This window comes from Saccostrea cucullata, unplaced genomic scaffold, assembly GCF_032062105.1.
Source record: "Saccostrea cucullata isolate Sc308-1 unplaced genomic scaffold, CSIRO_AGI_Scuc_v1 ctg3997, whole genome shotgun sequence".
In the NCBI taxonomy this organism is placed as follows: Eukaryota; Metazoa; Mollusca; class Bivalvia; order Ostreida; family Ostreidae; genus Saccostrea; species Saccostrea cuccullata.
Window position 1 is genome coordinate 3,451 of NW_026937129.1, and position 72,089 is coordinate 75,539.

At 30.9% G+C, this 72,089-nt stretch overlaps 5 protein-coding genes and 1 long non-coding RNA gene across 10 annotated transcripts; all 6 read left to right on the plus strand.

The window, feature by feature from the left end:
• Positions 1-3,968: 3,968 nt before the first annotated feature.
• LOC134247408 (uncharacterized) lies at positions 3,969-12,111 on the plus strand. Its single transcript, XM_062729781.1, has 7 exons — positions 3,969-4,090; positions 4,191-4,601; positions 4,960-5,081; positions 7,386-7,647; positions 7,758-7,897; positions 10,959-11,199; positions 11,996-12,111. The coding sequence occupies exons 1-7, from the start codon at positions 4,045-4,047 to the stop codon at positions 12,109-12,111; spliced, it is 1,338 nt and encodes a 445-aa protein (XP_062585765.1). The 5' UTR covers positions 3,969-4,044.
• Positions 12,112-12,365: 254 nt separating this feature from the next.
• Positions 12,366-17,572, plus strand: LOC134247411 (uncharacterized). 2 transcript variants are annotated; one of them, XR_009987830.1, is made up of 4 exons: positions 12,366-12,376; positions 12,658-14,200; positions 14,724-14,931; positions 17,530-17,572. It is a non-coding gene; the product is annotated as an uncharacterized LOC134247411 (long non-coding RNA). The 2 variants fall into 2 exon arrangements; XR_009987829.1 differs by lacking the exon at positions 12,366-12,376 and having other exon boundaries at positions 12,386-14,200.
• Positions 17,573-21,439: 3,867 nt separating this feature from the next.
• On the plus strand, positions 21,440-31,170 carry LOC134247412 (uncharacterized). 3 transcript variants are annotated; one of them, XM_062729787.1, is made up of 14 exons: positions 21,440-21,533; positions 21,632-22,036; positions 22,377-22,498; positions 25,642-25,897; positions 26,003-26,142; positions 27,214-27,451; positions 27,765-27,911; positions 28,146-28,167; positions 28,318-28,367; positions 28,585-28,612; positions 28,979-29,052; positions 29,368-29,404; positions 29,507-29,632; positions 30,861-31,170. In XM_062729787.1, the coding sequence occupies exons 1-14, from the start codon at positions 21,482-21,484 to the stop codon at positions 30,928-30,930; spliced, it is 1,767 nt and encodes a 588-aa protein (XP_062585771.1). In that variant the 5' UTR covers positions 21,440-21,481; the 3' UTR covers positions 30,931-31,170. The 3 variants fall into 3 exon arrangements, with proteins under 3 accessions (XP_062585771.1, XP_062585768.1, XP_062585770.1); XM_062729784.1 differs by having other exon boundaries at positions 21,441-21,533; positions 21,614-22,036; XM_062729786.1 differs by having other exon boundaries at positions 21,442-21,533; positions 21,614-22,036; positions 26,006-26,142.
• Positions 31,171-34,530: 3,360 nt separating this feature from the next.
• LOC134247413 (uncharacterized) lies at positions 34,531-43,865 on the plus strand. 2 transcript variants are annotated; one of them, XM_062729788.1, is made up of 14 exons: positions 34,531-34,632; positions 34,723-35,136; positions 36,003-36,124; positions 37,071-37,326; positions 37,432-37,571; positions 39,508-39,748; positions 40,082-40,216; positions 40,410-40,431; positions 40,669-40,721; positions 40,921-40,948; positions 42,265-42,338; positions 42,750-42,786; positions 43,214-43,339; positions 43,532-43,865. In XM_062729788.1, exons 1-14 carry the CDS (start codon positions 34,587-34,589, stop codon positions 43,593-43,595), a joined length of 1,758 nt encoding a protein of 585 aa, XP_062585772.1. In that variant the 5' UTR covers positions 34,531-34,586; the 3' UTR covers positions 43,596-43,865. The 2 variants fall into 2 exon arrangements, with proteins under 2 accessions (XP_062585772.1, XP_062585773.1); XM_062729789.1 differs by having other exon boundaries at positions 37,435-37,571.
• A 9,506-nt stretch (positions 43,866-53,371) lies between these two features.
• LOC134247409 (uncharacterized) lies at positions 53,372-60,314 on the plus strand. Its single transcript, XM_062729782.1, has 13 exons — positions 53,372-53,885; positions 54,271-54,392; positions 55,769-56,024; positions 56,130-56,269; positions 57,267-57,507; positions 57,788-57,934; positions 58,166-58,187; positions 58,402-58,451; positions 58,647-58,698; positions 58,911-58,984; positions 59,315-59,351; positions 59,459-59,584; positions 60,251-60,314. The coding sequence occupies exons 1-13, from the start codon at positions 53,441-53,443 to the stop codon at positions 60,312-60,314; spliced, it is 1,776 nt and encodes a 591-aa protein (XP_062585766.1). The 5' UTR covers positions 53,372-53,440.
• An 8,088-nt stretch (positions 60,315-68,402) lies between these two features.
• LOC134247410 (uncharacterized) lies at positions 68,403-69,414 on the plus strand (the record flags this gene model as incomplete). The annotated part of the gene is made up of 3 exons (XM_062729783.1): positions 68,403-68,454; positions 68,554-68,964; positions 69,293-69,414. Coding segments are annotated over exons 1-3 (585 nt in total), but the record flags the coding sequence as incomplete, so codon positions are not given.
• Between the last annotated feature and the right edge of the window lie 2,675 nt (positions 69,415-72,089).

Genomic DNA, 72,089 nt, shown 5'->3' on the forward strand with positions numbered 1-72,089 from the left:
AAGTTTTTCAAAGTGTCAAAGTTTCCGCCAAAGTTTTCCAAACTGTCAAAGTTTCTGACAAAGTTTTCCAAACTGTAAAAGTTTTCGACAAAGTTTATGAAAGTGTCAAAGTTTACGATAAAGTTTTTTAAAGTGTCAAAGATTTTGACAATGTTTTTCAACGTGTTACGGTTTTCGCAAAAGTTTTTCAAAGTGTCAAAGTTTTTGATAAAGTTTTTCAAAGTGTCAAAGTTTTCGATTATATTTTTCAAAGTATCAAAGTTTTCGTAAACGTTTATGAAAGTGTTAACGTTTACGATAAAGTTTTTTTAAGTGTCAAAGTTTCGCCAAAGTTTTTCAAAGTGTCAAAGTTTTTGATAAAGTTATTTCAAAATGTTACGGTTTTCGTCAAAGTTTTTCAACGTGTCTAAGTTTTCGCCAAAGTTTTTCAAAGTGTCTAAAGTTTTCTCCAAAGTTTTTGAAAGTGTTAAAGTTTTAGCCAAAGTTAATGAAAGTGTTAAAGTTTTCGATAAAGTTTTTGAAAGTGTCGAAGTTTTCGACAAAGTTTTTCAAAGTGTCAAAGTTTTTGATAAAGTTTTTTCAAAGTGCTACGGTTTTTGTCAAAGTTTTACAACGTGTCTAAGTTTTCGCCAAAGTTTTTCAAAGTGTCAAAAGTTTCTGCCAAAGTTTTCAACTTATCAAAGTTTTGACAAAGTTTTTCAAAGTGCCAAAGTTTTCGATAATATTTTTCAAAGTATCAAAGTTTTCGTCAACGTTTATGAAAGTGTCAAAGTTTACGATAAAGTTTTTTAAAGTGTCAAAGTTTTTGCAAAACTTGTTCAAAATGTCAAAGTTTCTGATAAAGTTTTTTTCAAAATGTTACGGTTTTTGTCAAAGTTTTTCAACGTGTCTAAGTTTTCGCCAAAGTTTTTCAAAGTGTCTAAAGTTTTCTCCAAAGTTTTTGAAAGTGTAAAAGTTTTAGCCAAAGTTTATGAAAGTGCTAAAGTTTTCGATAAAGTTTTTGAAAGTGTCGAAGTTTTTGACAAAGATTTTTTAAAGTGTCAAAGTTTTTGACAAAGTTTTTTCAAAGTGTCAAAGTTTTTGATAAAGTTTTTCAAAGTGCTACAGTTTTCGTCAAAGTTTTTCAATGCGTCTAAGTTTTCGCCAAAGTTTTTAAAGTGTCAAAAGTTTACGTCAACTTTTATGAAAGTGTCAAAGTTTACGATAAAGTTTTTTAAAGTGTCAAAGTTTTTGAAAAAGCTTTTCAAAATGTCAAAGATTTTGCCAAAGTTGTTCAAAATGTCAAAGTTTTTGATAAAGTTTTTTCAAAGTGTTACGGTTTTTGTCAAAGTTTTTCAACGTGTCTAAGTGTAATAGTGTTAGATTTGTGTATAATAAAGTTATAGAACTTACCAGAATATTTATTTCAACTTTTATTTAACTTATTAAAAACTTAGATCCACACCTTAGTTTTCCCTTACCTGTATTACCTGTTCATATGTGTATATACCCCAGGGCATTGATCAGGTATATTGGAAGTGGACATTGTTATTTTGGGTTTTATTGGTTATTGATTTGAAACGTCTGATTCGATTGGTTTTCTTGGTTCGTCTGGACTTTTCCCGCTTTGTATGAGTATTCTTTGTTCTATGGTTGATCAGACTAGACCTATATACATAGACTTAAGACTGAAGATTTTCCTTCTCTGGTAATTTACTAATATTTTCTTATTTTAAATGTTCATCCTATAGAATGCAAAAGCTATATCCATTTGCACTTAATTACTAAAGTGAATGAATGATTTTGAGAGAAAGTTATTTTATGATGCATATTTATTATTGGTTACATTATCAATATGAAGTATTTTCTAGAAGTAATTTGAAGTTATTCAGATTATGTGTTTTTATGATGATCAAAGATATTTTTGATTATATTGTTCAAAGGGAGCAATTGGTATAATTTTTAATAGATTATATTTTTAAAACATTATTGTATTAAATTACAGATCACCATTCATATAGACATACATTTTGTCCATCAGATAATATACTGGGAAAGCCTATTCCCACATAATGGTGAGATTTATATGTTTTTAATATTTGAGACTTTTTATGATTATGTTTGGAGAAATATGTAAATATTTATATATTTAAGAGTATCTCCCTTTGATGATAATTTGTAAATTATAGAGGATGATAATCTAGGTATTATCTTCATGTAAAGTAATGTATGAACACGATGTGTGTGATATTTACATTGTATTTATTGTTGGTTTATGATATTTACAGAGCTATCTATGTATACCTATATGATCACTCCACTGTGAATAAATATATTCAAAGAACCTGACAGGAGTTTGTGTGTCATTGCCATACCCCCTGTTACATAAGTTTTCGACAAAGTTTTTCAAAGTGTCAAAAGTTTTCTCCAAAGTTTTTGAAAGTGTCAATGTTTTAGCCAATGTTTATGAAAGTGTCAAAGTTTTCGATAAAGTTTATGAAAGTAACGAAGTTTTCAACAAAGTTTTTCAAAGTGTCATAGTTTTCGACAAAGTTTTTCAAAGTGTCAAAAGTTTTCTCCAAAGTTTTTGAAAGTGTCAATGTTTTAGCCAATGTTTATGAAAGTGTCAAAGTTTTCGATAAAGTTTATGAAAGTGTCGAAGTTTTCAACAAAGTTTTTCAAAGTGTCAAAGTTTTCGACAAAGTTTTTCAGTGTCAAAGTTTTCAACAAAGTTTTTCAAAGTGTCAAATTTTTCGACAAAGTTTTTCAAAGTGTCAAATTTTTCGACAATTTTTTTCAAAGTGTCAAAGTTTTTGCCAAAGTTTTTCAAACTATCAAGTTTTCGCCAAAGTTTTTCAAAGTGTCAAAGTTTTCGATAAAGTTTTTCAAAGTGTCAAATTTGATCACTATAGTAGATCAGAGTTTACAAAGTTTCTATTAACTATTGTTAACCATAGTAAACTATAGTTAACTATAGTTTTTTTTGTTAGGGTAACCACTATGATTTTGCCTTCAATCCATCTCTTCCCGAATTTCTATAAATTCGCGATGTAGTTGCCTTTCCATTTCAGGATAAAGTGATTTCCGTCAGGAACTATTGGATTACAAACCTTTCGGTGTTTCTTGCAGTTTTATTTCTGACTTAATCTATGTTGCACATTGCTTTCATCAATTCCAAAATACTTTCAGTTTCGATTATACGATTTTTCGTATTGCCAGGTGACAGTTCTTTGTACTGCTCTACAACCCTAACTTTAAATTCTATGTGATAACTTTTTCTTGGAGTAAGAGTACGACTACCAGTCTCCATGATTTAAACCTCACTGTTTTAAAACTAAAAAACGAGCGCCCGGAATTAAAGGCACTTGAACACTTTTCATTTAATTGTTTCAGAGTTTACCGGGATAATCTATATTTAGAACAAACAGGTAGATCTCAATCTATCGATTACAATTTATTGCATTGATAATAAGCCGTGATTATGCTCTCACCGCTTACCAGATCTTCGTACTGATAATAAGCCGCGATTTGAAAATAAGACGGTTTTGAAAATAAGCCCCCACCTTCTTACCAAAACTTAAAATAAGCCGCGGCTTATTTTTAAGGTTTTAGGGTATTTTGATTGCATTTTCATTTATTAATTAATGATGATCATTCAATCTCCCAACCTTGCGTATTAATTTATGACAAACAGAGCACAGCAACATCAAGTATCCAGACAATTAAGCTCTATATTATACATTATTGGTCTATCTTCATGACTTATATTAAAGAGCTAATCAATGACAATGAATGAGTAGAAACGCTTACAGAATTTCCCGTTCATAAAATAAGCAAGTAAAATTAATTGATGTGTTTGAAAGCCTTAAATTGTATTCGTTAAATTTGTAGTACACTTGTTTGTGCTGAAATCCAAAAGAGTCAGGCTTAAGAGGCATTAGAACAACTTTAAATCTCAAGTGAAAACCTCTTAAAACATTTACAAAGATATTTTTGTCAACATTTCACACCTGTTTCAATTCAAGATCATTGCAAAATATTTTACTACGGTACCTTGATTAAGCTATGTTTGTGGTGATTTTGCTTTCCTTGCTCTGTACATTTTGTAAAGGTATGTTAACATTTTTGTCCTTGACGATTTCACGAATTTTCAGAAAAAAGTGTTCAATTTTGAGCATTTACTCGAAATCTATTATATATTATGCATACAGGGTATTGGAACTTGTCTACAAGTCCTTCAACTTCAATCGGGGAAAATAACGTTAGCCTATCCTGCTACTACGATAAATTTACAAAAAATTATGGCATTAACCCTGAAATGATCATGCAAATCCGACAGAACAACACCAGAGAAGACTGGAAAGAAGTTGCATATACTAACAACACGGGATCTTACCTCCTCGAAACTGATCAAAAATTGGAAATTTATTTCATCCGTTCGTCTAGTTGTGAGAGGTTTGATTGGAGTCTCCAGAATATATCATGTACCATAGAGATAAATGTGTCTTTCACACTGAGCAGATGTTCTATTGACCCAGACTTCTACCCCATCTTCCGATGTATATTTTTCTACGGAAGTAAGCTATTTAAAAGTCCAGAGAAAAATATTGTGTCCACCAAAGGTGAGATTTTATGAGTGTAAAATGAAATGATTTGTATGAAGTTTTCAGCATTTATTTCATACCGTGTACTATGTAATAAATATTGCAATCTGTAGTTAATTCAATAAAACATACCGATATTTGGTACTGTCTAACATAAATTAATTTCCAAGAGAATTACTAGTATGTCTAATCAAGTATGTAAAACTTAAAAAAATAATTGGAAATAAAAAAAAATACTTTAAATTTGCAGTTACATATTTCCTGTTTACTTAAAAAAAATTATATATTACAAAAGTCATTCAATAATAAGTTTATAAGAATGAATATCATTTAAAAGAACAACATTTATCCCGAATCAAAATTTGTGATGATTTAGGGCAATCACCACAGAAAATTAAGGACTTGACTGTTGTTAAAAGCAGCGGGGAAAGACCAGGAGATATCGTGCAACTTAAATGCATAGGAGAAGTTGAAAGCATAAATGGTCTACCAAGCCAAGTAAGTTAAACGTGTCATTCTTTTTCGAAAAAAAAATGATATTTAAAAAGAATTTCGGCATTAGAGCAAATAGAAAAATATAAATCCATCCTCCCTAACAAAAAAATAAAGTCTTATATCAACCATAAAAAGATATGCAAAGGCAAAATTTCAATAGATTCCATCAACAAAATATAGATATTCTTTAAAGATATTGAGACATGTCTTGAATTATTTTTTTAGACATTTATTTATATCCCTTTCTGTGTTTAATTTACGATTGCTTACCACTGTCTTATTGTTTGACCATCATATACCTCTTACATCATTCATATTTGAAAGTTGTAGTGACTATAAACATATAAATCCCTTCCTTCTTCTCGCAATAGATGCTGGCACGAAAACGATCCTTCACTGCCCAATGGCCCTAAGGGCCGAGTATAAAACAAATTTTGTAGTTTTCCACCGACTAGTGGTGGCGTCTCTATATGAGTGAAACATTCTTGAGAGGAATGTTAAACAATATTCAATCAATCAATCCTTTTGACCTGTAAATGGTTTTAGGTACCCATGCAGTCATTCAGATCTCAGGAGCATGGTCTTAGTATGATCTACCGTATATCAGGATTTTTCCGCGGTTATCCAATTTCCGCTTTGTTCGCGACGAGTTCTGAATCGCGGAAAATAAAACAGCGTAAATTTAATACAAAGTTGTCTTCTTGTAGTAGAATTATTTCCTAATACTTATATCGTAGAGAGTAGAAATAGCGGGATCAGAGGACAAGCGCAAGATACAGGTAATAGGTATAAGCCCAAGGCTATTGTTTGTTTACTAATTGACAAGCTACCTAATTATATGGACCACGTTCCTTTCGAGAAGCTATTAAACTAATTATACCTGAGCTGCTAGTCAGTTTTGAACAGTAAATGATCTATGATTGTTTAAATCTAAAAAATAATATCTGTGGATTTGAGAGATAGTACGCAACACAGGTGTGTAATCAGCCGAGCGGGTCTTCCGAAACTGACGAGGTGAAGGACGATCGATCTATTTCTATTTCTCACCCGTGTATGAAGTAATTCAAGCTTAATGACTTTACATTTTACATCCAATTCCTTTATAGGCTTAAACAATTGTAAATAATATAATCACCGGGACTTTGAAATAGTGAAAATTTGATTTGCGTAAATTTAATATACTGATTTAGGTTCTGATTCGCGGAAAAAACATGACGCGGAAAAAAACTGATATACGGTATTATCCAAGACAAAATACTGAAAAATAAGTAGATGTAACAAATATGTAAGCAAATTTGATTGAAGGTCATCATTTCGTTAACTATTCAGTCTTACAGTAACCTGCCATTGTTGATTTTTTTTCGCACCAGTTCTTAGTTCTTTTTTAAATTAATTTTAGGGAATATTCCCTCTCTATGATCAATATTCAGTACTCTCGAAATGAGTTTTTCCTGTTGAAAAAGGATGCTTACTTCTCTTAGGCATCTCAAATCTCCTCTGGAATTGCTATTGATATACCTATTCTTATAATTTATTTCGATTGCTGTTGCAGTGAAAACCATTTTCATTATATTTGGTAGTTTTTCTCTTAATGTTCAATAAAAGAGCAGTGCATTAGAAACTAAAATATCTTATGTCGAAGTACATGTAATAAGAAATAAAATGCATTGTAATGGTTAATGAGTGTCAAATGACTATTTACTCAGTATTTCGTTTTGAAATTTAATAAACTGATTCAGAACTGATATCTGTAAGGTCTTATCGCTATTTGCATTTTTATGTCGATTTTATTCAATGCTAACACATTATGATTATACTTTAAAAACACTTTACAGTCTGGGGTACAATATAAAATTCCCATAATTGTTAATTTTATGTTATTTCAAGCTGTCTTAAAAAAACCCAATTAACCCTGAGCAATTTTATAAGTACATGTACCCTTAATCCTCGAAATTCATACAGATGTATTAGTATAAAACTGATATGTTCAAGGCGAAAACCTTCAAATGTTGTAGAAAGGGTAGAATATCTGATTAAAACTGAAATAATTTTCTAGTTTTTTTCTATTATTTCCCGATCATATTAATTAATACATGGCTATCTATCCTGTCTCCAGGGGATTCTCACGCCTCCATAGTACCTGGTCACACCTCTCAATTTTGTTTGTTTGTCTGCTGATTTGTATTGCTTGAATAACCCCTTAATTATATACATTACGTGTATCTCAATATTATTCACATGCGATGTTATTACGATTTAAATCGCATTTTATTTAATTTGAACGTGATTTTTATCTTTTTTTAAAAGAACATAAGGTGGTGCAAGAATATTGCGGGAAAATTCACTGAAATATCTCTACAAGACCCTCCAATCACCGCAGTAGTATCTAACAGCAAAGATGGATGCATAAATGTACAGCAGTCGGAGATCAATTACCATATCATGCAAAGTGATGCATACCTAGAAATAATGTGTGAATCGGGATATGACGAATACACATTGTCAAGTGAATGTGGAAAAGGAAGTGCAAATTCGACATTATTTATAAACACAAAAAATTCGACAGAAGGTGATTATTTTACAAACAATCATGGTTCAGTTGAACAAGTTTTAATTTTCAATTTATTTGATTTTTTTTTTGTTGTTGTTCACTGTCTAATTATCATTTATCTTATAAAGCAGACGGGCAATGGAAAGTATCTCCTATCTTGATGTACGACAAAAATGGTGTTGCTGTCGATCAGAATTTCAACACTTACGGAATTGGTAGGACAATTCATTTGTCTTGTAGTGCTTCCGCATTCACATCTAACGAACCGGTAATATATCGTGAATTGTTTATTTGGCTACTGTAAAATGTCCCTCACGAGATTTTTTTTATAGTTTCGGAAACACAATTATATATATATTGAAAGGTAACATAGTAAAAAATATGGTTTTATTGCTTGGCCAAAAAATTATGAAAATAAATGCTTCCTCATTACTCTGCACTAATTTTAATGCCAGAGCTCACAAATAGCAACATTGAAATGTCGGGTTTAGGAGCTTAAGTAGGAGCAGAGAACACAATCACATTATTAATTAATTTATTAGTTATGCAAACATAAATTTCGGTATCACTTTATGCACTAGAGGTATCTAGACACACATTTTTTTTATATTCACTTAGTTTTTAGACAGTTTATTTTAATTTTTTCTCTTGTAGAATATTTTCTATAGGCAGAGAGGAATTTGAATAATGTTGGTGACGGTGGCGCTTAAAAGCACCATTTTTAACTTTAGATATTTCCAAATGCGATTATCTTAACTGCAACCTATATGCTAGAAACCACTGAAACCGATATATTTACATATTATAGGCAACAATAAACATAACAATCTAAAAGAAAATGAAAGGAAGAGGTTGCTATATTTTACTTTGTAAGCTTGTCAGATTCAGCAGTTTTACTTTCACTGGAGGACGTGGGCCTTGTATCCCCAATTTTCAATAATTTTTTACACCCAGTGAAATTTAGTCGGGGTTTGTTAATGGTTTCTTGCAAACAGTCACTCGGATCAAATTGAACCAACCGATAAACTTTAATGATTTTTCTCCAATTAAGCATCTTTGAGACTAAATGAACGGCAGAGTTTGATAGCATTAGAATGCCTCAGCCTTTGTCAATATACTAAGGGCTAACAAATCCAACGATCACCAAATATTGAATGCAAAACCAACGATTATTCAATGAACTGACGCTAGATGGCGTACAAAAAACAGACATAACCCAAATTAAATTTTCCTACCTCATTAATATTTGTGTACTTTCATAGGAACGTAAATCCTGCAAAATTGTCTATTAGAATCGATTTGGCTTACCTCGGATGATAGCATCATGTTGGACTCTCGAAATTCACACAGAGGCAGCAAGACATCTACAAACGGCTGTAAATGTAATACAAGAAAACAGTAGTAGATTTTGGTATTTTTCCCCAAGAGAAAATTTCCCTGGATATCTCGTTATCCCTTTTGGAATACAAAAACGCCTCTTACACTCATAAAAAGTTCATAATATGAAACTATTTTATTGTGTTCATGCATTGCATTGCTCATGTACCATTTCTGATTTTCTTTATACGACAAAGTGACGTCTTTCAAATTTTTTTTTAGAATTAGTTAATTTAGGAAGTATCATGTCGCACTGATATGGTTCCTACATGTTAGAAAATAACTAAAAAATAATGTTATCAAACTATTGTCATATAATTACGCATTTAAACATGAAAGGGGGGGTCGTTGGGGATCCGGACCCCCCCCCCCCCCTGGATTTTGCAGAGTTTTTAAATGCATATACTTAACAATGTTTACTTTAAGTGACGTTGGACGCCTCTTAGAGAAACGGTGACCCCTCATCCAATACACGAATATGGTAAGTGGTTATGAAATGTACTAGGTTCCTGTGTATAAAGCTTTGAAAATTAATCCCACACAACCCCTCCCCAAAATACGGTATTTTTTTTCACTTTTGTGAAAGATGTTTGTTTGTTTGTTTGTTTATTTGTTTTGTTTTATTTGTGTATGTCAAGAAACTCCAGGGCTAGATGTTTTACTATGATGGACCCCCCCCCCTTAAGGAAAAAATACTGCATCTGCGCCTGTATATTTGTATGAATTATATAATACAGAACTGTAAAATTAAATTCTGAAAATGCTTATGTCTGATAAATGATAAATTCATGCATAGACTAGTTTGCACCAGATCCAAATGGTAAATGGTTTATGTGCAATTAAATAGTTGAAATCGTAAAAGAAACTTACATTATACGTCTAGAAGGGTGAGACTTAATTGAACGCCTGTACAAGGTAAGGTGGTATCTTTGCGTTGTAGACCCTGTCACAAAGACATTTTGACTGACACAGAAAATGGTTTCACGCTGTAAAATTATGTACTCTAAATGACCATAAAAAATGCTCAAAGTCAATTTCAGCCAGAGTCTCCATCCACCCCGAACCCGAGGCTTTGGGCCCCGAGGCCCCCTGATTTTCCTAATTTCTGGAGAGAAAACAGTAGAATCTATCATGGAACGGAGTTCATAGTTTCCCAACATCCCATCACTATTTTTAAGAAAGAAAAAAGATGGGAACACATACATCTTGTCCTAATTTCTGTTCGTTATACTTTAAATCATACAAGTCATTCCCTTAAATATTTGCACAGGATCAGTCTGAGAACAAAATGGGTAAACTTTATATAGTATTGGATCCCCTTTATATATTCCGATAAATGATTTCGATACCAGTAATATATTTTATAATACATTTCAAGGTTTGCCAAATTGACAAATGCTGATAGACAATTTCATGGGATTTACGTTCCTATGAAAGTACACAAATAATGATGACGTAGATAAACTTGCGCACCATCTAGCTTTAATTCAGGTAATGTCTAGATTTTTTTTTTTTTTTGCACGCCATCTAGCGTCAATTCAGTGGATGATTGTTGGTTTTAATGCATTAGTGATCGTTGGTTTTGCATTGGAGTCTGTTGATTTTGCAAACGAGTCTGTTGATTTTCAAAGGTTGTTTGTTTTGTATTTATATATATGTTTATAAAAATAAGTTGTTAGCTATTATATTATATATATATATTTATATATTTCCGCCGCCAATAGCTGAGTAAAAAATGTAATTGCACTAAAGATTTTTATACGGGGGAAATTAAAATTGTGACGGATACAAGGGTAGTTAAAGAGATTTTTAATTTCATTATTGGTTGAAGCCCCATATTAATTTCATTATTCGATTAATTATCAATGAAAACCAACTCAGATTATACTTTTAGACTAAACAAAGGTTTATTTATGAATTTGGATGTCTTTTCCATTTTTATTTCTTTTCAGAAGATAGACTGGTGCATTAAAAAGAGAAATAATGCTAACTGGATGAAAGTTGTAACCCAAGAAGATGAAATAAAGCTTTTAACAAATGAAAGTGGTGGAGAGATTATAATGTTCAGTAGAATAACCTATCATGTAACGGAGTTCGACAAGGTTCTCCATTTTACCTGTGAGGTTTCTAAATTCTATAACAGCTCCTGTGGATTTGGATTAAAATTTTCAAGTCTTACAATTCGGATAAATGGTAAAGATGTAATTTTTATTTTTGTTTTGAAAAATATAATGAAAATGTGCTCGTTCAATTAAATATACAGTTTGTCTAAAAATCAGTGTAGTTTGCCGAAAGAATTTTTATACAAAGAAATTTTGTTTTCTTCAATTTAAGCTAAGAACCTTTCAGTCAATATCAGAATGGTGATACATATTTACAGAATAATTTACAGGAGGTAAAGAAGATATACACTTTTTTTAAGTTTACCATTATTAACTTCAATTTCGCATTTCAATAAGGTGAGTTTTTTCCCTGAACGGGACTTTTTTATTACGTTTTAATGCGTATGCGCTGAAAAGTCGAACGATAAACGCTGTTTGTGGATATCGGTCGCAGAAAAATTATTGCAAATGCAGCAATTTTAGAGGTAAAACTGTAAGAAGACGAATCATCATTCCCAATGGAGTTCCGAGCGACACAGAAAAGGAGAGATCAGCAACAACAGTCCAGATTAATTCGTAAAATCTCCACGCAAAAAAATTTTCTCATATTTGTTCTGCACAAATTGTAAATCATGACGGCCCGTCTGCAGACCATCCGATATCCTTACCATAACGTTTTAAACGTAGGTAAAAAAAATTCGATGAATTTTAAAATGTTTAAGAATCTGTATTTACAGTTGTTCTATCAGTAATCTGTGTTTGTTGTGAAAGGGTAGGTCAGTTTACACAGAGTTGTACTATACATATCAAAACAAATTCAGAAAAAAAAATTAAAAAATTAAAAATCAAATGAATCAGTCATTATTTCTTTTTATGCACAAACACAGTGACAGTATTTGACGGAGGTTTCACGCCATTAACATCTAAGAATACATTTGGTGACAAAGACCAATACGTATATGCTACACAGCTCTTGAACATAAGGAGACAGGGGAAGGTGTGATTTAATAGTGTGTGTATATATATATATATATATATATATATATATAGTGTTTTTATTTGGAGGGTGGGGTTATGATTTAAAACATATGTGTACTAAAAAATAACTATTTTCCACTCCAGGCACCTAATAGTACAAGTTTTGCCATCTCTAAGCCAGAAGATGTAAAAGATGAGCAGCTGCTTGAGATAGTGAGGATGGATTACCAAAATAGCTTTAAACAATCATGTCATCTCTTACTATATGATACTGATAAATCTAAATGAAAGTATACATATTTGTACTACAGATATGTTCAAAGTTTTCGATGAGTAATGACATTTTGGGTTTTTAACGCTCCTAAATGAAACAATAGTTAAACATGTATTTTTTATTTTGCATATTTTTAAAAAATTAAAATGAAGTTAAGACTCTCTTTGCTTATAAACTACTCTTAATTACTACTAATATAACAATTTCATCACCAAAAGATATACAGAATTAATTCTTGAAATAGATTTTTTGCTAATCCCGATTATTAATATTAATTACTGATCGCATTGCTTTCAGGTACGTTTATGACGTCCAGCTTCTGTTTTCTTCAGTTTGTCTTCATTTTATTGGTCCATTCTCGTCTATCGGATAACCAATCAAGTCAACCTGAAACATTTCAACTCGGGATAAACCTTTCCCGAAAGTTAGGTTTTTCCATAGCTAAAATCTCTTTTTCAAATGGATGGGAGTCATATCCCGTTCAAAACAGTGATGCTTGATAATTTGATGCTCCATATTATCGTAACAATTTTGACAACCTCTAGTTTAAAGTACTGTGGGACATGATGAAATACATTGTCGGAAATTTGTCATTAGTGAATTTTTTATACACAATTACATCAGATGTTGTCTCCATGTACGTGTTTCATAATAATTTTAGAAATGAGGTAAATTTTGTGACATATTTCCATATAAATTAATAATTAAGGAAATTCCGTTTACATGCTTTTTTCAAAATAAAAAAATGTGCGTTGACCACCGACATTTAACACCATTTAAATGTTGCCTTTATATGCATATGATACCACAGTCTTTTATCATTTTGTTAAAAAAATCATTTTCCAACTACATGTACAGCTGTACATGCCAAAAGTATTGGTTTTGGTTGAAAAATTTTTGAAATATTCAAAATGTTCGCTTTTTTTCTGGGACAATCCTAGCGCCTCATACATAGTTATATATTTATTTTAACTTTTGACCCATTAAGGGACTCTCTAAATCCGCATATAGTATTTTTTAATTACCCGTAATTGTTTTAAAGCAAGAGTTAGGTTTTTTTGCTAGACTGGCAGTTCGAAAATGTTAAATCTAGTTGATTAATAGGAAGGGTTCGGTGGCTGCAACTTGGTAGCAGAGGATGATTTTTGCTCCTCAGAGGCACCAGATCGTACCTTCAAAATTTCTGGTGGTTTATGCTTCTGTCCTTACCCCATCGCCATCAATCATTTTCGCTATCTTTTACTCTGCGAACGTAGATTTGAAAGATAAAATAGATGTATTAAAGCTCGAATACTCATTAAATACTACAAAATATAAGAGTTCGTATATCTAAAATTATTATACATCCAACAATTAAAATGGGTCCAAATTAAGGAGAAATTATTTATCACATAAATACGTATAAGTGGCTTAGCATACAGCCAAACAACTATTTGCCTGTTTAAATACATTATGATAGAATATTTATTTGGTTATATTATTATTTTTACTTGGTATAAATCCATCCATGGAACCATGTCTTTCACAAGATGTTGAATTTCAGAGTATTAGTTTATAATTAGCTTCAATGAATTTAATCTTACAAATTGTTCATCCATGAAATGCAGTTAAAAAGAAATAAAATAAAATCTTAGAATTAAAGCTCAAGTTTTTATTTCGCGAAAATACGAGTTTACAGTAATCAGTAAATTTGCAATGTGTTAAATGCATATGTTTTACAGTAACGAATTATCATGTTCTGATGACTTGTTACATTTTTTTCAGAGTTTTCCGAAGAGGCGAAGAAAGAAGAAAGAGAAATTCAAAAATTTGGCTGCAAGTGAAAATACTGAAAGTACCGGTAAGTCTTTTGCTTAAGAAGTATTTTTCTTGAATATTTGTGTCATTCGCAATGTTTTTAAACAAGGAATTGTAGAAGATAAAGAAAGGTTCAACTAAAATCAGACATTCAAATAAAATAAATTGGTCTTAATTGATAAGCGTACTTAAATACCTAACACTATAAGACGATGGAAGTTTTTTGTTTCCAAGATTTTACATAACATTTTAATGAAGTCCATTTGTAGAAAACTGTCTTTTAATCGAATTCCCACGAAAATAAATAAAGTTGTGCTGAAGATAAAGTTGATAAATATCCTTTTTTATCTGATTCAATTTTCAGATCTTTCGTTCGCTAAAACAAAAACTATTTCGGAATATTACTTTAAAATGATTATGAAATATTTATAAGAGAAAAATTCAAAGCGTTATATATTTCAAACGTATACCCACTTTCCTTTTCATTTTTGTTTTACTTATCTTATTTTGTTAAAATTTCATGCTAATATACAATCTCATAAATTGTAATTCCTTTTATATTTTAGTTACATTTTCCGTTTTGAACCCTTCCAGTATAAACGCCCTCTGTAAATGCTTTACTTTGGACGAGGCGGGTCTATTCGCCTTATAGATGGGCCTCCCGGTCTCCATAAAGCAGGAACTCTTTGAAGCAGAAAATCCTGCCAAAGAATTGACCTTTAGATTGCTACGTTTGTTGGGAGGATCAAAGCATAGTAGAGTAAGAATCAGAAAGTAAGTGAAAAAAATGATGTTCCTAAGGTTCATAAACCTCTGCTCACTCGCATAATATATAGCTTGAACATTTATTATGGAACGCCGTCACTGCCTTATGTGGAGAACTTTCATTATATACTAGTACTATGTCATTATATGATGGTATTTTGTCATTGTATAATGGTATTTTGTCATTATATGATGGTATTTTGTCATTATATACTGTTACTTTGTCATTATATGATGGTATTTTGTCATTATATGCTACTACTTTTCATTATATGCTACTACTTTGTCATTATATGCTACTACTTTGTCATTATATGTTACTACTTTTCATTATTATAACACAACAACGTGCAATGGGGTTTATATAAGTTTTTAATGAAGTACGTAAGTAAACAAAAAAGTTCAAGTAAAACAATCAGCCAGTCCGAATATATAAATATATACTTGTGTGTAGAATTTGACAGTCTTAATAAGCTCACTGTTAGAAAAAATGAATACTAAAATAATTTCAGTTCTAGTATTAACTTGTCACTAGTATCACCAGTACAGGGAAGGTATGTCGTCAGTGTTGTTCCTTGTCGTATAGTAGAGCGTTGTGTGTAGAGAGAGTCCAATTTTAGAGCTATATAGTCTTTAACTTTTCCTCAGCCATTGTCCACTCATTTGATCAGTCAGTACTATTGACATTTTATGGCCATAGTAGCGGTAGATCAATGACCGTCAGGTGTAATATTGCAATAGATGAATGACCATCAGAAGTAATATTGCGACCGAAGGGTGGTTCAACGATCACTTTATGCCAAAGTCGTGAGGGTAACATAACAGGTGGAATAATCCTCACCCATAAACACTGGACGTACAGGGAGTATTATGCCCTGTTTACACACGTCCGAATTTTAAACAACAAACAAATATCTATACATAGTAAACACATTAATAAATAGAAGACAATATAAGAACCTTCACCTGATAGAGAATATAAGTTAAATATGTTTATAGTTATGTAATAATTAAATGATAATAATTTTCATAACGTCAATTGTGTTACATTATATGCTACTACTTTTCATTATATGCTACTACTTTTCATTATATGCTACTACTTTTCATTATATGCTACTACTTTGTCATTATATGCTACTACTTTAACATTATATGCTGGTACTTTGCCATTATTCAGTAGGTATAACATCGGGATCGGGATACCGTTAAGTACTACACTTGTTTAAGGGAAAAAAATGGCGCAAAATTGTGAAAACGCGATCACATTGAAAAGCATCCTCAAAGAACTAATGATGGGTCCGCAGGTCATCGATAGATTTGTAGAAGAGAGAAGAGACGTTGAAAATATTTTAAGCTTGAGCGATGAGCAATTGAGCAGTTCTGGAATTACTACTATTGGCGATCGAATTCGTGTAAGAGAAATGGTCAAATGCAAAACCGAGAGAAGTTCAAACACCAGTGGCAAATTTAAGGGCAAGCGGTAAATCTAGTCTTCCAGACTCCCGACAGTCCCGGATTTCGGATTTTTAGGGTTTTCCTTTTATTGTTGCACAGAATTTATTCAAATTTTCCATAACATTTTCTAGGTTTAGATGAATTCATTAATGCATAAAAACTTTAGGAGACATGCATATTTATTACTGAATCAGCAGTATGATAATCACCTGCCAAAAAGCGGTAAATTTAGTACTCTGTAATAAATGTTAAAACCAAAAACGGACAACGATGTTTTCGTAAAATCTCGATTAAAAACAACAAAATGAAGTATATATATTTTTTTTAAAAAAAAAGGAAAACCTCATTTACATACTATATAATTTGTATGCATAAAAACGTTTACATATTTTCTTTATGTATTATTTAACATTTATTCTCTCTTCTACAAATCTATCGATCATCTGCGGACCCATAATGTTGAAGTATCACCATATAATGAAAAGCAGAAGCATATAATGAAAAGTAGTAGCATATAATGAGTAAAGCATATAATGAAAAGTAGTAGCATATAATGACAAAGTAGTAGCATATAATGAAAAATAGTAGCATATAATGATAAAGTAGTAGCAAATAATGAAAAGTAGTAACATGTAATGACAAAGTAGTAGCATATAATGAAAAGTAGTAACATATAATGACAAAGTACCAGCATATAATGACAAAATACCATCATATAATGACAAAATACCATCATATAATGACAAAGTACCATCATATAATGATAAAATACCATCATATAATGACAAAATACCATCATATAATGACAAAATACCATTATATAATGACAAAATACCATCATATAATGACAAAATACCATCATATAATTAAAGTTCTCCAGATAAGGCAGAGACGGCGTTCCATAATCTATGATTTTCCAAATAAAATGTATATTCTTTAAGTAAAATACAAACAGTTATAGCAGAGCTTGCGAGGCGAAATTAGACAAAAAAGACACTTCAACTTGGATAATCTATAAAAGAATAAAAGATATATACTAGTATGTCATTAAGAGTTATCTCTTTGATCAGAGTATCAATGAACTATAATATTTTTAACAGGAAGTTATACAAATAACATCAGTGTTAAAAAGTTTATATTTTATTGTAGAATCCATAAAGGATTAATGATCATCAACAGAAAAGATCTGGCTGAGATATTCAGTAAAGCTTTCAAAGAGGATCTTCCTTTTCCTGAGGACACAATTACCTCGTCAGTCTTGAACTTCTCAAGAACAGATTCAGAAGAACTCATTTTCTAAACATGTGTAGAGTATTTCTGAATAAATGTACTGAGGTCGAAAAGAAGGGTACCCTATTTATACAGTATTATGAAAATTATAAGTATATTCCTCTTTTTTACATTTCCTTTGTGTTTTCACTATTAAATATAACAATAATATGTTTTAAAATTGTCATTTTGTGTCACGTTCAATAAAAATAAATGAATATTTTTTTCTCCTTTTTTTTTCTTCATCTATCAAAAGTTTGTTATTGCTAACCTAGATGTGTCATCTCCTTTTAACCCTCACCCTGATAAGGTGAAGAAAAAAAGAATGTGCTGAGTGTCATTCTCGGATTCGATGTTCGTGTCTGATTAAAAAATTGTAAATGTGCAAGTTCATTTTCCCGAATCTATAAACATTAGATAGACGAAGTTTATATGGAATATGCATCTCTCGTTAACAATTCGAGGGATTATTTAAAAAAAAAAAAAAAGATTCTGTATTAAGGCCATAAGTATACCGCTTAATGTACTCGATGAATTTCAAAACATAAATTGTGTCAGCATTAAATTTTCTTTCCAAAAAGCAAACTATAGATCATACGTTTTACTATTTAGGTAAGTGTTCATGTGTTAATTAAAAGCAATGGAATTAGCAGGTAGCACAACCGTAGAAAAAATATATTTTACCAGGGTCTGACGGAGAAATTTTTTATATTAGCATTGTTATTACACTCCTGTTAAAGACATACATGTAATCTAAGCGCATTAAAAAAATATATTTTTCATTCCCTTAACTCAATTTGAACTTTCCATAAATACAAATTTTGTAAGGAATATCAAAACAATTCAGTGGATAAAAGTTAATATGAAGTCAGGAAGGAAGGAATTAATTCTTTCTATATTCTGTATAAAGCTTCACCAGATGAAAAATTAGACAAAGAAAATGTATAAACAGGCTACAGATAAATAATATACATAAAACATTATTGTTTAGTTAAGCCCAACAGGAATAAGATAGATTGAGACACACGGTTATTGTCGATTTGTAGTCTGAATGTTTGAAATCAGTTAAGACGAAGAGTGCAAGTATTTCACGTCAGTCAAGTCGAATATTGAAGTTGTTTAAATGAGGTGGACTTGGGGTCTGATATTAATACGTAAGCCTTAAACCTCAAGGAAAAGGGTATAAATTAAGAAAGTAATGATACATTGCTGTCCAATGGGGTCACACTCTTTAACTAATCGAGAAGCATTAAAGTCGGATGTTCATGTAAAGGTCCAAAGTATTTTATGATAATTTTGCAAATTTTTCACTATTTCAATATCTTTCAACATTTATTGTACTTTTGATGGTTTATGTCCCTTATAAATGTTACATGTAACATCCTACATATTATCTAATCTGTCCAAAGTTCTTTTTGTGACCCGACATATAATCACTATTTATGATGATTGAGATATGACATACTCTTTACAGGTGTGTATACAATTTTCAAATTTATTGGACAGGGCGTCGACTAATTGCAGGTAACTTATATCTCTGTTATGAAAAAACTACCTGGATGATAAAATCATGGGATATTTACAACTAGTCTTGTTAAGATGCTGCTTCCGATCTTAAGTTTCTAAGTGTAAGGTTTGTCGAAGAGGAACATCTCAATAGATTTTAATTTAAGCCCTTTGATGCCTTACATGGTTGGAATGTACACCATAAACTTGATAAAGGAGATGATTTATTCCATATTTTTTAGATTATTAACCAAGGATTAATGTTTTGGGTAGGTCTAGATTTTCGTAACTATGGGTGATGTTTGAACTAAATACATTGTAGATGACATATCATCGTTGCCAATCTTCCTATTTTTCCAGATATGAATAGAGCAGACCCATTCTAAAGTTAATATAAATTCATTTGATTTAAATCGGAATGATGCATCAAGGGATGTAGTTTACAAGACAAGCTCTAGGTAGATAACTTCCCTAAACGAACTGACATACATTTAAGGGGTGATTACTGTTCATGTAATAAATAATAATATTACTCCGACGAAAGCATGTTTGGTTGCAAACCTCCAGATATTCATAATCTACATGTACTGGTGACAAAAAAATGATGAAGCACGTAATATTGGATTACAGTTATCTATGTTTTATATTCCATTTAAAATGGTCACGCACACAAAACTCAAGAAAAGGTAGTTTAAATAGTTTTTACCTACTAAGTAAAATAGTTCACTAACTTAAATATGTCTTAAACGTGGTATCTTATTCTAATTGAAAGATACTTGTTTTTTGCAGTTTAGAGAGAGAGAGAAAGAGAGAGAGAGAGAGTCAAACTTTGAATGCCACTTATTAAATACATGTAAATTGAGATATAAAGGATATTCTGTAATAAGGAAGTTTTTCAGTACTAGTATCCTACTGAGCTGGTTACAAATTATTCAGTGTTCACAAAGTTAGGTTTGTTTTTATGATTAAAGCTTATAAAAATAAATTCCTCCTTGAAAAAGTAAATTAAATTTGCATATTTTCACAACTTAGATGGCTTCTGTATATATATTAGATAAAATCTCTTTTGTACGCTTTTTATGTGTCAAATATAATTGCTTTTTAATTGAATTAAAGAGAAAAAAGACTAAGATTTAACAATATCAAATGCCAACATGTTAATTTTTTTACCAGTTGAGATTTTTAGATAAATATAGTAAAACTAGATTGAAGGCCTGTGAGCACTGAGCTTACTCAATGATACCCCTGCCTCTCTTATGATTATGATGACGACGTCCGTGCTTTGTTCTTAGAGATTCAAAATAAGTTTCGAATCAAAAAGTAAAATAGGAAGTGCAAATTAGCATAATGTAAAAAATATGTGAAATTATTATTAAATTTTATTTAGTGGTATAGGAGGACTTGCAGATAGAGATGAGTACCTTTAAACATCCTAGAAAGAATGACAGTGTTCATGTTTTAATATGGGAAACCCAAAATATGTATCGGATCAAATTGTAAAAGAGAAGAACAAAATGGAACTACGGATGTAACTAAGATACTGTGAAAGTCTCACTAAATTTCATAAAGTAGGTCTGTGGCTGAGGATAGGGAAAGTTAAAAACAATTCTCGTCCGAAATTTCCCCGTCAAATAAGACCGTATGGTCATGTGTAGTGAAAGTCATCAATATATTGAGCATATAACTTCGCAAAACTTTTGGTAGATGACTGCAAAGAATAAACAAACACATGCTGTATAATCAGATTGCAGATGCTAGCATTGTGAAATAAATATCTATCAATAATTGAATAACAGGCTAGCTAACAACCTGGTGGTTAAAAATGTATGTAAACTTTATAAATTGACCAGGTAGGCAACATGCTCAATTTTTAAGACCTTAATTAATTACCTTCAAATCATCTGAAATAGTTGTCAGAAAAGTTAATTTATCAACAACTAATCATAACTATAAAAGACAATTTATTCTAAAACATTTTTAAGCTCAAACTTAACTAATTATATGATCTATCTTCATGACTCGTATCAAAGAGCTAGTCAAATGCACTGAATGTGTTAATCATTTACATGATTCCCAGTTAATAAAAATATACTTATAGAATTATCTGATGTGTTTGAAAACCTTAAACGGTTTTCGCTAAATTTGTAGTACATCTATGTATGATGATCCAAAGAGCCGGCTTCAGAAGCATATCTTCCATACTTAGAACTACCAGTGCCGCCCTTCTTTAAATCTTAAAAACCCTTTAAATCATTTACAAAGATATTTTTTTATCAACAGTGCAGTTCAAGGACATAGCGATTTATTTCACTTCCTTGATTCAGCTATGTACATGTATGAGGTGATCTTGTTTTTCTTGATTTGTCCATTTTGTCAAGGTATGTCAACTTTTTTTTTCAATTTAAGATTTCATGCATTGTTAGAAAAAAAAAGTTTCAGTTGGAACTTTTTCTTGAAGTTTTTAGTATGCATACAGGGCACTGGAGTTTGTTTGCCAGCTTGTCAACTACAATCGGGGAAAATAATGTTATTCTCTCCTGCGACTTTGATGATTATATCAATGAAGATAACATAATTCCTGAAATGATTCTGGAAATCCGACAAAACAACACTAGAGAAGACTGGAAAGAAGTTGCAAAGACTAACGTCACAGGATCCTACATCCTCAAAACGGATCAGAACTTTGAAATTTATCTTATCACGTCTGATAGATGTTATCCTGATCCTGAAGAGTATATTGCATGCAGGATACAGATTTTTGCGTCTTTAACTCTTAGCAGATGTTCAATTGACCCAAACCTTTACTCCATCTTCCGATGTAGAGTGTCCAACGGGAGTGAGATGTTCAAAAGTCTAGAGAAAAGTATCGTATCGACCAAAGGTGAGATTTTTCAATAAAGACATGATGAAATAAAAAAGTGGATACATAATATGCAAAAAGAAATAGCACAATCTCCATTTAATTCAGCAAAAGAAGACGCTTGCATCATCGACCATTTAAATATAACAAAACTACAAAATATGTCTAATCAAGAATGTTACACCTAAGTAAAATCATTAAATAGAAGTTAATTAATAATCTAACTTTTTCAAATATACATATTACCTGGCCAAATTAAAAAGTATGTTGCTAGAACGATAGTTTCTGTTAGGAATATATAACCAGAAATCAATTTTCAAAATTAACATTTATCTCGTATTATTTTTTAATAATTATATAGGTCAATCTCCGAAGAAAATTCAGGCCTTAACTATTATTAAAAGCAGCGGGGAAAAACCAGGAGATGTGGTACAGCTTAAATGCATCGGAGAAGTTGAAAGCATAAACGGTCTTCCTAGCCAAGTATGTTAAACGTTTGTTTTATTTTATAAATGAGGTTATTAACTTTTTTAAAGAAGAATTTCCGGGATAGTGCAAATTGTACCCCCCCCCCCCCCCCCCAAGTAAATAAATAAATAAAAATTATTTGGAAGTTTTACTAACTCTAATCGATAACGATCAACTAATGACTACATTGTGTCACAAAGGAGGTGACGATCAGCTTTTCATATTATCAACCATCGTTATTTATAGAGTGATATTTCCTTATCATCTTTTTATCATCTGTTTAAGGTATTTTAGTATTCAGCACTCATTGGAAACTCAGAGTTATGGTCTGGGTGTAATCATTAGTCGAAAAGAGACGTCTGTCAAATAAGTTGATGTAGGGGTGTCAACGAATTGTATTGAAAGTCATCATTTCGTCAATTATTTGGTCTTACAGTGCTCTTGTTGATGTAATATGATTTTTTAATACCAAATCCTAGGTCTAATTTTTTTCTAAATATAGAATTTATCTAGATATGTTCCATCTACGAGGGTCATTCAAAAAATACGTAGACAATGTCCTCCGTCATCATATTATTCTTACACATCTTCAGATCTTAGATCAACACATTTTCTTCTGTAAAAACATTTATTTTGTCAGTGTGTAAAGTTTCATTCCATTTAATTAAATGGAATTCATGTTAGATAGTTTTAAAAGCAACATGTTTCGTCACCAGGGAGCACGGTTAACAACTCTGTGACGTCAAAAACAACGTCGAGAAAGTTTCTCAAAATTATTCTGCCTTTTCATTTCATACGCGGTTTGTAGCTTCTTCCCAATTCATAAAATCTTATCCATAGTAGCCCTTGACAATTAGTTCGCTAACAATCATTTGAGTACCTTAAGTTGTATTATCAATGTTTTCAAATTTTTTATCTACACATAACTCTTGTTTATACAAGTTCCGCAAAAATGAATCGCACATCGTGTTTCATAACGTTACTAACTCTTCGACAAGACTTTTTTCACAGTTATTTGTTTCGTTACAGACCGTTCGTGGTCCGATTCAAAGTCTCTAACACTCAAAAAATAGTCATTCCTATTATAAACAAATAGTTTATATCTATTTTTTACTTTTTGTATCTATTTCCTGGTTCATTAAGCATTGTCTGAGTTTGATTTAAAGGTTTTCAGAATGCAAAACAAAATTTTATCGCTACTTGCTGCTCCAAGACGTCCTTCAAAGTTATCGGTTTTTTTATTTTGCTTTTTTTCATGAAGTCTACTCTATCTGCCTTTAGAAATTATCTTTTAATAGAAGCGATGTTTTGCATTAAATTTTAGCATCTGAAGTAATAGAACAATACTAAATTTAAACATTTCAATTTTATTTCGTTTAAGCGCCATTTTTAAGAGGTATGACTCTAGATATTATAAAGTGTATTATTAGTATATAGCTCAACTTTGACACTGATCCATGACCCAATTTTTGCTGTCTTAAATCTTTGATAATTTTGATAATTATCAAGGTATTTTCCAATTTTATTTGCTCAAATTATATGAATTGTTTGTTAAAATATCCGTAGTAAATTTGGTTATAATATGACGTCAGATATAAAAGTTATGACAAAATTCTACAAACTTTTGGAATGATCTCGTATATATTCAATACTTAGTGAGCTCGGGGGGTTTCTTCAAAAAAAAAAGGTGATTACTTCCCTTAGGCATCTCATATACCTGTTGATTTCTATTCATCCCTGTTTTATACCCTGTTCACAGAATTATAAATTGTTTGTAGATTTTTAAATGATCGATCACTGTTTGCAATGTTTACCTTTTCATTACATTTTGTGAGTTCCATAAATGGAGTGGAACATTAGAAAATAAACTTTGTTTTTCGAAGTACACGTAATAAAATTTCAATATTAAAGCATATAATGAGTTATCAACGACTTTGTACCATGTGTTTCATTTTGACATTTCATACACTAAATGAAAACTTAGAACTTATTTCTGTTTGTTTTTAATGATACCATTTTTTACACTTATTTACGTGGATTTTATTAAGGTAGGATTCTTCTCTTATTTCTTGTATTTAAAAATTAATGAATTTTTCACAGATATCACTAAGTGTTGATATAAGTGAGATTAAGTTTGACCGTTTTATATTAGAGGCTAGGTCAAGTCAAGACATTACTTTTTCCCTCTACATTAAGAGTAAAAATTACTGTAGCCAATCATGTGATCCCTACATGCATTTCAAAAGATTGAATGTTTTTCTTTTTCCATAAAAGGATACTACATGCATTATATAGGGCCTATAAGATGATGTTACCAAAACTGAATAATTTAACTAAAATAATATTGGATAATCTAAATTTTCTCTACTTTTCTTAAATTTTTAGGATAAATTAGTTATTTTTATATACTTCCTATATTTGAATAATTCTTATTTTTACATATGGTTAAGTTAAAGACACAAACTGAAACAAAAACAAAAAGTTCTGATCGTTTACTAAGAGAGATAAAACACCTTTCTTAGGGATATTTGGCACAAATCTGTGCTTCGATTGGAAGCTTTTAAAAGCTAACATAGTTCTAGTTTGTTTGAAAAGTCGTATTTATTTGATATATTTTGAAACTTTAATCTCTAATTATTAATTTAACTTACATTTGAAAATTTCTTCAAGTCTTTCATTATAAAAAAATTATAATTAAATTCATTGTTCTTTAAAATTTTGAGAGGCAGAAAAGAAGTTATTTACATACGCCAACATTCCGTCAAAAGTATAGTCTCTGCTAAATTTAAAAGGCAGTTTACCATTTCCTTTTTAAGTTTTACAATCGTGATGAGGAAAGATAAATATGGTCTTTAAAATATCTTTCGTCTAAATATTTGACATATAAGCAAATAAACTTTGAATATTTCATCTAGTCAGAAACCAGAAAAGAATTCTACCTTAAATACCTACACATTTATCGTACTTTTTGAAATACTTAAAAACTTTATAGTCTAATTTACCATTTCCGTAACTTATCTACAAAAAGCATTCCATATACATTGTATAAAAGTAAATCATATCTGATGAATAAATGAAATGAATGATACCTTTTGAATTTAAAATGATTAAAATTACATTTTTCAAACTTAAAAAGGGAATTCTAACTTTCTTAAAAGAACATCAGGTGGTGCAAAAATATTTCTGAAAAATTTTCTGAAATATCCCTTCAAGACCCTCCAATCACCTCAGTAGTATCTAGCAGCAGAGATGGATGCATAAATGTACAGGAATCGACGATCTTTTACCACATCATGAAAAGTGATGCATACCTAGAAATAATGTGTGAGTCGGGCTACGACAAATACACACGTGAATGTGGAAAAGGAAGTGCAAATTCGACGTTATTCATAAACACAAAAACTTTGATTGAAGGTGATTATTTTACGAACAATTATGAGTCTGCTGAAAAGTGTTTTATCTGTAAATTTACTTTATGATTGTTCTTCACTTTCTCACTATCTATCTAATTTTGAAAAGCAGATGTGCGGTGGAAAGTATCTCCTATCTTTATGTACGACGAAAATGGGGCTATTGACGAACAATATTTCAACACTCACGGAATTGGTAGAACAATTCATCTGTCGTGTAGTGCTTCCTCATTCGCGTCTAACGAACAGGTATACTACCATTTATTGTATGTTGTGTGTTTGTTTCTTGTTTAAAGTCCCTCCAGAGAAATTTTCAAATTTTAAGACAACTTACATATATATTGTAAGTGAACAATAAAATACCGAATTGTTTTTTATCGCGTGGTTGGATATAATGAAAAAGGGAAAATGTGCTTCCTGGTTAATGTGCACTAGAACCGATGTTCACTATTGACAACATTGAAATGATTAAGAAGTAAAAACAGAGGCCACGTGCACATTATTAATGACAGGTTATGCAAAAACATTTTTCGGTATAACTTTATGCACACCGTTTTCGATATCTGCTTAGTATCTAGATTGTTTATTTCTTATTTTTTTCCCCTTGTAGAACATTTTTAATCATCAGAGAGGAATTTAAATAATGTTGGTGACATTGGCGCGTAAAGGCGCCATCTTTGCGATTATTCAATCTGCAACCTGTTAAAGCATAACCACTGAAACCAATAAATTTATACCGGGGTATATAAGACAGCAATTAACATTATATTTACATTCATGAAAACAAGGAAATAAACCGATTGATATATTTTTATAAGCTTGTCAAACTCTTAAAAAGTCTTACTCTTACTCGATAATTCGGGCGTTGTGTACCTAGCTTTTCTCAATGTTCACCCTCTAGTAAAATTTAGTGAGGTTTGTAAATGATTTTTTGAAAACACTCAAACAAACCAACTGATTGACTTCTGTCATTTTTTTCTCTGATCAAGTATCTATGAGAGTAAATGGATGGTAGAGTTTGAAAGTTTTGTAATGTTTCAGCCTTTATAGACGTACTAAAGGCTAATGATTTTGAAGGGTTGAGTAAATGATTGCACTAAATAAATTGAAGGGGAGTAGAATAAGATTTTGACAGATAGGTAGTTAATTATATTTTTTTTACATTTTCATTATCGGTTGTACCCCCTTATGAATTCCAAACCCCCATGAATTATCAATCAAAACCAAATGAGATTATGGTTTTAGCTAAGAAAAGGTTTATTTATAGATGTGAATATGCTTTTTTAATTTCCTATTTCTTTCTCACCTTTAATCTTTTAGATGATAAAATGGTGCGTTAAAAAGACAGATAATGCTAACTGGACAAAGGTTGTCACACAAGAAGGCGAAATAAAGATTTCAACAAATAAAAGCGGAGAGATGATAATGTTCAGTCGAATTACCTATCATGTAACGGAGTTCGACAAGGTTCTTCATTTTATCTGTGAAGTTTCTACTTCCTCTTCCAGTCCCTGTGGATCAGGATTAAATTTTTCAAGTCTTACAATTCGGATAAATGGTAAATATGTATTTTTTAAATTTTGGTGAATTTAAAAAAAAAATTGTTTTATTCAAATATAGATGGAGTTTGTCTAAGTAGAATTTTGTATTTTGCCGAAAGAAGAGCATTTTTTTTGTTACGATTTTTTTTATTCTTCTATTTCATCTAAGAACTGTTAAAGTAGTTTCCCACTTATGGTACAGCTGTACATAATAATAAAGAAACAATTTTGCATGAGGTAAAGAAGGTCTAAATTTTAAAATATTACTATTATTCATTCAAATACTTCAAACTTTCATACACATAAAACATCTCCTCTCTTTGATTTCAGCTCATCAAACAGCTCAACACACAAAGCCATCTGAATCGGATAGTACTACCCCTGTAGTCGTTTTATCCTTCTTTCTGTGTTTAATTTTAATCACAGTAATTGTTCTTGTGATAGTGATCTTCAGAAGAGGAGAATTGACAATATTTGGTTAGTCTTTTATGTTTAGTTTTAAATGCAGAGATATACACTGAAGAATAGCCATAAGATTATTTTAAGATTATAGCTTTGAAATACATTAGATAGTTACTTAATAAATTAATTTATAGTCACTCCGGTAATTTGCCTATTTTCTTTAAAGAAGAAAATCAAGCAAACGTAAAAATATACTGGTAAGCTGTATCCAAATCTTCATTTTTACAAATTTTAATTATTATTTTTAAGGAGTTGTGATCAAGATTGAAAGGTACGTATAACTATTGTCTTATCAATGTTAGATAAATGACGGATCTTCTGCAACTCTAAAGTATCATATATTTATTTTGACTGCTTTATACTATTTTGAACTATTATATAAAACTTAAACGTTGAAACTGTGCATTTGTTTTCACTTCAGAAGCAGCAACCGATTTCAACTGCCGGAGGACGGAAACAAAGTTATTTCAGGTTATCATGCACTGAAAGATAGAGACTAAAAGAATCATTTTAATACGTGTATAATGAATTCAGATTTTTTTTTATAATTAATGAAAGCAGAAGGAACATGTAGAAAAAAGCAATACAAGATTTTAAATGTATTCTTATTATCTTAAACATGCCCTTTAATTGATGGATGACCCTTGAACCAAAATATCATATTGTACTGTGTGACTTTTTGTTTCAGTACCTTCTCAAGCAAAGGCCTCCGAAAGGTATTTTTTCCCACAAGTAATTAAAGTATAGATATATATATGTATATGTCATGGTGATATAAATAATAAAAACATAAGTCAAAATTTTCATGCCAAAGAAACGTATGGCTACTGAATAAAAATATTAAGATTACAAACAGCGACAAAGATATTATCCATGAAGAGAGAGAGATATAGAGATATTAATTATATTAATGAACGTTTTCTTAATGTAATTGCATTTTTTTTATGGTAACTATGTTTGCTATATAATCTGATAATAATTTTATCAATTGAAATAATTTCAGTTTATAAATATTGGTGTACTCGTTTATACATCCAACAGTTTTAACAATATCTTATTTTTTTTCAATTCAACATTTACAGTATATCACAAACAAGCAAACGATATATCGAAGAGCCAATGAGACATAATTCTAAAATTGACAAAAAGAAGACAGGTAGTTTTAAAATTTCATGATTCATTTACTTGTTTAATATATACCATTATTTTAACAAACATTCTAAATTTTTGTACTTGTGTCTTCAATAAAATATAATTTAATTTTTATTAAAAAATAATGCAAATTAAGTTAAAGTTTATGTTTCAGTGCTTTATTTGAAAATTCAATGTTCGTTAATATTACTTTTCTTTAACAGTTTTTCCTGGCCACGTTTCTTCTTGTTTCTTTCCTTTGGTTTTATATATTATTAATCTTTTATAAATGAGATAAACGCAGCTTTGTCATTTAAATATTATTCTTTACTATGTACAGAGTGTAAAAATGAGAAAGATTCAGAAGACAACACACAGTAAGTATAAGTGATATCGAAAGTTATTCTGCGATATCCTTAATCTTAAAACTGCTGAACACTACAGCAGTTCAATATTAGCATTAATTTTCCTCATTCCAGAGGGTTTTATGAAGAACCAGAATGCACATTGGCAGTTCATAGACAAAGTGCTTACGAAAATGAAGTGTTGAAAGATGACAGTTTGAACGAAGGAGGAAAATTAAAAGAAAACAGTGAATCACAAATGTGAGTAACTTATAGGATCTAATATCATTTGTGGTCGGATGTGATATTATCCAAACGCATTGTTGTCTTAATTATCCCCAAGTCTTGGCGAGATTATAAGACACGCAAGGAGTTAGATTAAAAATTATTTCTCAACATACTATAAGAGGTTCCTTTTATTCCATGTTTTATACATCATTATAAATATTTATGCTGTTTTATACAAGAATTTAATTTACTTTACTTTCACTTTCGCACAAAATCCATTGATATCATAATAATATCCAGTGAGTGATATCCGCAGAATAAAGGAAGAAATGTGAGAAAAAAATCATTTACGACTTATTTTGGTGGATCTTTATTTAATAGATGAACACTATTAAATAATTTGAATAGAAAAAGACGACTGTATCATTTATATGTTGTTGCAGTGTTACAATGCACTTTAAAAAATACGCAGTTTGAAAAAAAATTTCAAAGTGCGTTAAATTTGGTACCAAATCAACGCACTTTGAAAAAAATAAAAAAAATTTTCAAAGTGCGTTAATATCGACCATATTAACGCACTTTGAAAAAAGAAATTATTGCTTGGTCAATATGTTTTACTGTACTTGGATTTTTCCAATTTGCATGTAATTTATGTCAACTTAAGTTTACAACGTCATAGCAGTTATGTAAATACATATATTTGGGTGTAGCATAAGAATCGGTACGGGAGGGGGGTACGCACACAAATGCATGTTTTGCAAAGATATACATAATATAGGCATTGAAAATCGGGTCTTACCTTTAGGGGGATCCACTTTCAATTTGCTACCGACAGCTATGTACAATGTATAAGATAAAAAGAGTTGGGCTGAGAGTAGAGACCTTCTACCTGTCTTCTCCTTGTTCTCAATGAGGGTTAATCAATGCATGAAAATTAAAAAAGTTTTCAAAAGATATCATTATTACAAATTGATTCTCTCAATTACTAAGATCTAGGGCTAAAATTTTTGTTTTATAACATCAATTTTCAAAGTGCGTTAAATGCCCCTATGTAATAAAATGTTGATGAACACTCTTAACGCACTTTGAAAAAAATTTTCAAAGTGCGTTGATTTTCTCCAAATTCAACGCACTTTGATTTTTTTTTTCAAAGTGCGTAATTTTTTCAAAGTGCGTTGCCACATTGCAGTTTCATGCTTGATTATAAAAGTTACTTTATTTTCAACAGTTTTATTTTAAAAAAATCATGTATTTACTACAGATGTGACTACGATGAGCTGAACATTGAAGAAGAACAACAAAACTACGAAGATCTAGACTTACATGTTTAACAAATACATGAATTAACAAGATGAAAAAAAACGAATATTTGTTTTCACTGAGAGCAGGATAAATGTTATATTAACGTCAAAATATATAATTTTTTATAAACGTATAACGACAGTCTTATTTCCAAATTTGTACAATTTGTACTGACTTGCTCCATCTATTGAAACATGTTGATTTGTGATGTAGGTTGTATGCATAGTTTTAGAAATAAATGTATATGTATAACTTTGGATACAGGAGCACAATTGACACTTAAAAGCAATGACCTCTTAGTTTTCTATGAAACGCCGTCACTGCCTTATAGCAGAACACTACTATTGCATTGTGTCAACCTTCCATTACATTATATCAACTCTTTATGACATTGACCCACACTACTATTGCATTGTGTCAACCTTCCATTACATTATGTCAACTCTTTATGACATTAACCCACACTACTATTGCATCGTGTTAACTTTCCTTTACATAATGTCAACTCTTTATGACATTTACACATACTACAATTATATTTCGTCAACTTGCATTTCGTTATGTTTACTTTTCATGAGATCTTAGTTTTTATTAACTGATGTGAAAAGCTTACGCCATACTGTGCGCACTCTTCTACATTATGTCGATTCACTATTACGTTATACGAACACGGGTATCCTCGGCCTTTATATGAGCATAACGTACTTTCCGCGTTCCGCAAGCACTAAAAATGGCGGGAGAGAAAACTGTCGTAGAAGAGATTCTTGGCGATTTGGGAATGGCATCTTTAAATGAAAACTTTAAGCGACAAATGATTGACAATCTTGAAACGTGCAAAGCCTTAACACTGCGACTGTGAATTAAAGTCACATCGAAATTCAATTGTGTTTACTTTAATCTCATAATTAAATAAATCAAATATTATGAGTCGTGCAGCAATCATTTTTTTCTCTTTTTATTTTGATTCTGTTTTTTTTTTTAATAAAAGTCTTAAACTTTGAAGGACATTGCATTAGTTTCACAATAAGCTTAGCTGAATTAAGTTGAAAACTTTTTCCTATAAAACTATAAAGCCTGAAAGCTTCTCTGCTTTCCGCCCTTGGTCTTCAACCATATACCGTCCCCCTTCCTTGTTCAAGATTCCCATATCTGCCACTGATATGTGCCCATGCATGCTTACTAAGGCATATTCAACTGATTTAGATGAGCGATTGGTAGATTTTTATAATAGAATTCTGGCCCTGGAATTATTAAAAAAAATTACTAACTCCAGTGACGTAACATCTTTTTTTGGAAGAGGAGGTCAGCCAGAAAAAAAAAACATTTCACCGAAAAAACTTGACAAACCAAAAAAAAAAGTCCAAGCCCGAAAATCCTATTTCGGGGAGAGGGGTCCAACTTCGATCAGTCCTATTTTTTTCCAGATATATTACATTACCCTTAGTGGATTATACTTTAACAAAAAGTAGGGGTGGGGGCTGTACAGTTTCAATGAACATTACATTTTCTATAGTCAAATTATGTCTGGGAAAAGAGGGGGTTGATATTATATGCCTGTAATTCGTCCTAATCAATCAGGAACCCCCCCCCTCTTACCAGTCATTAAATCACGGTCGTCAACATTCATTATATACTAGATATACAGCTTTGAGATAATGTAAATTTTTTTAACATCAGGTAATGAACTTTTGGAATCAACATTATAAAGAGTTAACACAATATAAAGATATTTTTAAATCACATAAGAAAGAGTTGACATAACGTAATTATATAACCACATCACGGAATGGAGTTTTGACATAATGTAATAAAGTATTGATATAATATAAAGATATGTTCACATTATGTTATACACTTTTTACACCACGTAATAAAGCACTGACATAAAGGTAAGATGTGTTCACCTTATATCATGATGCTCTCGCCGTAAAATAAAGATGAATCCATAACACGTAATAATGCTTTGATATAATAGAAATATACACTCTCAAAAAGGAATGGGCTTTTGATTTCGTGCAATGATAAGTTTAATTATATGACACAATTTACTTGACGTAATGCAATTTTGACCTCACATATTAAAGAAATGAAATGATGTAAAGAAAAATTCATTTCATGCAATAAAGTTTTAATACAATGTAAACGCATTATCACTTCACATAATGAATTTTTTACTTCAAGTTATGAAGTGCTGACATAATGAAAGAATGTATTTACTTCATGTAATGCAGCATTGACATGATGCTAAGATATATTTACATCACCTCATAAAAAATGGACATAACGTAAAGATATGTTCGCATCACATAATGATAAATTGACGTAATAGATGAATAGTTGTATGCTATAAGGCAGTGATGGCATTCCCTAGTTTTCTTCATTTTCCATTAGTTTGACATTGCCGTCCATGTCAAAATTTCTTTGTAACCAAAACAGCCTAACCCGTTTTCCTGATGCCATTTATGTTCATCGGTCTAAAAGTAGCTAGGTTGTTATGTGGTGCGTGAATTTAAATCACCATTTATTTCTTCTCAGATTTATCGGAATGTTTTATACAATGAATATGTAGATGATTCATAATTGGAAAAAAAAATAATGGGAAAAAGGTTAAAAATATCGTTGATCACATTTACATTTCACGCAATCTTTAACCAAAAAAAAAATCTTAAAGTGGATAATCATTTTTTTTATTGACGACCGATGATTATGGTTTAAGCCACAAGCTAATTAAAGAGTCGTTTAAATCGTATTGCTCACATTGGTTGTGATGTTAAGGTACCTCTGTGACTGATGTTAGGGAATATTTTAGGACATTTCTCATCTGAGTTTCTACTCCGCAACAGATAAACGGAATGTCTTGAGAAAAAAATCAAACCAGTTTTCAATATTGTTTAATTGTGTGTCTTTCGAGTACTATAAGACCAAATCGTGCTCCCTCGACCTCTTTTGAAGGAGAGGAAGATCCCGGCCTGGTGTCACGTGATAATAACATCTATCAGTAAGAGAGCAATCTTTTGAAAACAGGATATGTCCTGGGCCTTACATGTCTTCATAAATGTCTCCTTTATCCGAATTCTATGTAAATTTTGCATGCATATGGGGTTTGTGTCTCTCGGTTGATGTTATGGACAAAATCATGCTCTACTTACGATCATAATTTTTACACAAAAAAAGGTATTAAAAAGAGAGAGAGAAAGAGAGAGAGAGAGAGTAATGTTGTTATATATACACATTGTGTATATTTATACGAGTGAGAATAGTACAGGGAAGCGATCTGGACAATGTCCCTAAGGCTTGAGAAAACTCAAGGGACACCTATGATGCGCTATGGAAATTAAATATCAAATATATCCACCATCATAAGGGAGGAACGGTAAATATATGAAAAAAAAGAATATTTTATTTTCCTTTAACCCGCTGAATTTATTAAAATATATACTTTGGAAAAAAGCTGATGTCTTAAAAAACCATTGTACGCTTGTTTATTCTGCAGTTAATATTTTTGCCAGATTATCAAAGAGCAAGACTAGCGAATCATATCTTCCATATTTAGTGCTTTCAGTACCGCTCGTCTTTAAAGGTCTGTTGAAAACTTTATTAACCTGTTTAGTCATTTACCAAATGTATTTTTATCAACAGTGTAGTTCAAGGACATTGGAAAATATTTTACTTCCCTGATTTAGCTATGTATTTGGTGATTTTGTTTATCGTGTTCTGTCCATCTTGTCAAGGTATGTCAATTTTTTTCTTCTAAGATTGCATGCATTTTTAGTAACAGTGTTTCCTTTGAAACTTTTTCTCTATCTTTATTATGTCTACAGGGATATGGAGCTTGTCTGCCAGCCCATCAACTACAATCGGGAAAAATAACGTTACCCTCGATTGCTACTTTTATGAAAATACCAATAAATATAACATTATACCTGAAATGATTATGGAAATCCGACAAAACAACACCAGAGAAGACTGGAAAGAAGTTGCAATGACTAATATCACAGGATCTTACATCGTCAGAACGGACCAGGACATGGAAATCTATATAATGTCTTCTTCTGGTTGTAACGATCATCGTTATTGGTACTATTATGACATATTTTGCAGGACAAGGGTTGTTGTCTCTTTAACACTAAACAGGTGTACAATTGACCCAAACCTCTACACAATCTTTCGATGTAGAGTGTCCAACAGAAGTAACAATTTTGAAAGTCAAGAAAAAAGTTTTGTATGGACGAAAGGTGAGACTGGGAATATGCAACAATTGTCTGAATTTGTGTAGAATGGTAAAATAAAAGTATCATCTGTCAATTCAAAATGTTATTATAACTTAAGCTTGCAGTAAAAATCATGTACTGCCTCGATAACAAAAACACATTCTACAATTATTGCATAATAATGGTTATATTTATATATTATAAATAAAAAGTACCCTCGAATCGTCACTGAGAGCTAATGTAGTCTTTAAAGTGGTCAAGAAATGATTTTCCAGAATTTTATTTCATAAATTCTATATACTGTGTTTAAATGTTAAATATACTTAATTATCAATAGTACGGTTTTTTTTAATCGTATTACTTTTTAAATCACCCGATATTTCTTAGAAAATAAAAAAATAACATTACCAGACCACCATAGAAACAATATCAACTGTTGGAAAATTAAAATTATTGTCATTCGAAAAAATATTAAAAGACGGTAAGACGCAGATCCGTCGGCTTTTACTTTGTATTTTTGTTATTCTAGGTCAAAAACACGACGATTAGACGTGAAGTACGCAAATTGTCAAAGTCACGAACTATGCACGACTCAGTCGCTTATAATATATACTAAGTATGTTAGGGCAATGGGGAAAGGTTCATAATTTGTTAGAAAACATGTATAATGGGGTTCCTTTTTTAAAAACAAATTCAGATATAATTTCATTTCGATCTCGCATTGTGCGATTATTCGTAATAAAAGTCAAAAATAGCAATAATAAAACGTATATTTAAACTATCGTGTAAAATGTTAGATTCATCTTTTGCAGAAATCAGAGCTTTTACCAGCAATGCACACAAATCTATTGAAGAAGCAACTTTTAACTTTCATAAATGTCATTACGTAGGGAAATCTCCAAACGGAATTGAGAGCCTCACCATTGTTAAAAGCCGCGGGGAAAGACCAGGAGATGTTGTGCAATTTAAATGCATAGGAGAAGTTGAAAGCATAAATGGTCTACCAAGCCAGGTATGTTCGTTTTATTTTTTAAATAAAGTTTTTTTCTTGTTTTTATTTACAAATAATCAATGAGATAAAGTACATAGTTTTTTACAACAAAATTTAAATATTGGATAAAAAAAGATAGACGGGCTCAATATCCCTAGGTGAACATGTAATCCATACTGAAATTGGAGGATATAATAAACAGCGAAAAATATTTTATAAACAACCTTTGTTTAATATCAATTTATATGATTAATTCATTGAGTCGTAGTTTGGTTGATGCTCTAAGACTAATTCCTATGTGTTAATATGTACATGTATAATATATAATTGTATTAATCTAAAATGGGGATTGTTAAGTCTATATGATCAATATTCGGGGCTCTTACATGTAATGGGTGTTTTCTCTTAGATAAGAATGTTTATTTATCTTGGGAATTTCATTTCAGCTCTTGGATTTCCATTGTTGTATATTCCGTTTAGAGATTAATTTTGTTTATAAATCGTGTTTTGCATTCACCTTTCCATTGCCTTTGATTTCTTTTTTTCTTTTGTTGACTTCTTGACCTTTATTCAATGATTAGAACAAGGCATTAGAAACTAGAACATTTTTTCTACGACAAAGTAATTAAAATAAACCGTTAGTAAAAGTACATATTAAGAGTATATGCCAATGAACTCTGTATAGTCGTTTTAATTTCAAGAGAGACAAAATCTGGAACATTTCCGTTACTTCTTTTAGACGTCCATTATAATTATTTCGGATTTCAATACGTTATTATTGTATTTCTTTTTTATAATTTTCAACACCCTAAGGTAACTTTACATTTTATCTCTCTAATGAAATAAAATGTTTACAAGTGTATATTAAATGAAAAATGTGTAATTATTAAATTTAAAGTAATGTCATGTTATTATTATTCAAATTACATCGTTTAAACTTGAAAGTAAATATTAGCTTTCTTAAAAGAGCATCAGATGGTGCAAGAATATTTCTGGAAAATTTACTGAAATATCTCTACAAGACAATGCAAACACTGTAGTAGTATCTAGCAGCAAAGATGGATGCATAAATGTACAGCAATCTGAGATCTTTTACCACATCTTGCAAAGTGATGAATACCTAGAAATAATGTGTGAATCGGGCTACAATAGATACACAAGTGAATGTGGAAGAGGAAAAGCAAATTCGACAATATTCATAAAGACAAAAACTTCGACTGAAGGTGCTTCTTTCATATTGAATTGTACTGGAAAGGTCTTACATAATGTTACATTATTTCATTATTTTTCTTCTCTGTTTTGAGATCATATTATCTCATTTTGAAAAGTAGAGGGACAGTGGAAAGTATATCCTATCTTGATATACGACGAGACGGAAGTTATAAATGGACAGTATTTCAACACTCAAGGAATTGGAAGAACCATTCATCTGTTTTGTACTGCTTCCTCTTTCACATCGAATGAACAGGTAAATACGTGCTATAAATATACTGAAAGATAACATACAATCCATATTATTTTTTGCTTGGCTGAATATTATAAAATTATATCAAATCATATCAAATGATCAGAGGTTCTTCCTGGTTACTGTGCACCAAGCCTACATGTAATAAACACAATCATCGACATTGAAATGTATGTTGTCTCGGAGGTAATGCGGTAGAAGAAACACACGTGGACATTTATAATGCCGAGTTATGGAGTGACATTTTAAGTATCTCTTTAACACGACATTTTCAACATTTACTGAGTTTCTAAACAGTATATTATAATTTTTCCACTAAAGAATATTTGATTTATCGCCAGAGAGGAATTTGAATGAGGTTGATGACATAAGCGCGTTACAATGCTAAATTGAGATCGGACTTTTTATTCTGCAAACTTATAATTGCTTAGATATTACCATAGAAACAGATATATAGTATACAGTAGACAATCTATTACATAATTTTTGCCCCAATTACAAAAACCGATTTCTGTATTTTTTTCAGTATTCTGGTTGGTAGTCTCGTCAACGTTATTGGTCTTATTTTAACTCGAGAAATGAGTGACTAGTCCTAATTTTCAAGCATGTTCACGTTCACTCTGGTACTAATTAGCCGGGGTGTGTCAAAAGTTTCTGGCAAAAATCCCCATTAACCGATTTTTTTTTACTTTTGTCTATCTTTTTCACCGATGGAGCATCTTGGAGACTAAAAATGCGGTAGGGTTTGAAGACGTTAGAATGTTCTAGATTCTCTCGATTAAGGCTAATCACGTCGGATTGGTTGAACGATTTCCCTATCACAAAGATGAGTGCATCAAAGAACTCCATAGAAAGGAGAATATGATTGTGACAGACACATATGGAGATTATGATATGTTTATGTCTGTGGATCGAAAGATCCCGGGGGTATGTTGTTTATGTCCTGTCTGTCTGTTTGTCTCTCTGCCTGTTTCAACTTTAACCTAGCGCATACATGTAACTATTGAATGGGTAAAGCTAGGGCTTTCACACTTCACAGGTTTATTCATTGTGACAAGACCTTTCAACTGATATACAGTACAAACACGGATATAGCGAATTCACGGATATAACGAAGTGTTTCTGGGTCCCCGGCAAAATTCTTAACAAATCTTTGTAAAATTTTACGGTTATAACGAACTCTGATATAACGAATTTACGGATATAGCGAACTGATTTTGAGTCCCGTTGAGGTTAAATATAATGAATTTTACATCTTTTATAACGTACTTTCAAAGATTTCAAAATTTGAATTATTGAACTGACTATATTTTCTCTCAGCATTTGTATATAAAATTCAATTCATAGTAAAACCTTAGTTATCGAAGGTATGTTTTGTAATATTTGCTTCCCTAACATATCTGATAGTAACACTTGAAGGAAAACATGCATATTCCGAATTCGCTATATATGGTTATACGAATTCGTTATACGGATATAACGAATTACGAATATAGCGAATTAAATTCACAGGTCCCCAGGACTTCGCTATAACCGTGTTTTACTGTAAATATATTTTAAATTTGACCTTGGCCTAACAGTTTAACCCACTTCTTAAAAAACTTTAACTTTGGTCATTACTTTTTAACAGCTAGAACTAGACTTTGGGTATTTCACAGCTGCATTCTTTGTAAGAAGATCTTCCTTTGCGTACCAACACTTTTAACTTGACTTGTATTTGAGAGAATTCGACCCTAGCTGCCATACAGGGGCATAAGTGTTTCACAAACACATCTTTTTTACAATTTTCTATATCGGTTGTATCCCCTTATAAAATTCAATATCTCATGAAAAATAAATGTATACGAAATGAGAATTGGTTATACTAGCTGAATTAAGGTTAATCTCATTATTAAAGCTTCTCCCATGATAAATTACTTTCCTTATTTTTTTTTCTTAGCCGATGAACTGGTGCGTAAAAAAGACAGACAATGCTAACTGGACAAGAGTTGTCACGCAAGAAGATGAAATAAAGTCTTCAGCAAATAAAAGTGGCGGAGAAATAATAATGTTCAGTCGTATTACCTATCATGTAACGGAGTACGACAAGGTTGTCCATTTTATCTGTGAAGTTTCTAATTTCTCTACCACTCCCTGTGGATCTGGATTAACTTCTTCAAGTCTAACAATTCGGATAAACGGTAAATACAGTCTGCATCTAACATTTCACCTGTGTAAAATAATTCAATAACAATGGATTTTAACCATTTTTTATGGAGTTTGTCCGAAGAGGGCGATGTTCATTTCTGTGATATACATTTGATACAAAAATGTGTCCCCTTCAATTTAATCTAGAAACTGTTTGGCCAATCTAAAAAAGAATGCATATGCATAATGAAACATATGATGACGCATTTTCTTGATTTATGTGTCGTAAAAAGTACATGTTATTATTTTTCTTATAGATTTACTATTATTTTTTTTGAATATTTCATCTCTTTATGAACATAAAGATTATTTCTCTTTAACTTCAGCCCATCAAACAGTGCTATCTGAAAAGGAACGTTCTGCCACTGTGACTGTTTTAGCTGTCTTTTTGTGTTTGATTTTAATCACAGTAATGGCTCTTGTAATAATCTTATACAGAAGAGAAGAATTGACAATATTTGGTAAGTTTTTTTATATTTACTTTAAAATGAAGCGATGTTTGACATAATAAATTAGAATAGCCTTGTGATAATTTATGGGATTAATTGATGCAACGGTCATTCCTTTGTCTTTTTTGAAATCAAAACATAAGAAAATACTGGTTAGCTAAATGTAAAGCTGCATTTTATCATAATTTTAAATATCATGTTTTAGGAGTTGTGATCAAGATTGAAAGGTACGTACAATCATTGTTTAATCATTGATAGGTTGATGACAGATCTTTGGCGATTCAACCGTTTGTGTTAAATAATAAAATCAATATAATGCAGAATATATAATTAAAGTCATTTGTTGATAAGTTAAGAGATTTATTTATCATATACATGTCCTTTTGACTGAATATTATTATTTTTTTCTGAAGCTGTTATTTATAATTAAAATGTTGAAAATGTGCTTTTTGCATACACTTCAGAAGCAGCAACCGATTTCAACTGCCGGAGGAGAACGGGAACAAAGTTATTGCAGGTTATATCAGCGTAAAATTCTACTGAAAGATAGAGATAATGAATCATTTTTAGTTCTTGTATAATTAATATATTTTTCAGTCAATACGATGATTAAGCTATCTTCGAAGTACAATATTCACCTCGCCCTTCGGGCTCGTTGTATATTGTTCTCCTCAGGTATTGACCTATAATTGTATGATATATCTGTTTTCTTTCAGTGCCTACACAAGCAATATCCTCGAAAAGGTATTTTTTCTAATATGACTTTATGAAATAAAATTATTGGAAACAGAATAAATGCAAGGAGTGATAAAAAAACTTCGCCAACGTCATTTTCATATTATGACGTTACAATTATGGAGAAAATCATTACGTTGCATATGCTATTTATAGAACATGTACATGACTATAAGTGCAAAATTTCATTCTGATCTGAATCGTGGTTTTGTAAATACTGTAAAACAAGAAAATTTGGCACATACGTATTTTAGCGCAAACGCAAGTGGAAATGCATTGGCGCAAATAAATTTTAGCGCTTACACTTGTCAATAAAAAACACAGCTGTGATATTTTTTTTTTAATCCACACCCGTATTTGACTTTTTGGTAAGTCAAGCACGGAAACACATTAGTACTCCCGTATATCAGTAAACATTCGTTAACTTTACTGCGGTACGTGTTGCTATCACATGGACGTGGTACAATGTTAAAATTTATTTTATTTCTATTTTCAATTAAAAGAAATGGAGTATTTACTCATTTAAATCATATTAGAACAATGCATGCATCGACAGAAAATTACTTAGATAAAACGGTAATCCTAATTAGGTATTGTCTGTAAGCTCACTCGGCATGCTTGATTGCATTGTTTTCCTCGAGGCGATAGATGATTGACACGTCGAAAAGCCAAACTTTGAAGGTGTTAATGATAATAATCGGGTAACAACTACCGGGGTAACAATATTTTAATTAAATTATAATTTGGCAGAACTTTCTGTCTTCCGAACATGTGCAGTGCTAGTGTGTATATAAAATCCACTGACCCTTCGACATTACGTAATCGCGCGTTCCGGTTTACATGTACTTATAAAAAAAATGTTGAACACACAAAAAATGATATTTAGAAATCCTTTATTGCACAATAAATTTTAGCGCTCAGGGGCTCTTGCGCCAAAGGCGCTAAAATTAGTAGTGCGCCAAATATTCTCGTTTTACAGTATAGAGATACCGGTAGTTCGCGAACTTTTTGATCACGCCTCGTATGTCAGAGTTATAAATATTGGTAATATACACAAATGTTTTCATGGAAAATAAATTTATTAAAATAAAAAAGGAAAAAAAAAGGAGAGAGACAGAGAGAGAAAGAAAGAAAGGGAGAGATTAAAATGTCAAAGTTTTCGTAATGTCACTGTATTATTTTAAAAAGTTACTAAAGTGTACGTTTGCAAAACAGCTTCAACAATTATATCATTTAAATTTACATTTAAAAATATAATATAATTATACGTACAATTGTAGTCATAGTAATTGTTTAATAGAGCTATTTAAATAACTTTTTCACAGAATATCTCAATCAAGCATACGATATATTGAAGAGCCAATCAAAAACAATTCTAAGATTGATGAAAACAAGACAGGTATCTATGTGTTCGTTTTTTTTTTAATTTAACAATTAATCCAATTATTTGATATATATATTTCTTATTTTAACTACCACTTATCAAGTACGTTATTTTCATGTTCATGTTTCATTATTTCAATAAAAAAAATCACTTCGAAAAAACTAAATACAATGTATTCTATATCTCTTCCTGTGCTTTTTGAGAAATTTGTCATAATTCTATGTTTTATTATTTTTTTCTAAGTGTTTGTTTTTTTTAACCCGGAATTTTTTTTTTTTTTTTTTGCTTGTTGTTATTTTTCTAAATGGTATATGATTTCAAAAAAGAGAGAGATAACGACAAAACAAAGTGAAAAAAAAAAGAAAAAAAAGTGACAAATTGAAATGTTCAATTTCAATTTCAAATCTATTTCTTAACTTTGTGCAGAGTGTAAAGGTCAAAGAGATTCTGAAGATAATTCACAGTAAGTATCAGTGATATTATAAGGTATTTTTGCGTCATCAATAGTCATGAAATCAACAATAGTACATTTCAATCAATATTAAGTCACCCGCTGGCACAGTGTTTAGAGCAACTGCTCTAGAGTCGCGAAAAAAGGAGTTGATCCTCACGTCGCGGGATCGAATCCCACTGTGGGACGTGGAGACCGGTCCTTCAGATGAGACCGTATAAACAGAGGTCCCGTGTCGCAGTTGGTGGTGGCACGAAAAAGATCCCACCCTGCTCAGTGGCCCTAAGTGCCAAGTATACATGTAGTTCACACTTGCAGCTCTCCACCAGCAAGTGGTGGCGTCTCCATGTTGGTGAAAAATTCTCATGAGGGACGTTAAACAATATACAATCAATCAATATTAAAAATTTATTTTTGTTTTTCGATTTGGTTCTTTCAGAGGGTTTTATGAAGAACCGGATTGCACTTTGGTGGTTCGAAGACAAAGTGTATATGAAAATGAATTGTTGAAAGATGAGATTTTGAATGAAGGAGAAAAATTTAAACAAAAAACTGATTCAGAAATGTAAGTGACAAAAAAACCTAATGACTCATTATTAAAAAATCATCTAGTTGTGTCAAAAGTAATTGTTAACATGCAAAAACTTTTAATGTTTAAATCATTCTATTTTTCAATGCATGAAATTGGGATTTTTTTTAAATTATCACATTCAGTAGGACTATTGAAAAAAAATTACTGTCTATTTATTTACAACAGATGTGACTACGATGAGCTACACATTGACGAAGAACAACAAAACTACGAAGATCTAGACTTATAACAAGTGCATGTACTTTCAAAACAAAAAAACAAAGCTTTCCTTTTTTTCCTAAAAGCAAAATACGTATAATATTAAGCATCAACTTATCTGAATGTGAAACATTTGATCACTTACTAGGAATAGTTATAAAAATATTGTTTCCTTGTGAAAAGAACATCCCTTATCTTGTATTTCTCAATGAAATTTCCTGTTACATGTATGTACTATTTTAGATTCTCACGTTTTGATTTGTATATAGGTACCGTAAATCTGGGAATTTTACTTCGATTTTATTTTGCGAATCTGAGTCAGAAAGCCATTGATAAATTTTTACGTTTAAAAATTTTGCGAATGACTGCTTTGTTTACATTCTGTTTTTGCTGATTTATTTTTAAGAATAATATTTTTGCTAATGCAATAAACTCTCACATTTTCTAAACATTTATTTACAGCAAAAGTTTCCAGATTTAGATGCATCAGTTATGCATCACGTGACTTATAGAAAAGAAAACCTGAATGTAGGGATTGACGATATTGAAGGATAGGTTCGCATTTTTAACAGACATTTACATCCATCTAGAAAGAATCATTTTATTACTTTTGTTGCAAGTAAATAAATTGCTTATACTGCTAATGATCAAATTGCTTATAGTGCTATTGATCAAATTGAAAACTGTTTTGATATTTATTAAGCGTTTTTTGGAGTTATTGATTTAAAGCAACTCGGGATCACAAACTGTGCCAAGACAGGGTTATTGGCGTCACTTATGATAAAGATTTGCTTTTTATACTTGAAAACATTGCTTTCTAATGGCACGAGTTGAAATTCATGATAGGCAATTGATGAAATTTTTAAAAAGTGCAATTTATCGTTTATGTAAAACCTGGGGTGAAAAATTGCAGTTGCCACCTGTAAATAATTTAATGACGTCACAATCACATTTACAATACTCTGCATAGCAAATATAAATTCAGCTCCTTAACGTTTATAAGAGTTTATGTTGAAGTCTCATATATGAGAGAAAATCATTTTTTCTGAGGTTTTCACACTTTTATTCTAATATATTAATACATTTGTCTGCTCTTTAAAGCTTTAAATATACTTCTTGTACGTACATAATAATAGCACTTTCTCGTATTAAACATATATCAGTTCCTGCATCAGATCGAAACACCAATATCATCTTAAAGTAATGAATGTCCAGTTTACTTTGTCAATTCGACATTGCCAACAGTGTTAACATAATATGTGTTGATACCGTCTAAATGGTTAGTATTTCTATATTGCCATTGTCAACATCGCAGTATCGACAATGTTGACTCGATATCGTGCTTACGGCGTCTACATTATTTTTATTCTCTCTGATGGCATGGCAATTACAGACAATGTTGATTTGAGACTGAGTGTTCATCGTCTTTAACGATATAATTTCCTTGCTTTACGAGAGCTCAAATCAAACATTCTCTAAAATGTATGCTGTGGCTACCCCAGCGTAAAATTTTTATTTGTTGGAAAGGATGACTTAGAATCATGCAATGCCAATTTATGCAACGCGGGTCAACGATATTAATTATGATAAAATTATATGTACACAAACATTCCACTTTCCAATCTAGGCACAAGTACAAATTTTCCTATCTCTCAGCCAGAAGATGTAACAAATGAACAGTTCCTGCAGATAGAGAGCATGGATTACAAGAATAGCCTTATACAATCAGGTCATTTCTTACTATAATACTGATAAATGAAACATGTGAAATGCGAATAGTCCTATTTCTGCTATATACTTTTTAGAGTTTCTCGATAAGCGAGCAAAGATCTATCTGCGGTATATTGCATATCTTTGCCCCCCACAAAAGGCAAATTTTGAAAGCTTCTTGACATGTGCTGATTTTCTTTAATTTATATGAGAAATATAAATTAACAGAACATATTATAGTTTCAAAGTAGTTTATTCACAATTTTTGTTTTTATGACGTTACAAACTAGTCCGATTTTATATCATTTTTTAGAAAGAGGACAAAATGGACAAAATTTCAACAGTTTTAGCTTTAAAATTTATAGAGCGCAAGTTTGCTCAGGAACAATGTTTACATATTTTATTGATATTATCAATCTACACATTACATCAAAATATTGAGCCTGATCAGATATGCGCTCGGTGACTTTTACTCAAAATATCGACGTAATAATACGTTTCTCTGTAGAAATCATGGAAATTCTGAATTTACGTCATTTTTGTGGAGTCATTTCAAACGTATGGCGTCATTAATTATGAAAATATTCAGTGCTTCGAAGTCAGCATATATCCCCCTGTTTAAGAACATAATTAGATATTTCTCCGTCAAAGTTTGATTTGGGGGGCAAGTATTGGTTTTTACCGAATAAAGTTCTTTTGCGTTTTTAAAGAATTTTAATTGAAACAAAGAAGAAGGTACGGTTTCCAAACAAATTTTGCCCTGTGATTTTCTAAAAAATAAAACTGGTGTGAAGGTTGAAAATTCATGCTTTTTAAATAATTGAAATTCAATGCAGAAAAATCATACAAGTCTTTTTTCTCACATGTGTTTTAAAATGCTAATTATGACGTCATAAGCATGTGCATTTTCCTGTATTTTCTTAAAAATTTGCAGAAGACACCAATTTTAAATGGAATTTTCTTTCAGATAACATTGTCCACAGGCATCGCCCACAAAGATCTTGAGATATGTGATATTTTTAAAATTTTGCACAAATATATCAAACATTGACGTGGGCGATGGCTGTGGACACTGTTTTCTAAAGGAAAATCACCCTTGAAATGTGCCATTTTGAGGCTTTTTCTGTTGAAAATAGAGAAATGCTTCAAATTAATGACATCATATTTGCAGAATGGTAAACCTTCATGCCATATTCTTTCCTGATTTATCAGAGTAATTTAACTAATATTTAAGCCAGTTTCAAAACTTTTGATGCCATTACATTTTTAGGGTGCAATAAAGCTAAAACCATACCTTCTTTTTTATCTTATTTGTGTTTCTTATTTTGTACATTTTTTCATAGTTAAATGAAGTTTGGGCTCTCTTTACTCATCAACTATTTTTAATGTACAATTTAATAACAGTGCAGGGGACCAATTTTTTTTTTTACAGTACCGATGTTGATTTGAATGCTTCCTTTGCTAGCTGATTTAATGCTTGCTATCCTTAAAATTATCCTGATGTCGTTTTATACTTAGGCCAATGCTTTCGACGTAGAGAATTGAATTTAAGCATTGCTGTTTAAGGACAGATGATACAAACAAAAAATGGATGCCTGGATGGGTATATATTTTTTGCCTCAATTTCACTGCAAATGCAGCAAATAATAAATTCCTAGAATATAAAGAAATTCTAAACCTCCTGTGATGTTCAAAAGTCTGCCCTTCTGACATTATACTTATTAATCTATACATGTGCAAATATTTTTCACTTGAAATTCCATTTTTAAAAAAAATTGTGTTAAAAATTAAAAACTACGCGGTGAAAGTAATTCATTTTACTTATTTTAACATGAACCAAGGTGTTCTTTTCATTTTTTTTGATAAAATTTTGTTTGAGACAGACAGACATTCTTTTTATTTCCTCTGCAACAGAGATCAATTCATCAAACTATTAAGTATGTAACAATATTTGAACTTTGAACGAAAAATGTGGCAGTATGTACACAATTACTGTCCATAATTTAAACACTGTGTACATCATTTATCCATTTTTGAAGTTTTATACTTCATGTAAGTGAGTGTTCATTTCTGTCATCATACGCGCAACGCCAGTTGCAATAGCAAGCATAAACATTTCCCACTCCTCCTCAGACACGATAGAACCACGTCTTGATCCAAGAATGGTATCAGCGATTACGTCGTCACTATTGTTTGTGAGATTAACGTAAGATTGGACATTTATCGCGTTTACTATTTCGTCCATTAAGCTGTCTCTGCTAGCAAATAGCATTGGGCATTCAAGGAGAAAATGCAATGCAATATCACTTGTTGTACGCGTACACAATTTGCAGTTCACCTCCTCTTTAACGATGTCGACCGAGAGCCTAATTACTGAGGCTAATTTCCATGTGTGTTTCGGAAGCTTCAAACCGAGTAGCCAAAGGGGATGAGTTGATAAGTTCTCATGTATTTCTGTGTATCTGCGTAGCTCTTTTATTGATTCAAGTTCTCCCTCCACTCACGTTAGCAGTGTCAAAAACAGTTCCTACGAATTGCTTCCAGGTGTATTTTGGTGGAACGTCACGATTCAAAAGGTACTCCCTGAAAAAGAAATCTATTTTGTATTCCCTCATTATGGATTGAATATCTGCTAGGAATCCACGCTTCGGTCTTGGTGTCGTCGAACCAAAAGAGCACAGCCTTGCAATGAAAAGCTTTTTGTAGAATAGAGAATAACTTGATGTACAGAGTCTGTTCCAGAACATCAACTTGATTTTATCTATACTCCTTTTAATTTCAACCAGGCCAAGGGAAAAGATGGTACACAGTGTTGGTGATCTTTGGTCAAATCCTTGCATTCGACGGGCCGTGTATCTCTGTACAATTTCCAGCTCTTCGATCGACTTTTTAGAAATCACATCCTATAATTCGCATCCATACAAGATCGATGGCATGACAACTGTTTTCCATAATTTAACGCTGGTCATGGGATGTATACCCTGATCATGAACTCCTATGTTGATAAGCGAGTTTAATATGCGCTTGCCCTTCCTGCATGCTTGTGTGTTTCGCAACCTATCAGTAAGGACGACCCCAGCATAAACATTCTCTGAGTGCATGTTGATGTTTTCCTGGCCAAGAATAAATGGTCTAGCCGCAGGTTGTTTTTGTCGCTTTCTACTAGAGCTAAAGAAGAGAATACAACTTTTGTTAGGATTATAACGCAAGTGCCAACGTCTAGCGTAATTGTAGACAATATCCAGTTGCTTCTGGAGACCACTGGGAGTGTTGGATATAAGGGAAGTGTCATCAGCCAGAATAACACTTGGAATGTGAAGGTCACACACACATGCTCCAGTGGCACTTTTATCCAGCATTTCTATCAATTCGTCAATCATCAGAAGGAAAAACCACGACGATAGTACCCTTCCTTGTCCAATACCTTGCTGTAAAGTGAATTCCTTCGACAGTTCTTTTTCGTATAAGATTCGAGAGCTGGAATAACAAAAAGAGTCGGAAAGCAAACGCCACCCTTTACCATTGATACCTAACTTGTACAGTTTGTAGAGTAAACCATTATGCCACACGCTGTTAAATGCCTTTTGGTTGTCTAGAAATGCCACATAAATATCAGAGTCTCTCTCTATATAGTGGTGAATTGTTTCCGTTATAACAAATCCTGCCGGTATACTTCCACATCCTGGACGGAAACCCTTCATGTTTATTACAGAGAGTTGTACATGTCCTTCGAACCTTTGATCAAACAATGGGTCTTTTGTCTTTGCAGCAAGTGTTTTGTAGTGTTCGTACCATGCTGTTCGAATGATATCTGGATTGCGTATGATCACTCCGTTGATCCGCAATTCATGAGGTGTCCATGGTTTCTTATTTCGATTTTTAACAGTGCGATAAAATAGACCCATATCTATTTCTGCTGTTTTCTGTAGTTGATCCAGTTGTTCTAATTCGTACTGCTTTTGAGCATGTATATCATCTGTCCTTAAAGCAATAAAAGTGTCTAACATAATTATTTCAATAATAAAATTTAACTATCTATTAATAATTATTTGAATAATTTAACTAGTTGACCATTACGTCTTTCTTCCTATGCAGAAGAAAAAACTTGATTTTTAAATGCTAGCAGGATAATTCTGATTTTGAATAGGTCAATTCTAATCATATCTTATGTTTGCTGATGCTGATCCTGGTTATGCTGTTTTTTGAATGCTGATCCTGACGCTACCTGAATGCTGATTATTATTCTTATGCTGATGCTGATTAATGTAACAAATTAAGTTCCCTGTACTGCACCAATATGCGGAATTCATGTTCTAAATAGACAAATTGTCAATCCCGATCATTAACCTTAATTACTGAGCTCATTTCATTTCACGTAGAGTTCTGACGTCCAATTTCTGTTCTTTTTAATTTGTCTTCATTTCATTGGTCTATTCTCTTCCATCAGATAACCAGCGCCATCTTAGATTTAAAAATTCTTCTTCATGTACCAGGTCTGACGGAGAACATTTGGCATGAACATTTGTCTTCCGGCATGAATCGTGCTGTGAAACCTGTCTAATTCGACATACACTAAGAGATGAATTTTGTGTCGGAATGCACCGTGTACAAAATAGTAAAATGGGAATGAAAAAATTTACATCGGACTTGACAGTGTGACGAGTTGCAAAGGTATCGGATTAGACAGTTTTCATTTTATTATAACACTCATGTGCCAGACATACATTATATTGCATGTAGTGAAGTTTAACATTGAAAACCATTGTCAACCTCGACTGCGCCTCGGCTGACAATGGTTTTCGAGGGGTGAAAATTTTCAATCTTACACTCAACTACATGCAATATTTATTATATTATACTGAATGTTTTATACAAATACATATAACAGTGAACCGTGCGCGCGTAAATTCTGCACAGTCGTTATTTTTTGGAATATCACCCGTCGTCAAGCAATGTTGACTGTTGCTACCCTGGAGGGCGGCGTGGCTTCATTATTCAGCGGGTAATAGTGTTTTTTAACAAATGTTTCTCGACCAATCAGATAATTTACATGAAAGTATAATATATAATGTTAGCACATTTAAAAAAATATTTTTTTCAATTTTTGATTTCAATTTGAACCTACAAGAAATATATTTTTTATGGAATATCAAAACAATTTGATGGTTAAAATAAATAAGAATAAATATATCAGATGAATAGAAATGTCTTCCTTCCATATTCTATTTAAAGCATCACCAAACGAAACTATGAAATGCTAAATATTTGAACAGGTTATAGAGAAATAAAATACATCGAAGGTTCCATTTGCTCATGAGCTTTATAAGTCTGATTAATACTGAGTCAAGTGAGGATCTTACCAAAGGGAATATTATCAAGGAAAAAACACATGTATCTTAAGCCTGAAGGGAAAGATGTATAAAGAAACAATGACGCATTCGTTGTAATGACACAATCATTTAAAAATGGTCACTATTTATGTCGAACTCAACAGCATTGACGCCGAACGATGATATAGGGGAATTTGTATTTAATGATAAATTTTTCAACATTTTAAATCAAGTTATCAACATTTCCTAAATTTTTTATGGTTTTTGTTCCATATTTATATGATCATTCTACATATAATTTAATCTGTCCAGATTTTATGACCCGACATATTTATATCATTTTAAAGATGTAGATATGAACATTATTTCAAGATGAGTTTTCAAAGTTAATTGGCAAGACCATTTAATAGGTTACTCTCTAATCTCTGTTTTTGACAAGATTACCTGAATGATTCTTGGGATGTATACTACTACTCTTGCTTCAGATCCTGCTTCCTATCTACTTTTTCCAATAAAGTAGATCAGGTCAAATTTTCGAGATTTTGATTTAAGTTTGGTACTTGACATTGATGATAATTTAAGAACTATAAATTTTGATCGGAAAATGAATAAGGTCTATATTTTTTTTTGGAGCAGGTTCAGTTTTTTGTACGAATATGTGGTTTTTGAAATTACGCAGATGACATATCTTGGTTGCTAATGAACAGGAAGCATTCTTCCTATTTTACGAGATATGTTTAGAGTAGATTTATTCTAAAGTTAAAGATGAATTTATTCGATTTAAGTAGGAATGATGCATCAAGAAATGCGATTTATAGGACAAGCTCCTAGTAAATGACTTCCCTATATGAAATGACCTGGATTTAAAAGACGATTAAGTAATTAATAATTATTATACCCCAACACAAAAACATGTTTGGATGCCAATTGCCAGACATACATCATCATATGATGTCTAAAAAAAATCATATGAAGCACGTAATCTTTGATTTCAAGTACTTAATTTTTTTATTCTATCTAAATTGGTCACGGATAACAAATGCAAGAAATGGGAGGTTTAAGATTTTTTACCAGCTAAGTTAATATGTTCACTTACTTAAATATATGTTGCAAGGATATTTTTTCTGACTGAAAAGTTATTTTTTACATTTTAGAGAAAGAGAGAGAAAGAATCAGAAAGACATAGAGATAGAGAGTCAAACTCTTGAATCACTCTTATAAAATATAAGTAAATTGAGTTATAAGGATGTTTTGCAATAAGGAAGATTTTCAGTAATAGTATCATACTGGTTACAAATTATTCAGTGTCCCCACAGTATTGTTTTTTATGAATAACGCTTATTAAAATAATTTGCTCATTGAAAAAGAAATCATGAAATAGGCATCATTTTTACCTTAGATTGCATGTGTATGGTTCTCAGATGAAATATATGTATACATAGTTAATTGTCGAATATTATTTGCTTTAATTTAAACAAAAGGAAATAGAGTTTTAACAATAACAACTATCATTTAACTGTACTCAACCAGTGAAGATTAAAAAAAGGAACATAAGATATAAATACATCGAACAAAAAAACATCCTTAATGACGTAAGAATATAACAATTAAAATTAATGTAAACACGTGCTACTTTTTTTTCTAGTTACATTTTATTGACTTTTTTCATAAGCTGATACATGTTGATCTGTAAAAAAAATTACGCAAAGTATATACAAGGTTTTAGAAATATATGTATAATTTTTTAATGGTACTTATTGGAAAGATGGACAAATTTGTGCCTATTTAGATACCCGGTATGCGCCAAAATTTGCACTGCTTATTACAATAATATCTGTAATCAGTGTTTTTATATTTTATTTAAAAGTGACATGGAAGGAAGTATAATTTTATTCAAACTATAAGGTAAGGATACATTAAAATGTAAGATGTCAGCACCACAAGTGCTGGTCATAATTTTACGCATTTCACTGACAGGGTGCGTCTGTGGCTGCTTTAGGGTGTTGTGAGGACAATTCTCGTCCGAAATTTTAATTAAAAACGTGGTCAACATTAAGAGCACATAACTTCGCAAAACATCTTGGAAGAAAATTACAAGGAATAACATACACATATAGATTGGTTTTCCTGGAAATTTTATTCTTATTAATATCTAAAAATAATCAAATAACAACAGGCTATCTGACAACCTGGTGGTAAAAGACAATCAAACCCTTTCAACTTGACCAGTTGTGCAGCATTTTCAATTTTAAAGCATTTCATAACCACCAAACTCATCAAATATAATTATTTAAAAAGCTTATTTATCAACATCTTATAATAATTTTAAAAAAAGACCAATAGTTCTAAGGCATTCTATGTTTGAAGCTCTAATGTAGATGTATAATTGATCCATCGTTATGACTTTTTATCAAAGATAGTCAAAGACAGTAAATGTATCCATACGTTTATATGATTCCCAATTTAAAAAATTATATACTTAGAAAATGTTTAATTATGAAATAAACAAACTTGCCTGAAATGCTGAGCCTTCAATAGTTTTCGTTAGGTTTGAAGTGCATTTATATCTGCTGATATCCAAACAGCTGGGTTTCAGAGGCATTTCTTCCATTTTTAAAACTACCAGTACCGCCCTTCTGTTAATCTCGGTTGTAGACCATTTAAAACATTTTATAAGATATTTTATCAACAGTTCAGTTCAAGGGCATTGCAGAATATTTTACTTCCTTCATTTAGCCATGTACATGTGTGTGGTGATTTTGTTTTTGTTTTTCTGTCCATTTTGTAGAGGTACGTTAGCATTTTTGATAATATATAGTTGCATGAATTTGTAACAATGCTGGTCTATCTTATCGAAATGTATATCAATCATACAGGAAAATGGCACTTGTCTGTCAGTCCGTCAACTAAAATCGGGGAAAATAACGTAACTCTCTCCTGCAACTTCAATGAATATATCAATAAAGATAACATAATTCCTGAAATGGTTATGGAAATAAGGAAAAGCAACACCAGAGAAGACTGGAAAGAAGTTGCAATGATTAACGTCACAGGATCCTACATCCTGAAAACATATCAGAACTTGGAAATTTATTTTATCACTTCTGATAAATGTTATCCTGAATCTGAGGTACTTTTATCATGCAAGATAGAGATTTTTGTGTCTCTAATTCTGAGCAGATGTGCAATTGACCAAAACCTCTACTCCATCTTCCGATGTAGAGTGTCAAACGGAATTGAGATTTTCAAAAGTCAAGAAAAAAGTATCATATCGACTAAAGGTAAGATTTTTATTATGTAGATTTTTTTTTAAAAAATGCATATATAATATGTAATAATGAATAATATGGAGATAACAAACGGCTAGTATTCAAGATAACTAGCACAAACTGTATTCAATTAAACAAAAGAAGGCGCTTGTAGCATGCTCTACCATTTCAAAATATTAAATTTACCAAATATGTCTAATTAGGAATGTTTAACCTAAGTAAAACCATTCAAATAGAAATTGAAGAATAATACATCTTTTTCAGTTACATTTAACCTGGCCAATTTAAAAAATATATTTTCCTAGAGGTTTATGTTTTTTTTTAGAAAAATGAATATACAGAAATCAATTTTAAATAGCTACATATATATTTTTGTATAATTTATTTTATTGTATAGGTCTATCTCCGAAGAAAATTCAATACTTAACTATTATTAAAAGCAGCGGGAAAAAACCAGGAGACGTGATACAGCTTAAATGCACCGCAAAAGTTAAAAGTATAAATGGCCTTCCAATCCAAGTAAGTTAAACCTTTGCTTTATTTTATGATTGAGGTGGTATCAAGTTTTCAAGAAAAATTTTTTGGATAGTGTACATGCGCCCCCCCCCTCCCCCCCCCACCTCCAAAAAAAGAATGAAAAGTTTTTACTTAAAAATTAAGCGAAGTAAAAATGGATTTTATTGACAATAATAAAGTAGGGGGGTATTTTTGAATGATTTTAAAGACATTACTTGATATCGATCCTCCTGTGTTTAGTTTACGATCGATTTATTACCATTGTCTTATTGTTTGATTATCGTATACTCGTTACATCCACTTCACATTTGGAACTCTTACTGACTCTGATCGATAACAATCAACTAATGACTACATGGTGTGACAAAGGAGATGACGACAGTTTTTTACTTTATCAACTATAATTAGTTATTGAGTGATGTTTTCTTACCATCTTGTTCTCATCTGTTCAAGGTATTATAGAATCCAACAATTATTGGAATCTTAGGAGTATGGTTTGAGTGTAATCAAAATTATAATAGAAATCAGACTTTTATCAAATAAGTTGGTGTTATAGGGAGATCAACAAATTGTATTGAAAGTCATCATTTCGTTAACTAATAGATCTTACAGTGCTCTTGTTGATGTAATCTGAATTTTTTAAATACCAAATCCTAAGTCTAATTAAGTTTGTTTTAAACACAAAGTTTAACTAGTGAATATTCCATCTATATATTCAATGCTTGGTGCTCTCGGGGTATTTCTTCTAAAAAAGATGCTATTTCTCTTAGACATCCCATTTATACCTGTTGAATTTTTAATCATCTCCGTTTTATAACCTATACTATGTATTCAAAGAATTAAAAAATTGTTTTTAGATTTTAAAAAGATCTATCACTGTGTGCAGTCTTCATCTTTTCATTACTTTTTGTGACTTCCCTTTCCAAAGTTCCATAAATGGATTGAAGCATTAGAACACAACCATATTTTTTGAAGGTCATATTATAGAAATTCAACGCTAAAGTACAGAATGAGTTTCAATGACTATGAACTCTTTATTTCATTTTGGTATTTCATGAACTAAATCAAAACTTAGAACTAAACTTCTGTCTGTTTGTTCTTAACGATAATATATTTTTTTTATTTATTATATGGATTTTATTTAATTTCAACAGATTGATCGTACTTTTTTAAAAACTTTAAAGTCTGATGTACGGATATCATTTCTGTAACTGATCTACAAAAAGCACCTGACATCTTTTGCAAGCAAAATACCTATAAAAGTATATCAAAGTAAACCATATCTAAGGAATAAATGAAATCAATAATATCTGGTGATGCTAAAATGATTCAAATAACATGTTTTTAAACTTAAAAGTGATTTTTAACTTTTTTAAAAGAACATTAGATGGTGCAAGAATATCACTGGAAAATTTACTGAAATATCGCTACAAGACCCTCCTATTATCGTACCAGTATTTAGAAGCAAAGATGGATGCGAACATATACAACAATCTGAGATCTTTTACCACATCATACAAAGTGATGTATACCTAGAAATTATGTGTGAATCGGGCTACGACAAATACACGAGTGAATGTGGAAAAGGAAGTGCAAATTCGACGTTATTCATAAAAACAAAAACTTTGACTGAAGGTGATTATTTTAATAACAATTATGATTCAGCTGAGAAGTGTTTCATTGTTAAATTTACTTTATGATTATTCTTCACCTTCTCACTATCATTTTAATTTTAAAAAGCAAATGGGCAGTGGAAAGTATCTCCCATCTTGATGTACGACGACAATGGGGTTGTTGACGAACAAAATTTCACCACTCAGGGATTTGGAAGAACAATTCATTTGTTTTGCAGCGCTTCCTCGTTCACATATAACGGACAGGTAATCTATTAATTATTGTTTGTTTGTTTGTTTGTGTCTTGTTTAACGTCCCTCTAGAGAATTTTGAGACAACTAGCTTTTTTTTACTGCGTAGTTGGAAATTGTAGAAATGGGAAGATGTGCTTCCTGGTTAATATGCATTAGAGCCTTCACAATTAACAACATTGAAATGTATTGCGTCAAGAGATAAAGAAATAAGGGCAGAAATCACGTGCAAATTATAAATTACATGTTATGCAAACAAAACTTTCGGAATCACATAATGCACACCGATTTCGATATTTACTAAGTATCTAGATTGTTTATTTCTTAATTTTTTTTCACTTGTAAAGCATTTTCTATCGTCAGAGAGGAAATTGAATAATGTCTCTTGACTTTGGCGCGGAAAAGCGCCAGTTTTAGAAGCAATTATCCAATCTGCAAGCTATATAAATATTAAGGTACATATTTATATTAAACAACAATTAAGATAACATTAATAACAAATGAATGAAACCAATTTGTGTAGTTTTGTAAGCTTTTGAGATTTACCATTCTTACTCTTATTCGAGGACACCGTCTTTGACACTCACAGTAAAATTTAGTTGTGTTTTTTAATGATTTATTGCAAACAGTCACACAAACCAACCGATTGACTTTTGTCATGTTTATCTCCGATCGAGTATACTTGTGAGTAAATTGAAGGCAGAGTTTGAAAGTATCAGTGGAATGCTTCAGCCTTTATCGACGTACTAAGGGCTAACAATTTTGGAGGGTTGAGTAATATACTTGCATTATAAAGAACTGTATGGCGAAAAGAATAAGATTGTGAGGGACACATGGATAGTTAATGATATGTTTTATTTTCATTATCGGTTGTACCCTCTTGTGAATTTCAATATCCCTTGAATAAACAATCAAAAGAAAATGAGATTATGATTTTAACTATGAACGGGTTAATTCATAAATTTGAATGTCTTTTCATATTTTATTTCTTCTCTCATCTTTTATCTCGTAGGCGATAAACTGGTGCGGTAAGAAGAGATACACAGATAACTGGACAAAAATTGTCACACAAGAAGACGAAATAAATCTATCAACAAATAAAAGTGGTGGGGAAATGATAATGTTTAGTCGAATAACCTATCATATAACGGAGTTCGACAAGGTTGTTCATTTTTTCTGTGAAGTTTCTACTTCCTCTTACAGTCCCTGTGGATCAGGATTAAGTTTTTCAAGACTTACAGTTCGTATAAATGGTACATATATAACTTATTTTTTTTAAATACTTGAATAATAATTTGTTTTCTTTAATTCTAAATAGAGCTTTGGACTTTACCGAAAAAAGAATATTATTTTTTATGAAGAAAATTTTTATTCTTCAATATCATCTGAGAACTGATAAGTTAATATCAGACTACTGATACAGCTGATAGTAAAAAAAAATCCGTGAGGTAAAGAATCTATACATTTTTAAAAATTTAATATTATTAATTTGAATACTTTATACTCTATAGAATCGCCTCTCCTTGATTTCAGCCCCTCAAACAGCTCAACAAATGAAGTCTTCTGATAGGGATAGTACTACCTCTGTAGTCGTTTTATCCTTCTTTCTGTGTTTGATTTTAATCACAGTAATTATTCTTGTGATTGTAATCTGCAGAAGAGGAGAATTGACAATATTTGGTTTGTCTTTTATGTTTAGTTTTAAATGCAGAGGTATACTCTGACGAATAGCCATAAGATAAATTATAATAATTTGGTTTAGAATAAACTAGATAGGCTCTTAATACACATTAATATCAAAGTAATTCCTTTTGCCTATATTTTAAAATAGACGAAAATTAAACAAAGGTAAACATATACTGGCAAGCTTTATGAAAACCTTCATTTATCATTTTAATTAACATATTTTAGGAGTTGTGATCAAGATTGAAAGGTACGTACAATCATCATGTAATCATTGGTAGGTGAATTACAGACCCGTGACAGTTTAACAGTTTGTTTTAAATATTTTATTCATATAATGCAGAATGTGTAATTGAATTCATTTCTAAAGTGATTTAAAAATCATATAGATACGTTTGATTGCTTGATACTACTTAGAAACTATTATATATAATTGAAATGTTAAAAATCTGCATATACTTCAGGAGCAACAACCGATTTCAACTGCCAGAGGACGTGGACAATGTAAACTCAGGTTATTTTGCATTCAAAGATAGAGACGAAATAAACCACTTTAGTTCTCGTATAATTAAATCGGATTTTTTTTCTTTTACTATTTCAATGAGAGCGGAAAAGAGCCTTCAGATAAATGCAAAACAAGATTTTAAAGTAATATTTTTTTCATATCTTAAACGCGTCCTTTAATTGATGGATGACCCTTGAACCTAAGTATCATTTTGTACTGTTTTTTCAGTGCAGTCTCAATCAAAGGCCTCAGAAAGGTACTTTTTCTAACAAGAAACACAAATATAGATATATATAGTGATAAATATCAATAACAGTTTTCATGCAAAATTTACCTAAGAAAAAAATTAAGATATAACAAGCAGCTACCTTTTATATGTTTACTATGTTTGTAATACAATGTGATAATTTTATCAATAAGATGATTTCCATTTAATTTATTCAACTATTCAAAAATCACTTTTTACAGTATATCACAATCAAGCAAACGATATATTGAAGAGCCAATTAAACAAAATTCTGAGATTGGTGAACAGAAGACAGGTAGTTTTATAATTTATGATTCAGTTACTTGTTTAATATATATAATATTTTCTATGACATTTTATTTTGTATATGCATCTTTAATAAAGCATTATTTAAATTTAATTGGAAAATAATACAAATTGAGGTAAATCTTTATGTTCCTGTGTTTTAATGACGTTTTAATGTTCATTCATATTACTTTATTTCTTTAAGTGTTTGTTTTTTCCCCATGTCGTGTTTTTCTTGTCTGTTTCCTTTGTTTTTCATATCAGATTCATATTTTTCCACATATTATTAATATTTTTAAGATGTTTTAAAAAGACTTCACATTTATATATATACGTACAGAGTGTAAAGATGAAAAAGGCTCAGAAGATAACTCACAGTAAGTATAACTGAGCTTTAACGTAATTCCACCATATCCTTAATTTTAAAATTACTGAACACCAGTGCAGCTCAATTAGTATTAAAAATATTTTTTTCTTATTCTAGGGGGGTTTATGAAGAACCAGAATGCACTATGGCAGTTCATAGGCAAAGTGCTAATCAAAACGAATTTTTGAAAGATGAGAGTTTGAATGAAGGAGGAAAATTGAAACAAAAAAGTGAAACACAAATGTGAGTGACATAGGATTCACTATGATATGTGCGTGAATAAGTTTTTTATCCAGCACACTGTGTATTTATTATCCCCAAGTCTTGTCGAGGTGATAGAAAACACACAAGGAGTTGGATATTAAAATTATAATCCACCACATACAATAGAATATTCATTATATCCTAAATATTATACATCATTATAAATGTTTTTACGGTGTTTTATACAAGAATTCACTTAATTTTACTTCATTACTCTCACACAAAACCCATGGTTACGTCACATCTGTTTGATATCATAACAAAACCCACTGAGTGATCTCAATGAGAGCGGAAAAGAGGAAACATGAGATAACAAGAATTTTAAAGTCATCATTTAAAAAAATCAATTTCTGGGTCAATAGATATTGTACTTTGAAATGAAAGTTTAATTATTCTATTTTTTAATGCATAAAATAGTTTGGTTCTTCTTTTTGTAAAATTCATCTCATTTTGAGGTATCTTAATTTGATAGATGAACACTAACGGATATTTTAATGACAATTATTGCAATCAATTCAGTCAATTTGAATAGAAAAAAAAACAACTATTCAATTTATATGTTAGTGCAATATAATGCTTGATTATGAAATTTACTTTAACTTCAGTAGTTCTATTTGAGAAATATTCTTCATATATTTTCTACAGATGTGACTATGATGAGCTGCACATTGAAGAAGAACAACAAAACTACGAAGATCTAGACTTATAATTTAAGAACATTCATTGCAAATATATAATAAAAACATTTTAGCTTTATATCATTTTATAAAATTAGGATAAATGTTGTATATTGACGTCAAAGTATAGCAATTTTAATAAATGTATTAGCTTTTTTGGATTCCCAGCACTTTTTTTCGTCCAGTAGTGCTTGAACTTGTTCAAATGACCTCGCGTCAAGTTTTGGACACATCTCTTGATCATAAGCAATTTTAATATCAAGTATGAATTTTCAGTGACACTTCATTTGAAATGTTATGGACAAGTCAAAATTTTACATACATATGGATGGGTGAACAAGGTGATTCCTATACACCCCCCCCCCTTTTCCAGGTTTTGTTTGTGAGGAATATAAAATTCCTTTTGCAAATTGAATGTGCATTTATTTATCATCAATGAAAAAATTATTAATAAGCTTTGATCAGAACCCATATGACCAATATAATGGACACTGTATTCAATTTACCCCCAACCCTTCAAAAAAGCTTTTAAATGCCAGATTGTCACACATTTTAACCATTTGTAACTCTTTTCTACTAAAGTTGCCTGCAAATTTTATTGTATAGATATGACATATAGATAACCCCAAACAAGATCACATCATTCATTTTTCCAGCAGTGGTTGTAGATTTTGCGTATAGAGTGATAAACATATGTATTTTTTTCAAAATTAATACGCATTGAAGCCCTGTTCTTTTCCCATTGTCATGGCAACAATATTACTACAGATATTTTGGTTTTCCTATTTTTGGAGAATAAAATAATTCCATCTTTCATCAAATAAGGTAACCAAAATACCTTATCTTATCACGTTCAGAAAACATATTCATAGAAAAATAGCTAAAAATCATTGATTTCCATAAGAATTTATGAACCCGTTGCTAAGGAAATGATTTTCCTTGGAAATCAGTCCCTTCATACGTTAAACAAAAATTATGTTTTAGCATTAGGTAAGACAAAATCTTTTATATACCAAATGCTTTTGAAAAAATAAAATTTTAATGACAATTATTGCAATCAATTCAGTCAATTTGAATAGAAAAAAAAACAACTATTCAATTTATATGTTAGTGCAATATAATGCTTGATTATGAAATTTATGTTAAATTTCAGGTAGTGTATATTCAAGTTTCTTCATATATTTTCTACAGATGTGACTATGATGTGGGGCCACAATGGTTGATAAATGTTTTACATAGGAATATGTAGAGAGATATTAATTAGGATTCATTACAAAATTGAAAAATATAGCTTTTCTTTTACAAAAGCAAAGGATAAATGTTGTATAGCCAAAATATTGCAATTTTAATAAATGTATTAGCTTTTTTGGGCACTTTTTTTGAAAGTGCTTGAACTTGGTGTGGGGTCAAGTTTTGGACACAAAACTGATCATAAGCAATTTTAATAAAGTATGAATTTTCAGTGACACTTCATTTGAAATGTTATGGACAGTCAAAATTTTACATACAAAGATGGGTGAACAAGGTGATCATACACCCCCCCATCCCAAACATGATGCTACAGGTTTTGTTTGATATGGAATTTAAAATTTTGCAAATTGAATGTGCATTTACTCTCTATCATAATGAAAAAATTATGAATAAGCTTTGATCAGAACCCATAAGACCAATATAATGGAAAACACTGAAAGTAAGACAGTCCTTCAAAAAAGCTTTTAAATATTGTTTTCACACATTTTAACCATGGGTTATGTTTCTAAACTAAAGTTGCCTGCAAATTTTATTGTATAGATATAATTAAAATAAGAAATTAAATTAAAATAAATATTCATTTTTAGCAAAGGTTGTAGATTTTCCTATAGAGTGATAAAGATTTTTGTTTTTTTTTTTATAACATTGAAGCCCTGTTCTTTTCCCATTGTCATGGCAACAATATTACTACAGATATTTTGGTTTTCCTATTTTTGGAGAATAAAATAATTCCATCTTTCATCAAATAAAATGAAAATATTCATTTTACTATATATGAAACAATTTAGAAAAATGCTTTTGATTTCCAGGAGAAGCTATATCTAAGGAAATATTATTTTAAAATTATCATGTTAAAAAAAATATTTATAGCATTAGGAGACAAAATCTTTTATATAAAATGCTTTTGAAAAAATAAAATATACCCACTTTCCTGTTTAAATTTTTGTTTTGCTTATTTTATTTTGTTCAAATTTCATGCAAACATACAATCTCCAAAATTATGATCCCTTTTATATTTTAGTTACATATTCTGTATTGAACCCTTCCAGTATAAATGCACTTTGTAAATGTTTTACTCTGGACGAGGCAGGTCTATTCGCACTATAGATGGATCTCCCAATCTCCATAAAGCAGGAACTCTTTGAAGCAGATAACCCTGGTAAAGAATTGACCTTTAGATTGCTTCGTCTTGGGGAGGTTCTAAGCATAGTAGAGTAAGAATCAGAAAGTAAGTAAAAACAAGAAGTAAACAATGGATTATGCGTACGCAGTCGTAACTTTGTTTCTAGTGCATCGGAAGCAAATTGAAAGTGGGGGCTAAGTGAAAAGAAAAAAAATCAAACCTATCACAAAAAAACTTGACAATTTAAAATAAAGGAAAATGTGTCCAAAGGCGAAAATCCTATTTCGTGGGGCGGTGCTGGGGAATCGAGGATCAAACTACTTTCAATACCAATTTTTTTTCTATACACTTCCACTTACCCCTTTTTGACCTAATCTGCAACGTGCCTATTAAAAGTGTGGGGGGGGGCTTAACGTACGCCCCAATGTTCAATCCCTATATTTTGTCTATCTATGCAAAAAAAAAGGGGGAGCTAAGCCCCCCTACCTCCCCCCTCCTGGTTCTGACTCCTATGTAATGTGATTTACAATTAATATTTTTAGTTTAAATTTTCGAAATGCTCTATTAATTTAATTTGTGCTCTATTAATTTGAGTTTTAAAAGTTAACATAATTTCCTCAGTTTGATAAAGAATGTTTGTATTTCGATCAAAACAATGTCCGCACTCTTTCATATAGCGTACCTAGATTTGATTTATGTGTTCTCCCAACGCTTCCGGTTTGAAGCCTCGACAGTGACAGTAAACAAATTTACAGGGTCACATGACCCCGTCTAACAATCATATATAGATTCTTGGAAAGGACCTTGTGCATGGTGAATCGGTGGTAAAAGATTTCTGTTTAATTGTAAGAATTCATAAAGGATAAATTATCATCAACAGAAAAGATCTGGCTGAGATATTTAGTAAAGCCTTCAAAGAGGATCTTCCTTTTCCTGAGGACACAATTACCTCGTCAGTCTTGAACTTCTCAAGAACAGATTCAGAAAACTCATTTTCTAAATTTGTTTAGGGTGTTTCTGCACAATCATAATAGATGTACTAAATTCGAAAATAAGGAAACTCTATCAATACAGTATTTTAACAATTACTAGTATTTTGAAATTCTTTTTCTTTAATTTCATTTGTGTTTTCACCATTAAATATATAACAAAAATATGCTTTTAGAATTGTTGTTTTATGTCACGTTCAGTAACAATAAATGAATACTATTGCTCTTTTTATTCGTTTTTCTTCATCTACATATTGTAATTTGTTGCTAAGCGAAATTTGCCATCTCCTTTTAACCTTAGCTCTAATGAAGAAGAGAAAAGATTGTGCTGAACGTTATTGTCGGATTCAATGTTTGTGTCTGTTTTAAAATGATGTGCAAATTCATTTTCATGAAATTTTAAGTCTCAGATAGAGCAAGTTAAATACTAGTATGCATCCCTCTATTACAAAATTAGTAATAATTTTTTAAAAGATTCTGAACTAATGTCATAAGTATTAAATCGCTTGATGTACCTGATGAATTCCAAAACATAAATATAAGTTAGCATTTACTTTTCTTTTTAAAAAGCAAAGTAAAAATCATAAATTTTACTTTTGAAATAAATGTTTATGTGTTGCAAGCAATGGATTCACCAGGTAATTCACCAGGTAACAAACCTTAGATAAAAAACATACCTTCTTCAGGTACATGGGTCTGGCGAAGAACGTTTGATATGAGCATTTGTCTTCCGGTATTCACCGTATTATTACACTCATGTGAGAAATATACATGTAATCTTAGCAAAAAAAATATATTTCTCATTCTCTGAATTCAATTTGAACGTACCATTAGTATGAATTTTGTCTAAAATGTCAAAACTCAAAACAATTGCCCTTTGTGTGCAAGTTAATCAAATAATGACATCAAGATAAATATGGAGAGGGACATGCAACATAAATATGTTAACATGCAAGAAAATTGCAATCAAATACATATTATAAAAAATCTTCAAAAAGGAAAATATGACATGTGACATCCAACATGTTTAAACATGTTAATGTGAAATAAAATATATTGACATGCAACTTTCCATGTTGACATGCAACATAATGTGATAGTTCACATGCAAGATAAATAGTCGACATGCAACTTATTTATACACATGCAACTTATAAATGTTAACACCAAAAGGAATATTATGCAACTTAATGTTGACATGCAATGTTATGTTAAATTTAGAAAAATGTATGACATGCAACAATGACGACATGCAACTTAATAATGTAAACACATTTTTTTGCAAGGTGGCCACTATTTATGTCAAACTCAAAGGCATTGACACCAGATGATCATATAAAGGATTTGTATTTAATGGTAATTTGCAATTTTTCAATCTTTCAAGCTATTTTTCAACATTTCTTTGAATTTTTTATGGTTTTTGGTACCATATTTATTTGATCATTCTACATATTATTAAATATGTCCAAATCTTTTTTATGACCCGACGTATTAACATTATTTAGATGCTGGAGATATAAACATCCAGATCTGAAAGTTTTGGCAGAACCATTGGCAGGTAATTTTAAGCTCTGTTTTTGATAAAATTACCTGAATGACGTTTCTTGGGATGTACAATACTAGTCTCGTTCTAGATCTACAACTTCCAGATGATATATAACATGGATAAGGGTTTTGATCGTAGAACAAGCCATTTCGCGAGATTTTAAATTAAGCCGTTTGATAATTTACATGAATGATACCTTAATGGATGTAATATAAACTGTAAAACTTGATAAAGAAGATAATTAAGGCCTATATTTTTCAGATTATTAAGCGAAAGAGTTGGCATTTTGGAGCACGTTCGGTTTTTCGTAGCTATGGGTGGTGTTTAAACTTAAACAGAAGACATATCGTGGTTGCTAATCAACGGGAAACATTCTTCCAATTTTTCTAGATATGTTTAGAGTTGATTCATTCTAAAGTTAAGATAAAATTCGATTTAAGTCTGAATGGTGTATCAGGGGATGCAATTTACAAGGGAAGCTCCTAGTAAATGACTTCCCCTATACATGTACGACCTAACCTATATTTAAGGGACGATGAAAGTAATTAATAATAAAAATCCCCCTACAAAAACATTTTGGTTGCCATTTGCTAGATATCCATTATCATTTCATGACAAAACACAATTATAAGTAATATTTTATTTATCAAGTACATTTGTATGATCTTGTTTTATATCTTGTTTATTTATTCCTTAAGTCATATGACTTATCAGATAACTTAATTACAAAATACAGGATGTAAAGCACAGGATTAATATACATAAATGAAATGTTAACATATACTTCTTTTTTAAGTTAATACTGTTTGTTGTATACAATATTTCCAATTACGAAATACAGGATGTAAAGCACAGAATTAATATACATAAATGAAATGTTAACATATACTTCTTTTAAGTTAATACTGCTTGTTGTATACAATATTTCCAACCAAACGTACATGTCTAGAACAAATACTCAGTTTACATATGTAAATCTCTAAGTGCTTCTGATTCTTGGAGGAATTTCCCTATATTACAAAATTCACTCACATTTTCAGTTGATAATAATTGTAATAGTTTATACATGCTAGGTCTATACCAATAATACTTTTTAATATACAATTTCCTGTTCTCATGATAAAGTGGACATTTTGAAATAAAATGATACTCATCTTCAACCTTCATCTGACAACAAAAACAAAATCTATTCTCCCTAGGAACATAAGTAAATCTTCCCTTCTCAATCATTAATAAATGTGCACTTAATCTATATTTTGTAATCAATTGAATATACTTGGATGGAATTGGTTTCATTAAATAGGATTGCATGCACAGTTTATTTGTTAAATACCTATACACAAAACACTTTGAAAACGAAGAAAAAAAAGCATCACATTCTTGTTGGAAACAGTCAGTCAATCTTTGTTTAAAAATGTTTAAAAATACATTTTGTTTGTAATATTTTGACAATACCAAACGTCTCCAAATCCTGCTGAAAATAATAAGTATTTTACATTAAGTAACCAGTTATAATTTGTTCAAGAACTTTTCTCAATTCTTTCAAGCATATCTTGGTAAATACTTTTTAATATGCAGTTTTCTGACTCCAATAGTTTTAGCCAAAACTTTATAATACAAACTTTTCTTTGAATAAAAAGAGGTAAGCGACCAAGTTCATTATAAATTATCAATGACGTAGTATTTTTTCTCACTTTCAACATAATAATGGACAACACGGATAATACATGTAAGAAAAGGGGGAGTTTACATGTTCACTTATTGAACTTAAGAGTTTTTTTCTGATTGAAAGATATTTTTTTTTTTAGAGAGAGAGAGTAAAACAATGAATGCCTCTTAGAGAATATATATATATATATATATATATATATATATATATATATATATATATATATATATATATATATATATATATATATATATATATATATATATATATATATATATATATATATATATATATATATATATATTAAATTGAGTTATAAAGGATATTCCGCAATAAGGAAGTTTTTCAGTACTGGTATCCAACTGGTTACAAATTATTCAGTGTTTACAAAGTTAGAATTGTTTTTATGATTAACGCTTGTCAAAATAATTTCCTCATTTCAAAGTAAATCGTGAATAATGCATATTTTTCAGCTTAAATTGCTTGTGGATGGTTCTCAGATAAGATATATTTGCTACGTTATACAGTAATTAGTTAATTGCCCAATGTTATTTGATTTAAAATGAATTAAAGAGAAGATACAAAGTTTTGACAATACTAGTTCTAGTATCAAAATCAGACCTGTATTGAACAAGTTAAGATTTTCAACAAATAGCATAAACTAGAGGTGCTGTTAGTAGTGAGTTCACTAATTGATACATTGATACCCTGCCTACCACATGATTATAATAATAATGGCGAAGTCCATTTCTTGATCTAGAAGACCCAAAATAAGTGTCGAATAAAAAGTAAAATAGAAGAATACAGTAACATTATGTAATAAAGAATCTGTGTAAGTATCATTAGATATTATAGAAAGAATGGGAATATCAATGTTTGGTTATACGAAATCTAAATATGTGTCTGATCAAAAAATAAAATAGTTGGTGCACAATGCCACTATGTAGGCACAGGGAATACAAAAGTGAAATATGAAAGGCATTGCTCCACTAAATCACACGTTAGCAAGGTTAAAGTTTTTGCGGACAAACAGACAGACAGACAGACAGAAGGATGAACATGGCAAAAGCTAAATACCCCCGAGTCTTTGAATATGGGAGCATAAAAAGTTAATTTATCAACATCTTATCAGAATTTTAAAAATACTATTTGTTCTGAAACATTCTATGTTTTAAGCTCTAACGTAAATGTGTCATCATGACTCATATAAAAGACCTAGTTAAAAAGACCTAGTTAATGACACTGAAATTGACCATGCGTTTACATGATTCCCAATTAAAAAATGATAATTTTATTAAAATATTTACGTTTGAAATAAATTGGTAAAAACCTTAACTTTCAATACTTTTCGTTAAATTTGAAGCACATTTATTTCTGCTAATATGCAAAGAGTCAGGCTTGAAAAGCATATCCTCAATAATTAGAACAACCAGTGCAATCATTTTATAAATCTCAATGGAAAACCAGTTAAAACATTTACAAAGATATTTTTATCAGTTCAGTTCAAGGACATTGCAAATATTTTACTTCCTTTAGTTAGCTATGCACATGTATGTGGTGATTTCGTTTTTCTTGTTCTGTCCATTTTGTAAAGGTAAGTCAACATTTTTGTCCTTTAAGATTTCAATTTTCTTTTTAGAAAAAGTGTTTAATTTTTAACATTCACTCGAAATCTGTAATGTTATGCATACAGGGTATTGGGACTTGTATACAAGCCCTTCAACTACAATTGGTGGAAATAACGTTACAATTTTCTGCGACTACGATGCAGACGACGATGATTTTATTGATAGTTATAATATTAATCCTGAAATGATTATGGAAATCCGACAAAACAACTCCAAGGAAGACTGGAAAGAAGTTGCAATTACTAACGTCACAGGATCCTACATCCTCAACACGGACAGGAACTTGGCAAGTTATTCCAAATTCTCGTATAGATGTTATCAAAGGCCATATTTATCATGTACGGCAAGCATTGTATTGTCATTAACACACAACAGATGTTTAATTGACCCAAACCTCTACGCCATCTTCCGATGTAGGGTGTCCAGCGGAAGTAAAATTTCCCAAAGTTTGGAGAAAAGTATTCTATCGACCAAAGGTGAGATTTTATGAGTATAGAACGTTATAATATATAATGACGAGTTTATTATTCATTTCATACTATATGTAGTAAATACATGTAGTACAATCTGTATTCAATTTATTTTATTATCCACCATTTATAAATTACAAAACGACTTCTGTATATTCAAGTATGTATAACTTAAGTTATAAACCATTAATTAGAAATAAGAAAAATCTAACTTTTCAGCTACGTATTTTCTACCCAAATGTAAAAAAAAAATCAATATTTTGCATATGTATATGCAAATAAATTCTATTTGAAAGAACACCATTTATCTCAAATCAAAATCTTTATGATATAGGGCAATCTCCAAAGAAAATTCAGGACTTGACTATTGTTAAAAGCAGCGGAGAAAGACCGGGTGATGTTATACAACTTAAATGCATCTTAAAAGTTGAAAGTGTAAATGGTCTACCTAGCCAAGTAAGTTAAAGTTTAATATTATCTTCTGAATGATTTTTTTTTCAGACGAATTTCAGCGATAGATATACAAAGAGAAAATCTTAATAGAATTTATAGACAACATTTAAATATTTAGACATGTTTTGAATTATTTTCTTCAGATATTACTTGATATCCCTTTCTGTGTTTAGTTTACGATCGCTTATCGCTGTCTCATCGTTTGATCATCGTACACTCATAACATACACTTCACATTTTAATGTTATACTGACTTAATTCGATAACGATCAACTAAAATCTAAATTATGTGACAAACGAAATGACGGAATTTCCATCATCAACCGTCTTTACTTATAGAGTGATATTCCTTGTCATCTGTTTATGGTATTTGGGTATCCGTATACTCATTCGAATCTCAGGAGTATGGTCTAAGTACCATCTATTAAACAAGACAGGCTACTTACAAATAATTTGATGTTACAGGGATATCAACCAATTGTTTTGAAAGTCAACTTTTCGTTAAGTATTTGGTCTAACAGTGATCTGTTGATGTAACCTTTCATTGGGTCATAGTAAGACTTGTTCTTTTTTTCATACCAAAATCCTAGCTCTTCTTTTGAAAAATAAGATTGAACGTTGGAATGTTTTGTCTATATCATCAATACTTGGTGCTCTCAGAGTGTGTGATTTCTGTAAAAAAAAAAAACAGCATCTCATTTCACCTCTCGAATTACTAGTCATCTCTGTTTTACACTCTGTTCTCAAACTTATAAATTGTTTTTGGATTTTAAAAGATTCATCACTGCTTGCAACGTCTATTTACCTTTTTATTACTTTTATGATGATTTTTTTCTAATCTTTAACAAGCATTCTGAGAGTAGTGCATAAGCAATACATGTCCCCTACCGGAATCCCCTTTTCCTGTAGGCCTTGTTTATGAAAATTGGTAAAAATCGGTGAAAACTAGTTTATGAATGAAATCTTATAGAATTAAGTTGATTTGCCTGTTTTACAATCTCGTTTGAAACCATTTTCTACCATAAACTCATATATTCAGTGTCTGAGAAACTAACAAATGGCAAAGTGCAGCACGAACCCGATCTTGAAAAATATAAAAACAAAATGCCATTTTTCGTCAATAGGTCAATATCTATTTGAAATTAAATGATGGAACCGAAATTATTCTTGTTAGTTCTTATCGGTGACCCCCTTTTTTTCAAATTACCTCGATTTTATTCAATTCCTTCACATTACAACTGTACTTTTTAACACTTTATATAGTCTGAGGTACATAGCATCAATTTATTTAATTGAATAACAACCAGCTAATTTAGAGAATCTGAGTCTCTCTCTTTAGAAAAAGGGAGAAAATGTCCTGACGCGGTAGGGGTTGGTGTGGAGAGGATGGAGCACTCTTTGAAGGGCTGGAGGGACATAGTATAAAAATTTAATCAAAAACAAGATCCCCCCTCCCCGTATGACAACATAGCGATGGTTAATTAAGTTTTCTCAAATACAGATCAAATATGTTGGTACCTAAAGTAAGGCCTTTTCACAAAAAAAATTCAAATGTGAAATTTAAAACCCAATCACGACCTGTTCAAAGGTTATGACCAAGGTTAACGTTTTAAAGGAAGGATAAACTACGGGGTCAAGATCAAAGGGTCAAGGTTGTTGTTTTCTAAAGAAAGGCCATGTCTCGAAGATTACATATGGGAAGTATGAAAGTGCTGGCCCTTACCATTCAAAAGTTATGGCCAAGGTTAAAGTTTTTTCGTAAGTACAGAAATCTCCAAGGTGAAAAGGTCAAAATTGTTGCTTTCAAATGATAGAAGGTTTTAACACAAAGAACTGATATTTAAAATATGAAATCCCAGGTAACTATCGTTTAAAAATTAGGGTGAAAGTAAAAGTTTGAATTTTTGAGTAAAAATGATTCAAACTCCAAGGTCAAGGTCAAAGGGTTAAAGCTCTTGATATTAAATGAAAGGTCTTATCACAAGAATTAAATATGTGAGGTACAAAAGCCCTAGTGGTAACACTCCAAAAATTTTTGTCAAGGAAGTAGTTTAAAAGTAGGTCAAACTCCAAGGTCAAGGTCAACGGGTTACAGTTCTTTAGATAGATCCAATAAAGCGTCTTATCATAAACGAAGAATAATATAAATGAAGGATGAAAGCCCTAGCCCTTACCGTTCAAAAGCTATGGCTAAAGTTTAAGTTTTTTCATAAGTACGGAAATCTCCAAAGTCCTGGTCAAAAGGTCAAAGTTGTTGATTATCAGTGAAAGGTCCTGTCAGAAAAAAATATATATGAAGTACAAAAGTACTGATATCTACTGTTCAAAAGATATGGCCAAAGTTAAAGTTTGGAATTTTAGTGTAAAAGTTGGTCAAACTCCAAGGTCAAGGTCAAAGGGTTAAAGTTCTTGATATCAAATGAAAGGTCTTATCACAAGAATATAATAGTTGACGTAAGAAAGCCCTAGTCGTAACCCTAAAAAAATTTGGTCAAGGTTGTTTGTAAAGGTAGGTCAAACTCCAAGGTCAAGGTCAAAGGGTCACAGTTCTTAATATAAATCCAATAAAGCGTCTTTTCACAAGCTAGATTATATAAATGAAGGATGAAAGCCCTAGCCCTTACCGTTCAAAAGTTATGGCCAAAGTTTAAGTTTTTTCATAAGTACAGAAATATCCA

Coding starts and splice junctions, on each gene's coding strand:
- LOC134247408 (XM_062729781.1), top strand. CDS start 4,045: ATGTTTGTGGTGATTTTGCTTTCCTTGCTCTGTACATTTTGTAAAG. Junction 5,082..7,385: donor TAAATGGTCTACCAAGCCAA/GTAAGTTAAACG, acceptor TTTTTTTAAAAG/AACATAAGGTGGTGCAAGAA. Junction 7,648..7,757: donor CACAAAAAATTCGACAGAAG/GTGATTATTTTA, acceptor TATCTTATAAAG/CAGACGGGCAATGGAAAGTA.
- LOC134247412 (XM_062729784.1), top strand. CDS start 21,482: ATGTACATGTATGAGGTGATCTTGTTTTTCTTGATTTGTCCATTTTGT. Junction 28,368..28,584: donor CGGAAACAAAGTTATTTCAG/GTTATCATGCAC, acceptor TTTTTGTTTCAG/TACCTTCTCAAGCAAAGGCC. Junction 29,633..30,860: donor GAAAACAGTGAATCACAAAT/GTGAGTAACTTA, acceptor TATTTACTACAG/ATGTGACTACGATGAGCTGA.
- LOC134247413 (XM_062729788.1), top strand. CDS start 34,587: ATGTATTTGGTGATTTTGTTTATCGTGTTCTGTCCATCTTGTCAAG. Junction 42,339..42,749: donor GATTGATGAAAACAAGACAG/GTATCTATGTGT, acceptor AACTTTGTGCAG/AGTGTAAAGGTCAAAGAGAT. Junction 43,340..43,531: donor CAAAAAACTGATTCAGAAAT/GTAAGTGACAAA, acceptor TATTTACAACAG/ATGTGACTACGATGAGCTAC.
- LOC134247409 (XM_062729782.1), top strand. CDS start 53,441: ATGCTGGTCTATCTTATCGAAATGTATATCAATCATACAGGAAAATGG. Junction 53,886..54,270: donor AAGTATCATATCGACTAAAG/GTAAGATTTTTA, acceptor TTTATTGTATAG/GTCTATCTCCGAAGAAAATT. Junction 57,508..57,787: donor ACTTACAGTTCGTATAAATG/GTACATATATAA, acceptor CCTTGATTTCAG/CCCCTCAAACAGCTCAACAA.